Raw genomic sequence first — 71930 nt, 5'->3', positions numbered from 1 at the left:
CAAATATGCTCAAGTCAGTTGAGCCCAATATGAAGAAAGACAAGGCAATACCGGCTCTTGTCATAGAGGGATCAAAGAAGAGGAAGGGGAATTTTCCCAATCCTAAACATCCTAAGAAAGGCAAGAGGGCCATGCCCACTAGAGCTAAGGGAAAGGAAGTGAAGAAGCCCAAAGGAGAATACCACTTCTGTGGAAAAGACGGGCATTGAAGAAGGAACTGCAAGGAGTACCTAGCCTCCCTCAAGAAGGGAAAAACAGTGCTTCAACATCTGGTGTGTTTTATACTGAAATAAATACAATTTCACAGTCTGAATCTTGGGTACTTGATACCGGATGCGGATCTCATATTTGTACAAATATGCAGGAACTAAATCGGACTAAGGAATTGAAGAAAGAAAGCATAAACTTGGGAGTAGGAAATGGAGCAAGAGTTGCCGCCCTCGCTGTTGGAGATTATGCTTTAAGTTTGCCCTCTGGGCTTGTAATAGAATTAGGGAACTGTTTGTATGTTCCAGAAATGTCCAGAAACATTATTTCTATTAACCGTCTTGTTGACGACGGTTTTCATATTTCAATAAAAGACAAATGTTGCGAGTTTTATAGAGATGGGATTTTCTATTTTTCAGGAATATCACAAAATGGGATTTATGTGCTAGATGACAAAATTTCTGTATTCGCAATTGATACCAAAAGACATAAGCTAGATAATTCGACTTACTTGTGGCATTGTCGTTTAGGCCATATAAACAAAAGACGCATGCTTAAGCTACATCAAGATGGGCTTATAGATTCAATTGATCCTGAATCACTGGAGACATGCGAAGCATGTTTAAAAGGTAAAATGACAAAGACACCCTTTAGTAATAAAGGTGAGCGTGTATCAGACACTCTAGGATTAATACATTCAGATGTATGCGATCCTATGTCAGTCCAAGCAAGAGGATGATTCAGATACTTCATAAGCTTCATAGACGACCATACCAGGTATGGTTATGTTTACTTAATGAAGCACAAGTCCGAAGCTTTTGAGAAATTCAAATGCTTCAAGAATGAAGTAGAAAATCAATTAGGAAAGAAAACAAAGATACTTCGATCTGATCGAGGTGGCGAATATCTTTCAGATGATTTTCTGAATTATCTAACTAAATGTGGGATATGCTCACAATGGACACCTCCCTATACACCACAACACAATGGTGTATCCAAAAGGAGGAACCGTACCTTACTAGATATGGTACGATCTATGATGAGCATAGCATTACTTCCAAAGATATTTTGGGGCTATGCCTTAGAAACTGCCCTCTTCACCCTAAATCGAGTACCAACTAAATCCGCTAGTTCCACACCATATGAATTGTTCGTTGGTAGGAAACCCACATTCTCATTCATGAGAGTATGGGGTTGTTCAGCATTTGTCAAACGCATAAGACAAACTAGATTCTAAATCTGATAAGTGTTTCTTCATTGGATACCCTAAGAAAACTATGGGATATTACTTCTATCATCCAGATGATCAGAAAGTAATAGTATCCAAGCACGCAACCTTCTTGGAGAAAGAGTTTCTCGAAGAAACAGAAAAGGGAAGCATGATTGAACTTGATGAAGTTCAAGAAAAAGAAACACCGACTGAAAGAACAGAGGAGGTTGAGGAACCCGAAGCAGTCCCATTAGATGAGACTCAAGTGCCACCCATTCGTAGATCACAAAGAGTTCGTGAACTCCCAATTAGATATGGTTTTCTAGTGGGAGATGATGATGAGGTTCCCGTGTTAGATGACGAACCCGAAAACTACGAAGAGGCTCTTACCAGTCCAGATTCTAAAGCATGGCTCGAGGCCATGGATTCTGAAATGGATTCCATGTACACCAACCAAGTGTGGACTTTGGTTGATCCACCCGAAGGGATAAAACCCATAGGGTGCAGGTGGATCTTCAAAAAGAAGACTGACATGGATGGAAAGGTTAACACCTACAAAGCTAGGTTAGTAGCGAAAGGATATCGTCAGAAACAAGGAATTGATTATGACGAAACTTTCTCTCCTGTGGCTATGTCCAAATCAATCAGAATAATGCTCGCTATTGCCGCTCACTACGATTACGAGATTTGCCAAATGGATGTGAAAACAGCTTTCCTAAATGGAAACCTGCTTGAGGATGTATATATGATGCAGCCTGAAGGTTTCATATCAAAGGATGCAAACAAGGTTTGCAAACTACAGAGATCCATTTATGGACTCAAGCAAGCATCTAGAAGTTGGAACAAGCGTTTTGACGAAACCATAAAACAATTTGGTTTCGAACAAAATTACGAAGAAGCTTGCATTTACAAGAAAGCAAGTGGGAGCTCAGTTGCATTTCTAATATTATATGTGGACGATATATTATTAATGGGAAATGATATAGCTCTGCTACATTCGGTGAAAGTATGGTTATCAGGTAACTTCTCCATGAAAGACCTTGGTGAAGCAGCTTATATACTTGGTATAAAGATCTACAGAGATAGATCAAGAAGACTGTTTGGTCTTTCACAGGCTACATACATTGAAAAGGTGCTAAAGCGGTTTAGCATGCTTGAATCGAAACGAGGTAACTTACCCATGGTACATGGAGTAAAGTTAAGCAATCATCAATGTCCTAAAACCGAAGATGATAAGAAACGTATCGCTGTAATCCCATACGCCAGCGCAATCGGTTCGATCATGTATGTTATGCTATGCATTAGACCTGACGTAGCGTTCGCGTTAAGTATAACGAGTTGTTATCAAGGTAATCCAGGAGACGAGCATTGGAATGCCGTCAAGAACATTCTTAAGTACTTGAGAAGGACTAAAGCCATGTTCCTAGTGTACGGAGAAGGGGATCTGAAAATAGAAGGATTTTCAGACGCCAGTCATCTCACAGATGAGAACGATTTTAGATCCCAATCAGGATACCTGTTTATCTTGAATGGGGGCGCGGTCAGTTGGAAGAGTTCCAAGCAGGGAAGCATAGCTTTCTCTACGACCGAGTCAGAGTACATCGCTGTTGCGGAAGCAGTAAAGGAAGCGGTTTGGATTAAGAAGTTCATTACTGAACTTGGTGTGGTGCCTGACATTGTAAATCCCATTACACTATACTGTGATAACAATGGAGCCATTGCATAAGCAAAGGAACCACGGTCTCATAATGCATCCAAGCATTACCTAAAGCGATGCCACATTGTAAGAGAGATTGTGGCAAGAGGAGATGTGAGAATAGAAAGAGTACCTACTGAGGACAACGTTGCAGATCCGTTGACAAAGCCCTTAGCCCAGAAAGTACATGATCGTTATCTAACTTCTACTGGGATAAGTTGTAGAAACAATTGGCTTTAGTCCAAGTGGGAGTATGTAACTTGACTTGGGGTGGTTTTAAGTTTATTAGTTTATTATAAAGTTTCATCTCACTTCATGCTTGTATGAACACTTTATAATCACTTTAAACAAACTTATGGATTTCCTTTTATTAGACTTATTTAGTTCTTTAAAAGAGGTTGCCTTTATATAGTTATGAAACCATATCTTATTAAAACAAATGACATGAAGAACACTTCATTTATATTTAGTTCATATCCTAGAACAATTGGCTTTAGTCCAAGTGGGAGTATGTTGGGGTTTAGTGTCCTATAGACAATTGTTCTAGGATATGAACTAAATATAAATGAAGTGTTCTTTATGTCATTTGTTTTAATAAGATATGGTTTCATAACTATATAAAGGCAACCTCTTTTAAAGAACTAAATAAGTCTAATAAAAGGAAATCCATAAGTTTGTTTAAAGTGATTATAAAGTGTTCATACAAGCATGAAGTGAGATGAAACTTTATAATAAACTAATAAACTTAAAACCACCCCAAGTCAAGTAATATGTTTAGGATTGACATATCACTGTTGAGACTTGCATGTAACAATGTCTTTTGTCAAGACAGAGAGCTGATCTCACAAGCTTCAGATATACAGATAATCTAGACAGTTGCATGGATTCAATGAAAGGGAGTTCATTAGGATTGGGGACCCGACTTGAGATAACAGGATGGGTAGATTCATCCTTGTCACCTGTTCATCTCATTGGTATTAATAGGTATAAGTAATCCTAAGACTCAAAGGAATTTTAATTAGTGATTTTGGATTACGGAATGTGATGCTTTGATCCTGTTGTAACACGATCCATAACAGAGATGACTCTGGGGTGTGAACGGCAGACGTTGGGTATCACAGGAAGTAATTGCAGGATAGTTATACATTGGATTGAGCATTTGTCACTCCCGATAAATGGGAGATACGTCCAAGGATCGCTTGTGGAAGACTTGACTCTAAATCCTTGCAAAGTGATAGCTTAAGACTTGAAATACAGATTTCACTTAACCTATCTAATTGGAGTTGACTCGGCCTGTACAAGTAAAACGAACGTCTCGCTATATGTGACTTGACATTATCCATAGTTATAAGATTCAGTTCAAGGATGTAGTTGATAAAGGATCGAATTATACTGTAACTAATACGGAAAGGTCAACGACAGAATCAACCTGTCTTCTTATAGCTCTGGGGGAATGTTTCGGATTTGCTAATCACATTTTGCGCACTCATTCCGTTATGAAAAGATTAAATATAATTCTGAGAAAATTAATTTAATAGTTGCATACGGCTAGAAGCAATAAGAACCTAATGGGTCACACATAAGACTTGGAGCCCAAAAGAGAAACAAATATTAATTAATTGATGGAAGCCCAACTGAGTCCAATAAGGCCCAGTAAATGAGGAGGGCGATTTTTTTGTAGTAAAATACATAAATAATTAATTTGATTTTTAAACAATTCGAATTAGATTATAATTGTGAATTAAATTAATTAAAGGATAAATAAGTTAGGAAGTTTAATGAGATTAAATTGCTCCTATTATTATCCTATAAGGTTATTATTATCTTTATATTTAAGATATAATTGTAAATAATAAATAAGAATTATATTCCGAATTAAATTCTTATTCAGTAACCTAATTCTATCTAACTAGGGTTTAGATACAAGAGAGTATTTATAACCCCCCTATTGGTAAATTTCGACCAATACAGACAATCCCGGGAGAGAGAATTTCGACACCCCTTATTGAGGACGAAATAATCCACCGCTTCCTATCGATTCAATTGATTTCATCTTTTTCTCTTTTTCCTTGATCTTGTGTTGATTAATTAGAGACAATCTACTTTGGTTGTTTTACACGGTTGAGTTCTAACTTGATTTTGAATTGTGTTTTGTTTTGTGCTCGGGAACTCGGAGTAAGAGTTGTGGGCACTACGATTGCAACGGTAGATAGAACTCCAAAATGTATTGCCTTCTATCCCTCTTTATATGAAATAACGATTAACGGATCTTGGGTTAATGGAAATAGGTTAAAATTTTTATATTTTCGCTGCCAAACGTTAGCCTATTTTCCTCCAGTCTGCTGTGAAGAGAATACCCAGGTATATTAAAGGAACGATAGACTATTCTCTATGTTACCAAGGAAAGAATCTTCTACTTAGAGGATACACAGATGTAGACTGGACATGAGATCTAGATGAAAGAAAATCCATGTCTAGCTACGTCTTTTTACTCGGAAATGGGGCAATTTCCTAAAGTAGCAAGAAACAGACATGTATAGTCTTATACACCATAGAAGCTGAGTATGTGTATTACTCATCCGCAGCTCGAGAGGCCGTTTGGTTGAATAGATTCATGGATCACCTAAACGTTGTTACTACAAGCTTTCCAGTAATAATTAGCAGTGGTAGTCAATCTTATATTGCTTTTTCTAAGGATCAAAGATTTCATAGTAAAGCAAAGCATATTGAGATTAAGTATCACTTTGTTAGAGATTTAGTTGCACGCAAAGAAGTTTGTATGAAATATGTTTCGACTCATGACATGGTTGTTGACCCTCTGACGAATCTTGTCAAGAGAGATGTTTTTGTGAAACATATTAGGTCCTATGGATTACTTAGGATCTAAACATATTTCTATTACATGTAATTTTTGTAACATGTACTTTGAATTCAATAAAGTATCTTTTTGAATCACTTATAATACATGTGTATGTAAATGTTGTATGTTAATATTTGCGATTGAGCATGTCAAATAGAGAAGTAGCTCACTCACACGAGCGCTTACCCTCATTTTGTTAATTGTGGTGACAAAGATAAGGATGGGGTGAATTTTTTAGTAAACAAGAACTTGCTCAATAATTGACGCCGTCTTGCAGTAATAATGGATCCAGGTTCATTAGTTTGCAGGATAGAAATATACATACAAGTGGATAAGTATGTATACAAAAGATCATTTACAATCTGAAATTTCAATCAGAGTTTTTTGAATGAATTCTTCTGTCTAATATACCTGAAGGTAGTCCTATAATGAGAGAGACTAAGGTTAGATGGTATGACACATCGAAACTGAAACCTTCGTATGGTGTTGTTTTGAGCATAGACATGCGCTTCCTTCAGATGGAAGGATTTGAACACCATAGCACATGTTTTTCATACCATGTATGCTTTGTGACCAAGAGATGGAAAATGACAATCTCACTTTTTTTTCTAGTGTGAGACCCTCTATGTGAAAAACATGTTTTTTCTCGAAACGTTATCCTCGATACCCTTAACTAGTTCAAGAAGTGTAATTCATTTTGGCTACTTCGGAAGGATGCTCTCAAAAGCTAGGTACTAATTTAGCTCGGATAGGGGCCAACTGGGCAAATAAAATGAATTATTATGGAAAGAATGTAGTAAGAGGGAAAGTGTTTATCAAGTTCACATCTTGTAGTTCTATATTTCACGAATCCGGATAGTTGTGCATATGTGCACGCTTGTGAATATAGATGAACTTTTGAGATAATAATGATTACAGTGGATGTGATATTAACTCGTGGATGTGATATTAACTCTAGGATAAAGCATACTATTTCTTAATTACACACGTAATTCAAGAGGTTGTATATCTCTAACGAGTATACATTGTTTGCGTTCTCGATTGTATGTCGATCGCACAAACTATTTGCGAGTATGAATAAGACGGAGTGCTAGAATATGTTTCCATTACGTGCAAGTGGAAGATGTAGGAATAAATTGAGTAAACGGGCTCGAGCCCATTTACTGATCCATTTATGGCCCGCCCGTAACCTGATCTGTTATGATTAGGGTTAGGGTTTAGGTTTATCCTAGCTATAAATAGATAACTATGGAGGATAAACCTAACACACACCAGAGACAGAATATACTGCCTACACTAGTTTATCCTAAACTAAAATGTCAGAGACTGCACAGAAGCAAACTCTATGTTCCTTCTCTCTTAGCCCCCCTGTTCTCGGGTAGTGCTCTTAGTTCGTGAAACAACAGAGATTGCTCATTCGATGTAGTGACCTCCTAGATCGGTGATACATAGCCAAGATTGATTGTTTTCATTGTTGTTCAACGGATCTGCGCTACAAGAAGTAAGCCTAAATCCGTTGATTTATTTATTGACAGATCCAGGTTCATTATCTGTTCCTTGAAGGTTAGAGAAATCCATTATGACTATTAGAGCCTTCAATTATTGAAAATAAAAATATCATGAAATATTAATTATACGAAAAAAAAATATTTAAAAAACAAACTAAAATTTTATTTTGATTAGAAAAATGATTCAATTAATGATTTCAATATATTTTAAAGAGTTAGAGCCGGTTGTTTCACCTATTTAAGGTGACTACCAATCAGCGAACGAAGATTAATCTGAATGTGTATATGACTTAAAGGTACTGGCGTGGTGGTGAAGACTCTCCAAAATTATCTCGTGATTTGATTGGAAAAAAAACATATTTTAAAGAGCTAATGGAGGGTTTTAGAATATTAAAGATGTAATCAACGTTGAATGTATATGTTCTAATAGATGATTTTAAAATCAATTAAAATTAATTTAAATGGTTAAACACATCAAATTAGATTTAATTCTAATCCTAGCATAGTTAGAAAAAAATTAATTGAATCGAACCAGATCTAGGCATGGGCCGGCGAGCCCGTCCGGCCCGTCTAGGCCCAGGCCCAACCCTATTTAGGTAAGTTTGGACATATGAAAATAGTGTCAGGTCCAGCCCGGTCCAAGCCTGTATAAGCCCGCCAGAAATTGGACGGACTTAGGCTATATGAATTTTCCATTGGATCGGTCCGATCCGATATATATATATATATATATTATAATTTATGAGATGATTTTGAAAGTGATATTGGTGCTTTCGATATATAGATAGTTATTTTTTATCGTTATGTTGTAATTTATTTTGGATTTGATGTTTCAGTAGACAATTAGTTTATTAGAATTTTTACAAACTTATTAAATATTGTGTTGTGTGTACTATTTTTTTATTAAAAAAAAGTTGGTGTGACATTTTAATTGTATTTTTGTTTTAATATACAGATAAACTTGGACGGACGGGCTTGGGATTCATATTTTAGGCCCGAGCCCGACGTAATTTATTACGGGCTGGATTGAGCTTGGGCTCGTCAGATTTTATTAAAAAGCCGACAGACCCGGCCTGAGCTCGGCCCATGCCCAGATCTAAATCGAACCGATTAAAAACCTTCATTTTTCACAAATCAGAGAGACGACCTGACCTCTCTTCGGTTTCCTTCCAACTTAAAAAAAAAAAAGGAAGAAAGTAGAAAATTAAAAAAAAAGAAAAAAAAGAAAGAAAGTAGAAAAATAATAGAAAATCTAGGCTCTCCGGAGCCCCAAACAAATACCTGATCTAGGGTTTGGGCCTGCGTCTGTAGTCTCCCCCTCTGATGGACTTCTTCGTTTGGAATGTTAAAGGTGCGGCGAGCAAGGCTACCCGCATTCATGTCAATGATCTTATTAAACAGTTTAACCCTTCCTGCTTTGTCCTTCTTGAGACCAAGGTTAGTGGAGCCAAAGCAGATGAGGTGGTTAGAAAGTTTAAGAATTGGAATTGCGTCAGGTCGGAGGCTACTGGCCGGGCAGGGGGGATTTGGCTCTTTTGGAAGCCAGGTCAAGTCAATATTGATATTGTTACTATGGACAGTCAATTCATCCATAGTAAGGTGTGTTACCTGGGTAATAAACCCTTCTTTATTACCTTCGTCTATGCTGATCCTGTTTCGACTAACCGAAGAAGGCTGTGGGAGATCCTTCATTCTTTTAGCTCTAACATGGTGGAGGCGTGGTTGGTTGCCGGGGATTTTAATGACATTGCCCTCTTGAGTGATCAGAGAGGAGGGGGTAATCATTATGTGAACCGGTGTCTTAATCATAAGCAAAGTATGGATATGTGCGGGCTTTCGGACCTGGGTGCTGCTGGCCACAAATTTACCTGGAAAAGGAATAGTGTGTTTGTTAGGTTGGATAAGGTGTACGCTAATGTTGCAGCGATTTATAGGTTTTCTGAGGTCAAGGTACTTAATCTCCCTTTCCGTCACTCAGACCATTGCCCTATCCTCATTAATTTGGTCAAAGGAAATCGGCTGAAAGGTAATAGACCTTTTAGGTATCTGGTGGCTTGGGAGTCTCACCCCGAGTTTAAGGATTTCGTTAAAAGCAATTGGCATCCCCACTCTGATGTTCTCCTCGCTACTGAGGAATTCAGGAGGAATGTGGCTGTTTGGAATAAAAATACTTTTGGTCATATTATCAGGAGGAAGAACAAACTCTTGAGGAGAATGGAAGGTGTTCAGCGTTGCTTGGAGGTTCGTTGTGATCATAGCCTGAATGGTCACCTAAGAGCTCTTCAGAACGAGTTGGAAGCTGTGCTTAGACATGAAGAGCTTTTGTGGTTCCAGAAATCTAGGAAGGCTTGGATTCAAGACGGGGACCGGAATACCAGGTTTTTCCACCTCTCAACGATCATTAGGAGACAGCGAAATAGGATCGAGGCTATTAAAGACGCCCGTGGTGAGTGGATTTTTAAGGAGGAGGACATTCGGCGCCTTGCCCTTGATTTCTACAAGGACCTGTTCAGAGAGGAAGCTGTGGACCTAGAGAGTGCCCACTCTGGCATTTCCTTTCCTCGTTTGGGGGAGGATGCTATTAATAATGCTTTCCATCCCATTGAGCTTAAAGAGATTGATCTGGCCTTCTCCAGCATCGGTTCCACTAAGGCTCCTGGTATTGATGGTATCCCCGCTAGTTTCTATCATAAACACTGGGACACTGTTAAAGAGGGTATATACAGCTTTGTGTTAGGTGTCTTTGGTGGTTCGAACGATATCAGTTTGGTTAATAAAACCCTCATTGTCTTGATTCCTAAGGTTGCCAAGCCTTCTTCCTTTCTCCAGATGAGACCCATCAGTCTTTGTAATGTCTTGTATAAAGCTATTACTAAGATTGTGGCTAATAGAATCCGGAAGATCCTTCCGGATATTATCAGCCAAAATCAAGGGAGCTTTGTTCCTGGAAGACAATTGATGGATAACGTTGTTATTGCCCAGGAGGTTGTCCATTCTATGAAGATTAAGAAAGGCAAGAAAGGGATCGTGGCTCTCAAGCTGGATCTGGAGAAAGCCTATGATAGGTTGAACTGGAGCTTTCTTCTGGATAGTTTAGCCAAAGCTGGTATCCCGGAGAACTGGAGGAATTTGATTGGAAAGTGTATCTCCTCTCCTGTTTTCCAGGTTATGATCAATGGGGATATGTCGGATGAGTTCTCTCCATCCAGGGGTATTCGTCAAAGGGATCCTATGAGCCCCTTCCTTTTTGTTATTGCCATGGAAAGATTGTCTCACCTGATCCAAGAGGCGGTGAGCAAAGGGACTCTCCACCCTGTTTCCATCAACAGACATTGCCCCCCTGTTACCCATTTACTCTTTGCTGATGATGTCATGCTTTTTGTGGAGGGTAATGAGGAACAAATTAAGGCTGTGATGGATATCCTCGATTGCTTTTGTGAGGCTTCTGGCCAGAAGATTAACATCCATAAATTCCGTATGCTTTGTTCCAAGAATATGGATAATATCTTGTGTAGAAGACTGAGTGAGATGTCTGGCATTCCCCTGACTCAATCGTTTGGGAAATACCTTGGGGTCCCTCTTCATAGTGACAGGGTGTCCAAAGCCTCTTTTAAAGATATTTTGGACAAATCTAACGGTTTGTGTGCTAGCTGGAAAGCTAATTCTCTTTCCCTTGCAGGTCGCCTTACTTTAATCCAGTCTATCAACTGCGCTGCTCCAAATCACATCATGCAAGCCTGTAAGCTCCCTGAGCCGGTCCTCAACGACCTTGATAAAATTAATCGGCGTTTTCTGTGGGGAGAGTCTGGGGATGGGAGGAAGATTCACCTGGTCCCTTGGAAGGAAGCCTGCCAGCCTAAGAGCAGGGGGGGTCTTGGTATAAGGCAAGCTAAGGACAATAATAAAGTCCTGTTAATGAAGCTTCTTTGGAGAATGTGGCAATCCCCCTCCTCCCTTTGGGTTCGTCTTCTGTGCGGCAAGTATAGGAAAGATAGAATCTTTGGTGGCCCGAAGGAGAGGGTTGTCAGCTGTTCCTTCCTCTGGAAAGGGCTTAGTGCTGTTTTTGCTGAGTTCTGTACGGGGATTGGCTTGGAGGTGGGTAATGGGAGATCCATTAGTTTCTGGTATGACACCTGGATTGGTGACAAACCGTTGATTGAGGTGTGCATCGCCCCTCCGCCGAATGATCTCCTCTCTTGGAGAATTGCTGATGTGGTGGACTCGGAGGGAGACTGGATCTGGTCTAAGTTCGACTCCTTTCTTAGCCTGGAGACCCTCCTTAATATTAGAGGTGTGAAGATTAGTAATCAGGAGGAGGATAAGGACAGACACTGCTGGGCCTTGACTAATAATGGTTCTTATTCTTGCAAATCGGCCTATGAAGCTTTTACCCCTAATAGGGCTGATCCTCCTTTGGAAATTTGGAAGTCCATTTGGGCCCTCAAAGTCCCCTACCGCATTAGGAGTTTCCTATGGCTGGGAGTCAAAGACAGGCTCCTCACGAATGCAGATAGACACAGAAGGCACTTGGCTGTATCTGGTGCCTGTAGCAGATGCAACGGCCATGTGGAAACTTTGTGCCATGCTTTGAGGGATTGCCCGAATAGTAGAAAGGTTTGGGAAGGGGTCCTTCCTCACCACATCCTTCCTTCCTTTATGGGGTTCTCTGATATTGACTGGTTCTCTGAAGGCGTTAATGGGAATTTGTTGGCCAGTATGGAGCACGGGGCTATTCTCTTCGCTATTATTTGTCACCAAATGTGGAAATGGAGGAATGAAGAGTTATTTGCTGAGAAGACTGTCTTTATTCCTGACCTCCAGTTTTACTTCTCGAAAAAACTCTCTGTTATTACAAAGAGTTTTGAAGGAGAGCCCCTGGTTCACCCCTCCCCGGTTAAAGAGGTCCAGTTAGTTGGTTGGAGGAAGCCCAGGGAAGGGGTTGTCAAGTTGAATACGGATGGCTCCTGCCTTAGTAATGGCAGAATTGCTGCTGGTGGAGTTCTTCGGGATGCTGGTGGCGCCTGGCTGGCTGGGTTTACCCATAACTTAGGTACGGGCTCCTCCTTTACTGCAGAGCTCTGGGGGATCTTGTCTGGCATTAAACTCGCCATTCGCATGGGTGTTAAAAGACTTTCGGTGGAGTCTGACAATTTGGAGGCTATCAACAGGATTTCGGATAGACAGGCTGTTTGTCTTAAGAGTCAGAATCTCATTAAAGCCATCTTGAGGCTTCGTCCTGCCTTCGATTCTCTTACCTTCTCCCATATTTATAGGGAGCAAAACTGCGTGGCGGATCGCTTGGCAGTTGCTGGGCATGGGGGGATGTTAGGTGTTTCTACCCTTTCCGTTCCTCCTTCTTTTCTGTTACCTTCTCTTCTTGAGGATAGGATTGGGGTCAGTCTTCCTAGACTGATCCCGGGTTAGGTTTTTGTTTGTTTGTTTTTTTTCTTCCCTTCTTACCAAAAAAAAAAAAAAAAAAAAAAAGAAAAATAATAGAAAAAACCAGAGTCGGACAAAAGTCATGCACTTGACCTTATAATTGTAAATTTAGAAATGGTTTCTTTATTTCATTCCGTGCAAGTAATCAAAACCCAACCTCCTTCGGTTATCTTTTGTTACTTAAAAACGCATAATCTCTGTCCAAATTCAGCCTTCCATTTTGCCCCGAGATCTCCTGTTGGTACTGCTCTTCACACTTTTTTTTTTTCATTTCCTGTTCTATGCCTTTACTTGCCTCAAACAGTTCAGTTCAGTTATATTTTTCTTTTTGGGTTATTGTTTCTGTTAACCTTTCCTTGTCTATTTTGTTAGATTGTCTCGTTTTGTAGTCACAATTCCATTTTTTGTTGTGTTTCTGGCATGTTGATGATGAACGAGTTTCTTGGGGAGTCGTGCTTGACCTTTCTAGATTCACCTTTACTGTTCTTCCTCTTAGTCTTAGTAGTGCCGAATTTGCCAGCTATCGAGGAATAATTGAGAGGAAAATTAGGATGGGTAAGCTACTGGATGTTGTTAGATGACTGAGCAAATGGGTAGTTCTAACGGAATTGACTACTTAGATTATTAGAAGATTACAACAAGTATTATTGCGTTTGTGAATTCTTGGTTTTTGAATTTGAAAGAGATGCGAAATTGAATTAGAACTGAATGAAGAACGTTACAGGTAATTGAGGAATGATTATTCTTTCAATTTTTACAAAAGGAACAAAAAAAAAGTTATATGGCAACATTATATGTTTCATTAGGTGAATATTCTGATCCTATTTTGTTTGTGGTTCCTATTCAACACTGTGATTTAACACCTACCCCACTTTTCCATAGATTTTGACAGTATTCAACTTGCCACTGCCAGGGATGAGATGCCATTGACTACTGAATATATAGAAAACGTAGTTAATACAAGAGTAATTAGTGAAAAATGACCATGTCTTGCGTGGTATTAATTCTAGCACCATGATGCTGAGTAGATTGATTTTTTTTCTTAGATTGCTTGTATTAGTTGATTTTCTCTTCCATAATTTTTATTAACTTTCATTTAAACTTGTACTCAAGACTAATGGTAAAGATCTTATTGAAGAGAGTAATCATCTTATTGAAAGCGACTTTGTGGAATTAATCAGATTAGACAATAGATGAACAGTTCCTATTGCTCAAGAATTCATATATTTGCTGTTTTCCAATTAAATTATTCAATAGGAACTTTCAACATTGTAAACTAGTGTTCTCATGTGTTTTCATTTAGTATATAGCGCCTTAACGGACAGAGAATGTTTAAAGAGCCAATAGCTTATGAATTCTGGATTCTTTTATATCTGGCATTTCTTCTGTGATTATTCAAATTGAAAGTATGGAATCATTCAACAATTTGTGCTCAACCCACATCTAATATTTCTTCATTTTTTTTTGCTGTTATAACTCTTGCTCAATGATATTACCACTATTCCTTAATTCAGGTGCAAGTACCTATTCAATTTCTGTGTATGGGCTTAATAGGTACAATTAGGTGGCATATACCCTAACCCTAAATTAAGTTTGATAGGTTTTGCATTACATGCTTAATGAGTTCATCTACCCATTTAAACAATCTTATGATATCGTTCTGTTTTTTTTTTCCTCCGTAGCAGTTTTCACCTTACTTCCTATCACTTCTTTTATTGTTATTCCCCCCCTCTTTTTTTAGTTCTCTTTTTGTAGAAATCCTTCAGTTTTTATTTGGCATGCAGTGGTTTTCTTTTGGAATTGCAATCATGGCTGACAAAATTACAGCGGAGAAACTTTTAAATAATCTGGCAGCCCTTGCTGACAGTATTCCAAGGCAGAAATCTGTTTCTTTTTTTGAGGAAGAGACGAGCTCAGTAACTTATCGTTTGAATAGGTTGTTCGGACGCCAGGAGCCACTTCACCTTCTTCTGGGTGGCGGAAAATGTATGATTACTCTCTTTGTCAAAAAATCCCCATACTTATAATACACTTTAAACTCTCTTATCAGTTTATCCACCAAAATCTTGTAGCTGCTGATGTGCTCTTATGGAGGAATAAGAAGATCTCAGCTAGTGTGGTAACTGGTGCAACAGCCATCTGGGTACTATTTGAATGGCTTAATTATCATTTTCTGACACTTGTATGCTTTGGACTAGTTCTTGGTATGCTTGCTCAATTTGTTTGGAGAACGGCTTTGGGATTATTAAACAGGTAAGTAAAGTCAGGTCGCCTTCTGTTTTTGCTGTTTCTAGTGGTAATGGTTTACAGTTTCGATGAATTTCAGTTTCTCGATCAGAAATTATTTATGATATCAGGTCCTCCCCCAAGGTGCCCCGCTTTGTGCTGTCTGATGATATATTTGTCAATATTGGAAGAACGATTGGAGTGGAGGTTAACCATGCTTTAAAGTTGCTTCAGGATGTATCAACTGGAGGAAATCTGAAACAATTTCTTGTGGTAAGTTCGACATATGAAACTTCCTAATATAATATTGTGTTTTGAATCTGAGTTCCGACAATGTTTGTGAAACACTGACACAATGAATGGATTGACAACTATTATGAAATGGATTTTGCTTTTGAAGAATTAACTGTTTTTTGGAGTAGCACAAATGATGAGGACATAGTTCCATAAGATGAATTACTGCAATGAAAGGAATATTGGTGAAAAAAAAGAATAGCAGAAAGTAAATAAAAATATTGCTCAAGATGCAGAAGTTTATCCACGTTTCCTTTTTTTTCCTCCAAAAATTTAAGAGATGTAGAAAAGGTAAAGGTAAACAATAATTCTTCCAAATTAAATATGGACATCTGAAAAAAGATTATATAAGAGGCTCCAGATTATGAGTAATTGATACCTAGTAAGGAACTTTGTCAGGTTATAGCAAGCTTGTGGGCTGCTGCTGTCATTGGGAGCTGGTGCAATTTCCTAACAGTTTTCTATATTGGTGAGTTTGCAAATATTTATTACAGTAAAGTTTTCAGATTTCGCGTACAACATTTTGCTTATTAGTAATGGTAATGCTTCTCACAAACATGTGATAATGCACATATGGATTCATCCATAAACCTTTGCGTAGTTCCCAAAAAAGCAATAGAGAAAATGAAAGATGCTATGAAAATCAATATTTATTGAAGTAATTCTGAAACATTGTTTTTGTTAAAGGTTTTGTGGCTGCTCACACATTGCCAGTATTATATGAGAGGTATGAAGATGAAGTAGATGACTTTGTGTACAAAGTATTTGAACAGTTGAAGGGCCATCACAGTAAACTGGGTCATTACAGTAAACTGGTTGCTGGTCTTCTTAGTAAGATCCCAAAGGGGAATCTCAGAGGGAAGAAACATCAATAAATTCATTCAGTGAGTCCTGAACTGAGTGAGTGTTCCATTTTTTAAATTAATATTAAAAATGAAATGCAATGTAATGTAGTTGATTGTGTAATATCTTAAATTAAAGTCAACCAGTATCCCTAGAAACATACATTGATTTCCAATTTAGTTATTGGATATAACATTGTCATAATTCTGAAAATGGGCAGATGGTGAGGACTGTATGCAATAACTGAATTGAGGATCATGCCTGGTTGTAAAGTTTATGGATTCATTGCAAAGGTGACTGTTCAGAGTTGTTTAAGGGTTGGGGAAATCACCATCTCTGCCTTCTTTTCAAGTTCCATTCCTGTTACCGTGGTTTTAGAATATGCCCATTTCATCCTTGATTTTGTCGATTTTTGCGAGTGTGCCAAGCTGATTCCTAAATTAATTTTTAGGTTTTTTTTTTTTAATTTTCTGATTTCTAAAAAGTAAATAATTGATAAAAGATTCAATGACTAAAAGATCTTTCTTAGGTTCTTAGCTCCACTAAAAAGTTTAACTAACTTAAATAATGTTCACCAAATTAAACTCAAACATAAGGATTTGTTGGGATATCTCCCAAAATCCCACATTGGTTAAAAGTGTTGTAAAGGGATGTGTGAATCCCACATTGCTTAGAAATAAGGAAGTCAAGAGGGAGTTCTCTTATAAATAGGCTTTAGGCCTTTAGTTGATGTATTCCACATTCTCAAGGCTAGTTAACTAGGAGGTGTAATTTAGGGTTTGAGTTTGTGTGAGAGAGCAAGGGTTTTTATCTCTTGTTAAAGAGGTTTCCATGCTAAAATTTTTGTGTGCCTTTATTGCTTTTCTCTATTATTTCTTTGTGTGGGTGTGTGTTTATTTGTTTGGCCCCAACAAAGTGGTATCAGAGCCGAGGTTTGGCCTAGGGAGGGTATATAATAGAGGAAGAGCATAAGTCGAGCTGTACAGAAGATGTCGTCTACAACGTTCAAGTATGAGATTCCGCTCTTTGATGGAAAGAGTAATTTCACGTTGTGGCAAAGTACGATTCAAGACTATTTGGTGCAGCAGGGTCTTGACATCGCGTTAGAGAAGAAGCCCGACGGTATGAAAGATACTGAATGGAGTACGATTCAGAGGAAGGCTGTCAGCACTATCAGGTTAGCCCTTGCTCCCCAAATTAAGATGACTGTGTTGACGGAGACATCTCCGAAAGAGTTATGGAATAAGTTGGAGAGCACTTATTTGTCGAAGTCATTGGTTAGCCGATTGTGTCTGAAGATGGATCTGTACACACTCAGAATGGAACATGGAGGTAATATTCTTGACCACATTAATAATTTTAATCAATTGGTGTGTCAGTTATTGAGTATTGGAGAGAAGATTGAGGATGAAGAGCAGTCGTTGCTCCTGTTAGCTTCTTTGCCTAGATCTTTCAAATCGTTAGTGCAAACGATGTTAGTCGGGAAGAACACGTTGCAGCTAAATCATGTGATGGCGGCTTTGAAAGAGAATGAGAAGATGATGCGAGAAGATGACAGTTGTCCCAAGATACTCACAGTTGGAGAGAGTGGATAAAGGGGGAGGAACCATAGGAAGAGTGACCGTGGCGGGAGATCAAGATCTCGGCAAAAGGATATGAGTACTGTTGAGTGCTTTTATTGTGGTGAATCAGGTCACATGCAATCCCGTTGCCCACAGTTTAGGGAGGACTTGAAGAGTCTACGGAAGGGTAATGGTAAAAATGGTAATGTGGTTGAAGATCATGATTTTTTATTGACTACTGCGGATGATCTTGTTGAAGATCATTCTTATTGGGTGTTAGATTATGCTGCTGATATTCATATTTGTAGAGATCGAGCTTGTTTTGACACTTTACAGGTTGATGGAGATTTTTGCTACAATCGGAGTGGGAGCAATTCGAAGATGAAGATTGAAGGCGTCGGAAGAGTCCGCCTGAACCTCTACAATGGTGTTGTCAAAACACTTGCTGATGTGAAGTTTGTGCCTAGTGCTAGAGCCAATATAATTTCGTTGGGAGAGTTGGCTTCACGTGGGTACAAATATGTTGGAGCCGGCAAGTTTTGTAAAGTGTTCAAAGGTGGAAGCTTGATATTGCAAGGAATGAAAAGAGGGAAACAGAGTTATTATCTGGATGGATGTTCCCTTAGCAGAATGAAGAAAAAGAAGATTGCAAAGAGGGTTCAGTTTTCTGAAGATGTTGAGATATATGGGGATTTGGGTCGAGGGAGGATTTGTTGGGATATCTCCCCAAATCCCACATTGATTAAAAGTGTTGTAAAGGGATGTGTGAATCCCACATTGCTTAGAAATAAGGAAGTCAATGGAGAGTTCCCTTATAAATAGGCTTTAGGCCTTTAGTTGATGTATTCCACATTCTCAATGCTAGTTAACTAGGAGGTGTAACTTAGGCTTTGAGTTTGTGTAAGAGAGCGAGGGTTTTTTTGTTACAGTTTTATCCGTTCAAAAATTATAATCCTTTGATAGTGGAGATTTAAGAGGCTTATGGGTCCCGTGGTTTTTATCTCTTGTTGAAGATGTTTTCACGCTAAATTTGTTGTGTGTCTTTATTGCTTTTCTCTATTATTTCTTTGTGTGGGTGTGTGTTTGTTTGTTTGACCTCAACAGGATTTGATAAATTTTTTTTTTTATTAATTGTGAAAAGTTTGAATACAAAGATAGGAAATGAGCAAATGAATGGAGAACAATGATTGTGAACAACTGCTAATGAGAAGTATTAAAAAGAATTGAAGAATTAGAGAAATAACTCAAAGATTGTGAACAACTGCTAGGACTGAAGCTTCTGACAAGCTTTTAACAGTGTAATCAGATCACAGATTCGAAATATTTTAAAATTAGCGAGGAAAACGAAGCAATTGTATATGGGAAGAAGAAAAGAAAAAGCTGGAAAATGGTTGAAATAAGAATAGTTGAAAGAGAAGATTCGGAAGAGTCTTGAGTTTGTGATTTGTGAAGTTTGGTATTTATAGGTAAAATGCTTATAGAATTAGGCTCTCTTTTACTCCATTAACCCCATTCCTATGTTATGTGTCCTAGACTTTAGGAACAACAATGAAGCAAAAAAAAAAAAAAAACATCAAAATGGATAGTTGGATGGTTAGAAAAATTTGACTTAGGTTAAGACTACACTAAACTTGAAATTATCTTATAGTCCGCATATAAACACATGTAACTTGTGCGATAATTTTAAATTGGACCTGCAAAAATCTGAACAAAAATATACCCAAAAAAGTTTGTTTTTTCAGCCCTATAAAAATTGCTAAAAAATAGTACACTAAACCATGACTTCCTATTTTCCTCCTTTAATCTTTTCCATTATTTTTAATCACTTTTAATTTTATTCAATAAGAGACTCTAGCTTATATTCTAATAATTTTTAAGAAAATTATTTCACAGTCCAACTGTTGACCCCTTTTACATGTGTGAAAGGTTTGAAATTGAATTTTACACATGTATTTTTTTTATTTGATTTTTGCTTTTTTTTTTATTTTGTTTTTGCTTCTCTTTTTTTTCCAATGGATATAAAACACAACCTAAAACCCACTAAAACAACCTATTTATAAAAGCTAACAACTAAAAAGATGCGAAAACGGAAAGTAGAAAATATGAACAATAATTGAAATAGTTATTTTTTATTGATATATACACATGTCGATCTCGGCGAGATAACTGTCGTTCTAGGCGAGACCGATGTTGGAACCTCTTTTTTTTGTGCTAGCAAAATTGCCGACTTATTTTAACCACGAATGACCTTATGGAGCATGTTGTAAGTAACAAACTCATGTTATTGCCTCATACAACAAGATGCTTATCAACATTACTTCAAGAATAATATGAGTTTCCATGTCGGCAACTCTATTTCCATCGATGATGAGCAGTAACATGAGTTGAAATAGATTGATGATGAGCAGAATCATGGATTGCAAACTCCATAGCAAGCATATGTTCTAAAAAAATATGAGTTGTTGGAAGCATTATTGGAAGTGTTTGCGGTTGTGGATTCTTGTTGAATCTCTTTCTCTTAACTACCCACCTGAGTCATAATCACAGAAACATCGTCATTATGACTAAATTCCAAGTTATAATCACAGAAAATAGGCCTAATGTTCCTCTAGCCCCCTTAACTTGTCTGGTCATTTTACCCCTCCAACTAATCGAATGTCCTATTTACCCCCTTAACTCCGTAAAAATGGTATTTCTCACCCCCCTTAACTTGTCCAAATTGGTCATTTTACCTCTCCCCAACTCATCGATGTCATATTTACCCCCCTTAACTCCATAAAAATGGTATTTCTCACCTCTTATGATCATATTTACCCATTTAACTCCATAAAAGTAGTATTTCTAACCCCTTTACAGTGCAAAATTAATAAGACGTATTCAAATGAGTTTGAAAATATATTTTTTAATATCAACTTTTTTATTTTGTTTTAATTTAATTATATTGATCCTTCATGTGTTTATTACAATAATATTGTATTACAATGATTAGATGATCAAAATTTAACTAGCCAAAAAATTGAAAAGAGAATGAATGAATAAAAGATAAACAACAAGAACATTAATATATACAAATTAAAGACATTATATGTAAGGATAAGGTACCAAAATAGCTCTATGGTTTTTGGAAAAGTATCAATTTATGTTCCACATATAAAATAGCACGAATATAAGTTTAACGTTTAAAAAATGATATCAATTTAGGCCTCGATAACGGATTGCAAGTGGTGAGAAATACCACTTTTGTGGAGTTAAAGGGGTAAATAGGACATTCAATGAGTTGGGGGAGGGGTGTAAATGGACAAGTTGAGGGGGTGAGAAATACCACTTTTATAAAGTTAAGGAGGTAAATAGGACATTCGATGAGTTGGAGGGGTAAAATGATCAATTTGGACAAGTTAAGGGGGTTGGGGGAGCATTAATCCTAGAAAATATTGTTAGATGTGATTAAACAAAAAAACAAAATGAACACATAAAATATATGAACAATAAAAACAAGAAATTAAAGAACAGAGTTAGACAAATTTGTGGCATGTATTAGCAGTCTTGTTAAGATAGATTTAGTCTCTATTGATGATCGTCTCCCACAACAGATTACGCAAGAAAACTCTTACTATGTGTAAATTCATTATCACAGAAGCAGGAAAACAAGAACAATATAAACAGATAGAGAGCAGAAAATTTTAGAGAATATTTTTATTTTACTAGTACTTGAATTTAATAGTTCCATTCTGTATAAAAAGAACTAAAAAAGACATGTATGTTCACAAACAAACATGACTGTTCACGGATAGATACGACTGTTCACAAACGAATACGACAAACATGACTATTCATGAAGGAAGATGTTTGTTGGTATTTAAATTATTTCATAATTTTATTCATTTTTTCCAACAAATAGCATTGTCTTCTTGAATTCTGAAGCTGCTTCGTTATGTCTATCCCCCGAGTCATAATCATAGCAACTATATTTTTCCTAATTGAATTCTGAGTTACAATCATAGAAAATATCTTCATCTTCTTGGATTTGTAATGCTTCGTGGATGCCCCGTAAGTTAGAATTATTTGAAAGGTAACCATTCTCATGACTGAAATCAGGACTAAAGTCATAGGAGATATCTTCATCCTTTTCCTGTGATTGTATAATTGCTTTCTCGTCCATGTCAGGACTCATTATAAATTCCATTGACTTCAGGGGATTCACACCTATAGGAAACATTTCTAGAATGGATTCTTACCGAATCACTTCCTTGTCACTGCCCCCGAGTCAAAATCATTAGAAAAGACATCATCCTCGTGACTGAAATCAGAATTAAGGTCAGAGGAATAATCTTCCTCCTATTGACTTTCTGTTGCTGCCACTTCATCCAAGTCGAGAATCTCCCATGCTTTCATGGATTTTAGAGGAGCTAGAGGTGTGGGAGAAATCTCTAATTCTGTATCAGGCTGATTCTTTTCCTTGTGACTGCCCTTTGAGCAAAATTTAGCAACAGAGGCTATGAACATATCATCCATCTGCTTTAAGGATTGGTTCACTTTAGCAAAAGCTTCAAACAAATCCTTCATTCATCGTTTCTCTTCTATAAGGATTCAGTCTCCCATCCTTTTCAACAACTTGTACCGCTGCTCAACAAGATTGGAACCCTCGAATGAATTCATGTTATAGTCGATTTCAGAGTAAACGTAATTCTCATAGGTCTCATGATACGTTGGAATTGTGACCATGCTTCCTCTAAAACAAGATTGCTGATAAGGACGATAAAAGTTTTGGTGTTCCTTTATTTTACAATGGAAATCATTGCTCGAACAATAAAGATTTTTCTTCTGCAGATGCTCCCATATTTCAACATAGTTAAGACCATGTTGGCCTTCAAAAGAATCGTAGACTCGCTCCACATAGCAACTATATTGATTGTTATAACGTGATGTATCAAGAACATAAAGCACAACACTCACAGTTGATATCACATTCTTCATTATAAATATACTCAACATAGCCATCATTGTAACATCTAAAGACAATGTACCGATGCACCCATGCTACTGTTGTATTTACTATAAAATAACGATCTCGATTCAAACCACCAAAATACACTGATATTGTAGCATTCTTTGCATCTTGGTATGTTGTCCTAATCATGGTTGTATGACCTTGAATCCACCATTAGAATTGGAGTAGTCCCACCGAGCGCAACATTGTCAGAGATATTTTCATAATATGCCAATTTCAACCTTGATTTTGTCGATTTTTGTGAGCATGCCAAGGAAGCTGATTAAATTAATTTTTTACATTTTTTTTTTATTTTCTGCCTTCTAAAAAACAAATGATTGACGAAAGATTCAAGGCCTGAAAGATCTTTCTTAGGTCCTTAGCTCCATTACACAAAGTTTAACTAACTTGAGTGAGTGTCACCAAATTAAAAACAAACACAAGGATTTGATGATTTTTTATTTTTTTTATTAATTGTGAAGAAGTTTGAATACAAGAAAGGAAATGAGCAAATAATTGAGAAATTACAACAATGAATGAGGAATAATGCTTAACACGTAGTTAGTTAATGAAAGTATTTAAAAAAAAACTGAAAAACTTGAGGAATAGCTCAACAATTGTGAACATTTGCTATGGTTGAAGCTTCTGACAGTGTAATCAGGTCACAGATTCGAAGTATTTTTTAAATTAGTAAGAAAAAGGAAAGCAATTGTATACTAGAAGAAAAAAAATAAAAAAAAAATGGTTGAAAAAAAAAGGAAAGTTGAAAGAAAATGTTCAAAAGAGTCTTGTGATTTTTGTGTTGATATGTTGTCGTTTGTGATTTTTGTGTTGAAAGAAAATGTTCAAAAGAGTCTTGTGATTTTTGTGTTGATATGTTGTCGTTTGTGATTTGTGAAGTATGTATTTATAGGAAAAATACCAATAGAATTAGGCTTTTTTCTAATCCACCAATCTCATTCATATGACATGTATTTCTAGATTTTAAGAACAAGATTGAAGCAAAAAAAATATGGGTAGTGGGTAGTTAGATGGTTGGAAAATTTTGACTTGAGTTAATACTACACTAAACCCGAAATTATTGCATAGTCCGCACATAAACACCCGTAACTTCTTCAATACAGCTTCGTTTTACCTTCATGTGTAGTCCACAAACTCGTAAGATCCATAGGGACAATGGACCTGCAAAAATCTGAGTAAATCCGTGCCCAAAAGATAGTTTTTCTAGACCTACGAAAAATGCTAAAAAAAAACAACTAACTAAACCATGACTCCGTATTTTTCCTCCTCTAATCTTTCCAACTATTTCTAACCACTTCTAATTTTGTTCAATAAATAAGTTTAGACTATATTCTAATAATTTAAAAATATATATTTCATAGTCCAACAATTTCATATAATATTAATGCCTTTTCTTAAATATCACATTTTTTTTTAAATACTATATATGTTTTTTATAATTTTTCTAAGTCGTTATTTTCTTCCTTCTTTCTTCAACTTTTCTTGTTTGTTTTTTCCATTTAATGGTTCTATATCGCTTTTATTATTGTTTTCTCTTGTTTTATTATTTTTTATGGCCAATGTTTTTTTAGCTTTTCTTGAAATAATTTAAATAGAAAATTTATAGATGTTTTATTATTTTTAAAATATTCTATTTATATAAGTACTTTTGTATGAATTATCAATATGTTTCTTGATATGTTTCTTAAAAAAAATACATAATGAGAGAACATTAAAATAAAATAAATAAATATTTTGAATTTTGAACTAAAAAAAATGAAGATTAGGACAAAATTGTCTTTTGCTACATCATCACTTTTAATGATGTTTGGTCAATTATTTATTTATTTATTTATTTATTTTGGAGAAAAGGAAATTCATTAACTCATAAGCATGGAATCCTTACAAAGCATCTCAAGCAACCAATTTGGAGCCGAGAAGGAAGATACCTGATTAGTATTGAATCGGGATTTCGTGCCATAATATGTGCAGCCTCATTCGCTAACCTAGGAGAAAAAATCGTGTCTATTACTTAACAGGAACTTACAGTCCTGAATCACGGTGACAAAATCTGACCAATCAGTCGTAGCCGAATTGACACTTATTACTACCTCTTTTTTATCACATTCAAAAATAACATTTACATAATGAAGATCAAGAATCCAAAGAATTTCCTCCCGAAGTGCAAGGGCCTCCACAATGGTTCGGTGTAAACTGATAGTACCTTACTGTGAAAAGCCATGAACGAGCCATCTGAGCTCCTTAGAACCGCACTCATGCCACTTATCGCCCCCTCTTGGAATAACGTCATATCCACATTGCACTTGACAAAGCCGCTTAGCGGCTGCTGCCACCGTGTCTATATGCTATTTTACGGGGACCAATGCTAGGCAGCATCCGATTTTGGAGTTGTCACCATCTTGCAGCAAAGTTAGTTGCGGATCGGACCGATTGTGTCGTCTGCAGCATGTGTCCCTCCCAAACTAGTTTATTACGATGGCTCCATATGGCCCAAAGAGTCACCGCAATAGCCTCTACGACATCCTAATGTATGGACGAACAAATCTACAAAAAAAAAAAAACTTAGATATTCATGGCTAAACAGGGCCACACCAATCCCCATAATATTCCAACACTCTTGAGCGTACACACAGTCTACAAATAAATGAAAACCATGCTCAATATCCAACTGCCAGAACGAGCACTAAATGGGAATCGACACTCTCCTCGCTGCGAGTCTATATCTCGTTGGAAGACATTTGGTACAGAGTTTCCATATAAATGTTTTTAAATTTTCAGTGGAACCCTCAACGCCCAAAACTGGCTCGACCCGTAGCCACATCACCGACCCGTCGACTCTCCATTTGCGACTGATACCCAAACCGACAAGAGTAAACACATGTTCTCGTGTGATGCCAGAGAAAGCCATCCCGCATCTATCTAACTGGAACAACCATATTGCATATCGCTGTAGCGTCTGCCGACGTCATCCACGCCTCCATCTTACCCCATCCCAGATTCTCGTACTGGGTACCCACAACTCATCGACCGTAGCCTGTTTGTGGCCGTCTACTGCTGTCGGTTACACCTTAAATGAAGCAATTGAACTGATCCACGGGTCATGCCAAACCAATACGGAATTCCCATCACCTATCCTCTTCCTCACACCAAGCTCGATAACGGACATCGCTCGACACACACTCTTCCAAACAAAACTAAGATTATTGCCTAATTTAGAGGAAAGGAAAGTCCCAAAAGGATAATATTTAGCTTTTGATAACATGTGGTTATCATCTTGAAGGATAGTTCGGCAAAATCTAGGTAAAATGTCCCAAAGAACCTTACAAAAGATTCAAATACACGTAGACAAGCAGTCACCGAGGGATTCTAAATCTGGGTCTCAGAGATGCAACTAAAAGTCATTACAAGACCATTCCAATCTCCTTTGGGGCCAAGAATCTGAGTTTTGGATATGGGTCAGTGTTGATAGCTAGGAGATAAAGGCTCACCCATGTGAACGCAATAAATAAAGTGGGCTGCTATATACCGCAATATTTTTTCCACCTACCGCACTTTTTTGACAATTTTGCCCTCCTCATAATTTAAACTCAAAAATTCAAAAATCTCAAATCCTCTCTAGCTTTTTGGTTTTTCAAAAAACCCGACCTAAAACAACATGCCGCCAAAGCCAGGAGCGGGTAAAGGCTTCATGAAATCTCCGTTAAGTTTTTTTTTTTAAATTACTCAGAAATCACGGGTTCCGCCTCCGAATCGGAAGCGGAACCCATATGAATATAAGGTAAACGGAATCGCCGTGCCGTTTCCACCACGGGTGGAACGGACGAACTGCCCCTTCCACCCGTGGTGGAAACGGCACGGCCGTTCGTTCCACCGTACGGTGGAACGAAAGGCGCAATCGTTCCACCATACGGTGGAACGAGAGCCATGCTCGTTCCGCCGTAAGGCGGAACGAGCGGCGCATCCGTTCCACCGTATGGTGGAACGGTGCGCGCTGCCCGTTTAGGCCAAAAAAAAAATTCGAAATTCAAAAAACGAAATTTTAATTTAAATTTATATCGTAGGAGAAATCATGGTCTTCGGGAATGCTCGGGTCCATTTTCGTCCAATTCGGGTTTTTAGGTTTGGGAGAGAAAGAGAGGAAAAAAAAGTTTTGGTTTTTGAGTTTAAATTATGAGAGGGCATAATTGTCAAAATAGTGCGGTGGTTGGAAAAACATATTACGGTATATAGCAATACCCTAAATAAAATATGAGATACGTGGATGTTTCATACTCGGAGAACACGATGCCTCAATATAAATTTCACATCTAAAACCCTTATAGAAACCACAACAAATAATTTAAAGGAATATTTTAGATATGACAAAAAAAAAAAAAAAAAAAAACAACTTCCATTATTTTTTAGATATTTTATAGGAATGGGTTTGGTGGTTTGTGACAATTCTGTTAAAAGTTCACATGATAGGAAGGAAGCATAGCTCAACCAAGCAGTTGGTGAAAAGGAAGGCTCACTAAACAGAATCAAACGTGGGATAGTTTATGACCATACAATGGGTTGGCTTCCTTTTTCTCGTACTGATTAATAGTACCCACTTCAGATGCCCAAATGGAATTTGATTTGCAGGGAGGGACGGAGTATGGCTGTTAGCTGTAGTGCAAGTTTCTCCGTCTTTAATCAGTGTAGACTCCATAGAGTTAGAGCCGTTGCCTCAGAGAATAATGCTACTCTCAATTTTCAACAAGATAAGCTCAAATTAGGAGGCTCTGATTTATTCGTTACAAAGCTTGGAATTGGAGCTTGGTCATGGGGCGACACCTCCTACTGGAACAACTTGGGTTGGAATGGTAAACCACCGTTTTCTCACTTTTAATTTAATTCATTGATTCCACAACTTCATATTTATCTTCAATTTCTGATACATGCTTTCTTCATTGTGTATATGCATCTTATTAGGTCTTTTCTTAGTTAACTAAGTTCTCTAAATTTCTCAAAAAGCATGATTACATTTCCTTCTGCTCTATGATAATGGCAGACCGCAGCATGAAGGATGCCAGGTCAGCTTTCAATACTAGTATAGATCGTGGCATAACCTTCTTTGACACTGCTGAAGTTTATGGCTCTCCGGTGAATGACCAGATGCTGTTTAGTTTCCTTTTCACTAATAGACTGTTATGAGGAAAATAAGTATATTCTCATCTATTTCAACAGCTTGCATTGGGGGCCGTGCATTCGGAAACACTTCTAGGAAGGTAAATTGTAAATTTACTTAAGCTGCTGCATCTAGCTTCTTCTGTTTACAATCTAACTTATTCCATTCTTAAAGTTTTATCAAGGAGAGGAAAGAAAAAGATCCTGAATTAGAGGTTGCAGTTGCAACGAAGTTTGCTGCTTTGCCTTGGAGGTTAGGACGTACGAGTGTTATAACTGCAATTAAAGATTCCCTTTCTCGCCTTGGTCTTTCATCCGTAGAACTTTATCAGCTCCATTGGTATGTGCTGGATGTTGTCATCTGTGATTTCCATCTCAAGTTTTTGCTGACAAGGGTTAAGATTCAAATTTGCCTCTAATGTGTTTGGGCGTGCACAATGAAACACTTAGCGTTTTTGAGAATGCAATGTTACACTCGTTGTTTCCCTAGATCAGTTTTGCTCTTTTCCAAAGAATTCCATTGGAAAAATCTGTCAGGGAATCACGACAGCTTTCAATTCACCGGTATTTACTTTGGAAAGGCAAAAATTCAGCTAGGCGGAAAACGATAAGGGCAACCATGCACCCCAAATACGTTTAGGGTTTAATTGTGTTAACTGCAACTCAAAGGGATATTTTTGACCCTTAACCCTTCCTGAAAACTTAGTTACTCATCAAGCTTTTGCTGGTTTTTAGGCCAGGAGTATGGGGCAATGAAGGTGATTAATTTGTTGCAGCATTACTTTGTTGAGTCGAATTTTGAAATGGAACACATCGATTTCAGATTTAGAATGAGCTCACTGCATTCAAAGTCCATTTCAGGGTATCTTGATGGCCTTGCAGATGCTGTGGAACAGGGCCTTGTAAAGGCTGTTGGTGTTTCAAACTACAACGGTACTTTTCTAAAACACCTAGTTTTAATGTGAATGGACATGATTTTGATTTTACATATATGCAAATCATCCATGTAGTTTCTTAATTCAGAGAGTCGGCTCCGCGATGCGTATGACAAGCTTAAGAAAAGAGGTATTCCACTTGCTTCAAACCAAGTGAATTACAGCCTTATATATAGAGTGCCTGAAGAGAATGGTGTGAAGAGAGCCTGCGATGAACTTGGGATTACTTTGATTGCATATTCTCCCATTGCTCAAGGTATGCTTGCAGCTTTTTATCCATGTTCTGCAACTTACGATGAGCTCGATTATAATCTGGGATTTGACATAAATGCATATATTCTGCTGTAGTGTTTTATTTGATTCTGATATTAAAGTCATGACCATTTAAAGGAGCAACAGAATCTGGCTCAGGAAATGTAAATGGATTGGTAAGATCAGATTGATGGATTCTCATCAAAGGAGAAACCTTATTAGCTATCAAATGATTTTGATCTTAAGAGTGTCAAAATTTGATGTCATTGTTGAAAAATATTGGTTATGGATTATAACTATCGAACATATGCAGGTGTTCTTACAGGAAAGTATACACCAGAAAGTCCACCAAGCGGGCCTCGAGGGCGAATTTATACGGCTGAGTATCTACGAAAGGTATGGTATGAATAGAAAGGAAGCAGCTTTGTATATGAAATACATAACCGAGGGATTCTCATCCTGTTTTGTTGCAGCTCCGGCCTCTCCTGAGCAAGATAAAGGAAATAGGGGACAAGTACAGCAAAACACCAACACAGGTGAAAACATATGTTTTGAACAATTTGTAGATATTTGCAAGCATCACTGTTTAAAAGGGAATAGAAAAATACAGGTGGTGTTGAACTGGCTAATAGCTCAGGAGAATGTAGTTCCAATCCCGGGAGCGAAAACAGCAGAACAGGCTCAAGAGTTTGGAGGTGCATTGGGGTGGATACTGGCTAGCCAAGAGGTAGCGGAGTTGCGGTCCATGGCATCAGAGATACAACCTGTAATAGGCTTCCCTGTTGAAAAGTTTTAACTTTCCAGTTCCTCAACTTGGAATATGTTGCACTGATACTTTCCTGTGTTCATTTCCATTTCATTTTCTTTTCTATTACTGTTACTGACCTATATTTTTTTAAATAATGTTTTTGATGTCCGTTTTGGGTTTCTGTTTCCATACGACATAGCTTAGAATGTATAACTAAACTCACAGCTAGGGGTGTTAATGAGTATCGGTAGTTCGCAAACTATTTGAGCTCGACTCGAGTTCGGGATCGGCTCAAGCACTAACAAAGCTGAGCACTAACAAAGCTGAGCACTAACAAAGCTGAGCCTAAGCAGGCTCAGCTCGAAAGCTCGTGAACAGATTCAATTATTTTTTAATTACTGTATATATTTCACTGTTTTATTTTTTTATTCATTAATTATTAGTTTTTCATCATATGACATAAAATTTAATGTTATGTGCCCGTGATTAGGATCTCCTCACAGGTCCATCCACTGAAAAATTCCCTTGATTTCTGTTATTGCTCCTGTTCTTTGTGGATCAATTAACTCACTGTATTTGTTTTTGGTTTATTCAACAAACGTACTATTTGAAGAGGTAATGATTCTTGATCACTTATGTATCATTTCTCAAACAGAATTCTATTAGAATAGAATTCTATTAGAATAGAATTCTAAATGATAAATACGAGTTGGAATTTATTTAAATTAGCTACATTTTGTATTTGGTGTAGAAATAGGATTCATTTTGTTTTAATATTTCTAGAATAACATTCATGTTTTTGTACATCTTACAAGAATGTGCCAAGATATGTCTGTAAATTCCAAACGGTTGAAAAATGAAAGGAGATAAATATGCTAAAAACTTCTAATCAGGATGATTGTGTTAAACTGAAAGGATGAAAACGACTAAAGTTCGCAATTAATTTAGTGAAGTTCGCAATTAATTTAGTGAATTGTTCAATACCACCCCAAATTACTAGTTACCGCTCTCATTTGGACTTTTTTGCCCTTCTCATAATTTTGATAAAAAAAAACTCTAAAATCACAAACTCGAACAATAATAATTGATAGCGACAATCCGAATCCCGAAAATGGATGATTATGAGTCGAAAACAATAAAATTTACATTTTTTTTCTCAAAAAAATCATGAACATGCATATTTTTTGTGACGATTAGCATTTTTCGTCACAAAAAATTGGAGAATTTTGTATTTTCCGTTCCTAAAAAGTCTACGATTGTGCCTAGGCCCAATTTTGGTCTAGGTGGGTGCCAGATCCGCCCAGCCAATGGGCTGGACGGATCCAGCACCCGCCCAGCCAATGGCTTGGGCGGATATACCACCCGCCCAAGCCATTGGCTGGGCGGATGCTGGATCCGCCCAGCCCACCTAGACCAAAGCTAGCTTTTTTTTTTAATTAATTTTTTTTCAAAATGACAAAATTGTCCAAATGGGGGTGGTAAGTAGCAACATCCTTAATTTATTAATTTATGAAGATTAAGAATTAATTGAAATAAATTTATCAAAGCAAGAAATGAAATGAAAATTGACTTGAAAAGTTATAAATGGATATAGAAACTGAAAACAAATATTGCTTAGAGCATCTCCAACCCTCACCAAATGAGAGTTGAAAATGCCACTTTGGTGGTGGTGGTTGGTTTCTCCAACCACCACCAAATTTCTATGCCATTTTGGCATAGAAATCCAAAATCAACCAAAATTGGTTGATTTTGGTTTCCACCAAAATTTATTTTGGTGGAAATATATTAATATATATATATATATTTATTATTTTAAAATATTATTTTGTTGATTAAGATTATATTTCATAAACTAAAATATTATTTAAAAGTTTTTTTTTATATTTTGTAGTTAAATGTATTATTAATTAAATAATACTGTTTTCTTATTTTTTAATTAATTTTCAAATTAATATTTTTATTATGGATTATTGATGATAATAATAATATATATATAAAAACAATAAAATATTAATAAAAGTGTTATGTGAAATGGAATAAAGTGGAGAATATTATTTTTAGTGTAATAAATGGTGTAGTGGGTTGGAGAAAAAATAAGATTTGATGTTTAGAAATAGTGTAATGGGTTGGAGATGGCCTTACAGAGATGAGCTAAATTGATATATCCACTAATTTACATATCTAATTAACTTGAAGACGTCAGCCATGAACTAGACTTGCAAACTAATGCCACTTAATTATAACAATTAGGTGAATATTCAATAGAATTCTATATTCTAATAGAATTCTAAAATATAACGATTTAATAATGACTCAGTGTAAGAACCAAATGGTATTTTTTGTAATTTGAAAAATAGATTGCATCTTGATGGAATAACAAATAACTAGAGCAGCAGCAACAAAGCTTGAGCATCCTTGAAAGAAATAGAAAAATTATGCTATGATATGTCATCTGCCACTAGTGGAGGGACAAATGTGCAACCTTTTAGAGTCTGCTCAAAGATATGACCAACTTTGAGTAGCTTTTCCTGAAAATAAATATCCACTCAACACTCAAAATCCAATACAACAATACAAAGAATATGATGTGACAAGTTTACCTCATCAAATGCAGCACCAATCATTTGAAGACCTACAGGTAGCCCTTCAACAAATCCACATGGCAATACCAATGCAGGTAATCCTGCTAAGTTCACATTCACCTGTACCAAATCCCAACGTACAACCCAAACCCTCTCAGGACACTTAATTACCACAACTCAATTTGAAAACCCCAACTAGTTAAAAGATTAAGGGTAGTTGCTGTTCTATACATGTTTTGGACAGCCAAAAGTTATTTAATTTAGCAGAGTCAATAATTTAGTTTAGGAAAATCCTGGCTCTACTTTTTACTTCCTTGACAGCCAAAGGAATACTTTTTGTTAAGGAAGTAAAATGTCCAGATGAGCAAACAGCACACAAAGAACAGAAAGAATGCTTACAGTCATAATGTCACCAGCATACATTGCCAATGGATCATTTGTCTTTTCGCCTGTAAATGTTAATAACAATTGAATACTTTGGTTAAGCAAAATTTACACACTTCAAAACAATCAATTCTAAAAAAGTGAACTGCAGAAAGCATACCAATTTTATAAGCAGCAGATGGCGCAGCAGGAGAAATTAGGAGGTCGTTTGAATCTAAAGCAGTTTTGAAGCTTTTCTGGATTAAAGTCCTCACCTAAAACACTATTTTGATCATAAATCTCTCCTTGAAATGAATACCTTAAAATTTAAATGATCTTAAGCAATTATGACTCTTGTAAAAACAGGAATCCTATAACAAATAACTAAAGTTGACACTTTGAGTTATGCAGTAAATCTATATCCATAACACTTTGAGTTATGCAGTAAATCTATATCCATAACTAAAGTTGACACTTTTATTAAGGAGCAACCTGAGTATAATGATGAGAAGACAAAAATGTGGGATATTGGTGGAGATGAATTTGGAAGTATGGATGAATTTGGAAGTATGGATGAATTTGGAAGTATGGATGAAGTATGTGAAGACGGAAATGAAAATGTTGAGGAAGAGGTTCTAATGTGGGAACTATCATAGAATAAAATTTAGGGTAAAGTTCAAATAAAACCCATGTGGTTTCACTAATTTTCAGATAAAGGACTGTGGTTTACTTTTTGTCAAAACGAGGATTGAGGTTTTTAACTTTAACAAAATAAGGACTTTTTCAATTGATACTATTAAAATCACCTTTGACGACTTCAAAAATGACATTTTAAGAACTACTAATATTCTAAGCAACTTTAATTCTTCAACTTTTTTATTTTGAGATTGTTTAGATGGTTTTTGGTAAAGAGGGAGAAAGTTAATGTTTAGAGAGAGAAAGTTCCAAAAAAGATGATTTTCCAAAATCGAAAATGTAGTTCCATGGAAAATATGACATTGAACAACTTTAATTCTTGAAATTTTTCATTTTAACGTCGTTAAAGATGGTTTTAATAGCATTAATCCAATTTGAAACCTCAATCCTTGTTTTGATAAAAAGTAAACCACAGTCCTTTATCTGAAAATTAGTGAAACCACATGGGTTTTATTTGAACTTTACCCTAAAATTTATCTACTTATTTAGTTATCGTTATTTTTTACTATTTTTAATTATAATTATGGAACTTATGAATTCTTCATTTTCATTGTTTTATAAATCATTACTTTATGTATTTTATTATTACTATTATTATTTTTATGTTTATTATATTTTTAATATTTATAAATATGCCCCTATATTTTTAGTATTTACATGTTTCCCCACGCTTCTGTTTCCTATGTTTTTTAGGAATTCCATTTCCCCGTTTTCGTGCAACATAGACAGTAATATATATATATATATATATAAGAATAGATAAATGTATTCTACGCCACTGATCCAAATTTATCAAGCTAGGTGTTGAACTCAATGAAAGCACAAGATTCTCAGAAAAAAAATTCATCAGCTGTGAGGTGGGTGCACATCATTGAACCTTAATTGTGCAAAAACTAGCATATATAGATTACCACTTATTGTACCTGCTGCGCACGCTTGTAGTATGCATCATAATAACCAGATGAGAGAGCATATGTTCCCATCAGAATTCTCATTTTGACCTGCAAATATTGAAAAAATAAATTACTTAAAGGCTTCCAAACAAAACAATTCAAGTTTAGATTTTGACAATTCAGGGAGGGGCCGGAGGGGCGGAACCACCCATACTATGGATGGTTTCGGCCCCCGGCCGCCGAAAACACCCTACCATGAATGGTTTTGGCCGCCTGTTTCCAAAAAATTAAGGCCGGAGTGGTTAATTAGCTCATTGAGTTTGTTTTTAGTTACAAAATCCAACTTGATTAATATATGATAGAGGATAAATTTCCCTAAGTTTGTTCAAAAAGACCCAATTTTATAACTTAGTTTTGAGAAGTTTTATGGTGGTTCGGAAAAAATTGTTCTGCACCACTTAGATGTTAACATGTATAAAAAAAAAAAAAGGGCGGCCCGGTCGCATTACGCGTCCCCGCTGAGCGAGGGTCCGGGGAGGGGTCCCACCACAAGGGTGTATTGGGGGCAAGCCTTCCCTTGCCAATTTAATTGGCAAGAGGCCGCTCCTAAGACTCGAACCCGTGACCTCTGGTCACACGACAACAACGTTTTACCGTTGCGCCAAGGCTCGCCCTCCTTAGATGTTAACATGTATATATATGCAAAAAAAAAAAAATCACGCACACATGTGTAAATTATAGTGTTAAGAAAAAAATTCGCCATATGATGAGAACATTTCAGATTTTGGATAATTCATCCATTTCAAATCTACAGAGGTGAAGTAAAAGTACAGCAAGGTGATTTCCACATCACAACTCTAGATGAAATGTACCTCGGGACCAAATCCTTTTGCTCGAGAATCCCCATAGAGCCCATTTAATTGATCAGCAGCCGCCTGATTACCGTACCTGAATGTTAAGTGGAAGATAAAACTTGTGTAGTGCATATAACCAACATTATCAACAGAAAAGCAAGAATGGCGGATGGGATGGGGAATGAGGTGTCAAAGCCTAATTTAGATATCCTACTTTCACTATTATTTTCATCTAAACCCAGATGCAAAAGGCACTCTGCATCTCTACCTCTCTCATCCATATTAAGGCAACGCAACAATACCTATGCCTGGTTCCAAGCCATCTAAATCCTTTCCTCCTCACATCCCCTATTTCTTCTCTTTTTACCCACTCAAATGTGCAAAAACAAAAATTGTTGAAAGATAATCAACAAAAATTAAGAAATGATAACTAAACCACATGAACTTCTGTAGGCGTTGCAGTAAATTTTACATTTTATGACTGCTAGATAATCACCTCACACCATCATAACGTGATAAGTTGGAAGATGATTCTGATGAAGCAAGAATGTAGTAAGCTGGCAAACCAAGGGAAAAAGATGGTAAAGATACCTGCAAAACATTATTTTGAAATGATTGGAGAGGAATAACTGCAATTTATATGTATATGCACAAGTTAAACAAAAGCAATATTGACTGAGGAAAGGTAAGAATTAAACCTCTGTCACAATGCACCCTAATTCTGCTAGATGTGAAGCAGCACTACTGATTGCAGATTTTACTCCCTTATCTACGCCATCATCAAGAGTTTCTCGGATAAGACCAACCCTCAATCCTTTTAGTGGTCTAGATTCAACAAGATTTGAGGAAGCTAATTGAGATGTGAAATCAGGAACCTCCTGAAGAAAGAATTGCGCATAATTGTTTAATAAAACCCAGACAATCATGTGATTCTTCAACAAATATGAGCTGCAGATTGCATTCAAGCACTAAGATTCACAAGTAGTACTTAAAACCAGTACAACTACAGTGTAAATACAGATCACTTATTTTACAATAGAGACACCAATACTTCAAGACTGTGGGATCATTAATTTTTGTAGTACCAAATGCTGAACAAACTGTCGTAAGAATGAAGGGGATGCCAATTCTGCCCCTAATTCATTTAAAAATTAGCGAATTCCCTTTTCATATGCATCAGAGTCCAAAGTGTCACAACTGGAAGGTAATGAGATCGGCTGTTGATTGCGCAAGAAAGCGTAAAGAAATAGAACTTACTAACCTATAAATGAAAACATGTCCAAGAATAGATGCAGGTAAGTGAATGCTTACTCTCATACTGCTGGTGGCATCATATTTATCGTGACCAGATATTGCATGAAGAAGGATCCCAGTATCAACAACTGATGTACCAAAGCATCCGATGACATCGAGAGAAGATGCATAAGCCATGAGTCCAAATCTTGAGATGCGGCCATAGGTTGGCTTCAAACCAACAACACCACAAAATGACGCTGGCTGTCTTACACTTCCACCAGTATCACTTCCAAGTGAAACCACACATTGCCTAGCAGAAACAGCTGCAGCAGATCCTCCTGATGATCCTCCTGGCACTCGAGACACATCCCAAGGGTTTGAAGTCACCTAACGAATGAACATACGCATCACCTGAGTAAACCAACTAAGTTACCAGTGTGAATTGGCACAACATTATCTACAAACCAACTCCAAGAACAGTGGTGCTCAAATTTAAAAAAATTAACATTTGACAAATATGAATCCATCTAGAAGTTCGGAGACTAAAGATGTGAGCGGCATACAAGAGCAATTCAACTAATCCATCCCGTGAGATAAAATAGGAGACAGTTTAACTTCTAAAGCGTTTTTCCCATATCCAGCTCACAATAAAGAGTAACGTGAAAGACTACTCAATTACACTAGGAAAATACACAAAAGCTTTAAATTGAGTTTGTTTTCCATATCAATATTAGTGAAGGGAGAAAATCAAGGAATTAAGCCAAATTCAGTTTACCCAAGAAAAGAACTTTGGTTTGAAAACGTATGTCCATAAGATTCCTACAAATTCTTCTACTCAAATTTTTCCGTTTCCACCAGCCACTCCATGACACTAGCAGCACAGAAAAACCAATTCTCTTTGGAAGAGAACTTTAACTTATTCAAAGGACTTTAACACGTGGTGCATGATGATAACGTGAACAATCAACAGAAGTACAAAAATTAGTCCCAAAAACCTGAAATGCAGAACCTTCGGTGGTACTTCCCATACCAAACTCATCCATATTAGTCTTCCCCATCACAATAGCACCTTTCTCCTTCATTCTCTTGACCGCCGTAGCATCGTACGGCGCCCGATAATTCTCCAAAATGCGGGAACCACCGGTAGAGGGCATATCCGACGTGCATATGTTATCCTTGACCGCAACAAGAACCCCAGCAAGAGGACCGACATCCTCGCCCTTTTCAATCTTGTCGTCGATAGCTTGGGCCTGTTTCAGAACAGAGTCGGAGACATGGAGAAAGGAATTAATTTGGGGCTCAGTTCGAATAAGGCGAGATAGATAGGAGTCAGCAAGTTGGGTTGCAGTTAGGTGACGGGAGAGAAGGGAGTGTCGGATGCTGAGGATTTGGGATGATTGAGGAGGTGTGTCTGCGAGGGCGGAAGTAATGTGAGGCAGTGAATTTAAGGAGAAGGACCGGAAGCGAGGGTTAATGGAGGGGAAGTGGAAAGGGAAGCGAGAGAGGGAGCGAGGAGGTTGCAGAGTGCATAGCATTTCTCTGGTTCTGATTATCCTCTGAAGAAGATAGAAGCAGGGTTTTTGTTGGGGATATGAGGATTTTCAATTTCAATACATGCACGATTTTACCACTCCTCCATAGTACCACCGAGAAAATTACATAAAAAGTACTCCCTCCATTCCATTATATAAATCACTCTAAGGTATTTCACACAAATTAAGAAATATACTGGTTAACTAAAAAAAATTCTCTCTCATAACACTATTGGGGAATAAATATTGGAATATAAAAAAACACATGTACCAATACAAAAAATTTAATATTTTAATCAAAAAACTAAACTAAAAGTTCTTGAAATTCTAGAATGACTTATATTTAGGGAAAAAAATAATTTGCTAGAATGACCTATATAATGGAATGGAGGGAGTAGTAAATAATTTACTAGTATTCGTACATTCATTTCACAGTTTAAAATGATTAAAATATAAATAAAATGGTGAAATGATTAATATTGATAAAAAATAGAAATTTTATAATTTATTTTTTAAAATAAAATAATATATTACGTAAAAAAAATGAGAATTAATATATTATTTATTTTAAAATATATCATTTTCAACTATAAAAACAAAAAAAATATACCTATTTATTCATTCATTTTATATATATATATATAAATGCTTATATATCTTATAAATTATTACATAAGTTTAAAATAAATAAATCTGTTCTGATGATTAAATCAGTTTTTAAGGACAATTTGGAATGAATACAACAGTAAATCAAAGTTAGAGTATTAGCTTAGTGAACATGAGTCATGTGTTCCTTAGAGAATGTCTTAGGCCCTGTTTTTTGTTACTTAATTTAAGTTCGATTCAGTAGCATTCAGTTCGGTTCAGTTCAGTAATTTATCATTATTTATTATAATTATAATTATTTATATATAATTTATAATTTAGCATTATTTATATATAATTCATCATTATTACTATGTAAATTTGTATGTGTATTTATTTATTTATTTATTTTGGTAGAAAAGGAAAAGAAAAACGACAACAACAAACTATCCAGGAATTAGCCTAGGGAAGCTAACCCCAATCCTATCTTCTAAGAGAATAGGAGAGATGAAACTAGGGGAAACATGAAGGGTAGTAACGCCTAACGTCCCTTCATGGCCCGCCGCCGCCAAGCGATCAGCAACACGATTCTGCTCTCTAAAAATGTGTCTGAACTCTACGAACTCAAAGGAGGAGCAAAGCCTTTTAATAGCTTTAATGAGGTTGCGACTGTTGAGACCCATAGAATGATTCTCAGAAATCATTTTGATTGCTTCCAAATTATCAGACTCCACTGAGAGCCTCTTAACACCCAACCTTTTAGCAAGATTGATTCCAGTAAGAATAGCCCAGAGCTCCGCAGAAAAGGAAGAACCCAACCCTAAATTCTGGGAGAACCCAGAAAGCCAGGCACCCCCTGCATCTCTAAGCACACCTCCAGCCGCAATCTTACCGTTACTGAGGCAGGAACCATCAGTATTCAGCTTCACAACCCCCTCTCTTGGCCTGCTCCATCCCACGAGATGGACATCACAACACTGAGAGGCTCTGGCAAGGGACTCTCCTTTGAAACTATCGATAATAGAGAAAAGTTTTTCCGAGAAGAAATCATCTAAGTTTGTCATAAAAACAGTTTTATCTCCAAAAATCTCCTCGTTTCTCCATTTCCAAACTTGGTGACAGATAATAGCAAAGAAAATGTCACCATGCTCCATGTATGGAAGCAACTTTCCTCTAACACCATCAGAGAACCAGTCGACCTCAGAATGTGCCATGAAGGAAGAGAAAATATGGTGTGGGAGAATTTTCCTCCAAACCTCTTTACTATTAGAGCAATCTCTAAGAGCATGGCACAAAGTCTCAACATGGCCTCTGCATCTACTGCAAGCTCCAGAATCAGCCAAGTGCCTTCTGTGCCTATCCGAATTAGTAAGAAGCCTGTCCTTAACGCCCAGCCACAGGAAACTCCTAATACGGAAAGGAACTTTAAGGGTCCAAATCGACTTCTACACATCCGAGGGAGGATCAGATCTAAAGAGAGAGAAAGCTTCAAAGGCCGATTTGCAAGAATAAACTCCATTGTTAGTCAGCGCCCAGCAGTGCCTATCCAAGTCTTCCTCTTGATTACTCACCTTCACTCCTCGCATTCTAAGGAGAGTCTCAAGGCTAAAGAAAGTATCAAACTTTGACCAGATCCAGTCCCCTTCCGAGTCAACCACATCGGCAATCCTCCAGTTGCGTATATCACTAGGCGGGGGGGAAGAACACACCTCAATTAACGGTTTATCCCCAATCCAGTTATCAAACCAGAAACTAATGGACTTACCATTCCCCACCTCCAGGCCAACTCCCGAGCATAACTCATCAAACACAGCACTAAGTCCTTTCCAGAGGAAGGAACAATTAGCAACTCTCTCTTTCGGGCCCCCGAAGATTTTGTCTTTCCGATACTTACCACAAAGGAGGCGAACCCAAAGAGAGGAGGGGTTTTGCCACATACGCCAAAGGAGTTTCATTAATAAAACTTTATTATTGTCCTTTGCTTTCCTAATACCCAGACCCCCAGAATTTTTAGGCTGGCAAACCTCACTCCAAGGCACAAGATGGATCTTCCTGCCCTCCGCAGCTTCCCCCCATAGGAACCTACGGTTAATCTTGTCAAGATCATTAAGCACAGGATCCGGAAGCTTACAAGCCTGCATGATGTGATTGGGAGCAGCACAATTAACAGATTGAATTAACGTGAGGCGGCCAGCGAGAGACAGAGTCTTGGCTTTCCAAGTGGCACACTTCGAATTAGCTTTATCCAAAGTCTCTTTGAAGGAGCCTTTAGACACACGCTCACTGTGGAGGGGAACGCCCAGATACTTCCCAAGAGAATCAGTAAGAGGAATACCTGAGAGATCACTTAATCTCTTACAGACTCTCTGATTCATATTCTTAGAGCACATCATCCTAGATTTTTGGATATTAAGCTTCTGCCCAGAGGCCGAACAAAAACAATCCAGAATATCCATAATGACTCTCAACTGCTCCTCATTACCCTCAATAAAGATAAGGACATCATCTGCAAATAATAAGTGAGTCACCTGGGGACAGAAGCTGTTGATCGCCACAGGGTGGAAACTCCCATTATCAATCGCATCTTGAATCAGGTGAGAGAGCCTCTCCATAGCAATAACAAAAAGGAAAGGGCTCATAGGATCCCCCTGACGGATTCCTCTACCCGGGGGAAAATTCCTCTGACATATCCCCATTAACCATAACTTGAAACACAGGAGAAGAAATACATACCTTAATTAAACTTCTCCAGCTGTCCGGGATTCTAGCTCTCTCAAGGCTCTCCATCAAGAAATCCCAATTAATTCGATCATAGGCCTTCTCTAAATCCAGCTTCAGAGCCACAATGCCTTTCCTCCCCTTCCTAATCTTCATCGTGTGGACCATCTCTTGGGTGATCACCACATTATCCATCATTTGTCTACCAGGCACAAAGCTACCCTGATTCTGACAAATGATCGTAGGAAGAATGTCACGGATTCTATTAGCCACAATCTTTGTAACAGTTTTGTAAAGAACATTACAAAGACTGATAGGTCTCATATGCAAAAAGGAAGAAGGCTTATCAATCTTAGGAATCAGAACCAGGAGGGTTCTATTAACCAGCTCAATATCCTTCGAACCACTGAACACCCCCAAGACAAAATTATAGATGCCTTCCTTCACGACATCCCAATGCTTATGGTAAAAGTCCGCCGGAAGACCATCAATCCCAGGAGCTTTAGAAGCCCCAATGCTGAAGATAGCTTGGTCAATCTCTTTTCGGGAAATAGGTTGAAAGGCCTCCTGACTACAATCCTCACTGATTAAAGGAAATGTAGCAATAGAGTGAGCCCTCTCCAAAAGAACAGGTTCCTCTTTGAACAGCTCTCTATAGAAATCCAGGGCTAAGTTCCGAATAACCTCATCTTCATAAACCCAATCACCATTAGAATCCTTAATGGCCTCAATTCTATTTCTCTGCCTTTTGATCAGGGTAGAGAGATGGAAGTATTTGGTATTACGATCCCCATCTCTAATCCAGGACTTCCGAGACTTCTGGAACCAAAGGAACTCCTCCTGCCTAAGCACAGCCTCTAGCTCCTTCTGAAGGGTTCTGAGGAGGCCCTCAAGGCTATGATCAAACCTCCCCTCCAACCTGCGTTGAATGCCCTCCATCCTCTTTAATAACTTGTTCTTCCTTTTGATAATATGCCCAAACACATTCCTATTCCACCCCTGCACCTTATTCCTAAACCATTCAGCAGCTTGCAGTACATACGAATGAGGTCTCCAACTCTCATGAACGAACTCTTTAAACTTAGGATGGGACTCCCAAGCCAACTGATACCGGAATGGTCTCTTACTCCTAGGATGCTTACCTCTCAAAAGTCTAAACAAAATAGGACAATGATCCGAATGACGGAACGGGAGGTTCAACACAGAGCACTCGGGGAAGGAAGTTAGAGCTAAAACATTAGCGTAGACTTTGTCCAATTGAACAAAAGTATTATTACGCTTCCAAGTGAATTTATGACCAGAAGCCCCCAGATCGGAAAGCCCACATAAATCCATACTATTCTTGTGATGCAGACAGCGATTAACATAATGATTGGATCCCCCTCTCTGATCACTCATAAAGGCGATATCATTAAAGTCACCCGCCACAAACTAGGGCTCCGAAATGCTGACACTCATAGAATAGAGAACCTCCCAAAGCCGTTTTCGATTAGACAAGATAGGGTCAGCATACACAAGGGTAATCAAAAAGGGAGTATTGCCGGAAATACTCACTTTACAATGAATGAACTGCTTATCCATGCTAAGAATATCAAAATGAATCCGATCTGGCCTCCAAAAAAGCCAAATCCCCCTAGCCCGGCCAGTTGCCTCCGATCTAACACAGTACCAGTTCTTAAACTTCTTAACCACCTCATCTGCTTTCTCACCACTAATCTTAGTTTCCAAAAGAGCAAAACAAGATGGATTAAACTGCTTAATAAGATCATTAATATGGATACGGGTAGCCTTGCTAGCCGCACCCCTAACATTCCAAAATAACAAATCCATAGAAAGGAGGACAACTGACCACACCCCTACCCTAAGCCAGGTATTTACTAGGGGCTCCTGAGAGCCTTACCGAGGTACCCCCAGGCCCCCTCTTATCTGGACACACCAAAGTGTTAAGGCCACTTTTTTGTTTTCCTTTAAGCTTTTTCATATTAGTTTTATTAACTCCCATAGATTTCCCAATCCCAGGATCAATACCAAGAACAGGAATACTAACCTCATTTGATTTCTTCATCCTTCTAGCTGCAAGGGTCATGGTCCCCCCCTAGGCTTCATCCTTAGAGACAAAAAGTGGGTTTACAGATTCAACCACCTTCTCGACTGGATCTACAGACTCCAATCCTGGAATACTCTGATCCATATGATTCTCATCTTGGTCCGACTCTTGAACTTCCTTAATTTGATATGCTTTAAATTATATGTAAATTTGTATTTATATGTAATTTGTATTTTTAGTTTAAATTAGATTCATTTTTATTTGATATTGGAGATATTAAATTAGAGGCTTTTCATTATTATTATTATTAGAACCATTATTATTATAAGTTTATTTATTTTATTTATTGCTATTTTTAAAGTCTAATAGTATCATTATTCTTAAGTTCAGTTCGGTTCACTTAATTTCAGTAAAAAAGAGCAGGGCCTTACTTTATCTATACAGTAAAACCTCTATAAATTAATACTGTTGGGACCATGAAATTTTATTAATTTATAGAGATATTAATTTATCGAGTATAAATTTAGTGAACTGGCCCAAGTCGGGACCAGAAAAAAATATTATTTTAAAGAGGTTATCAATTTATCGAGTATTAATTTATGAAGGTTTTAATGTACTGTGATCGAATCGGGAAAGGCGATTATAAGCATTTGAGCGTGTTATGCTATATCTCACATGTTAATAGGTGAACGTGTGCCTGCATATCGTTCTATGAAGAATTTTGAGGTGAAAGAAAAGTCTGAAGATAAGAAGCAGAAGTCCATCATACTTAAAGTTTATTCAACAGGTGAGAGCTTAACAAACGATGAATAAATGGCTATGTTCACTCAAAAGATGAAAATGATGTTAAAAAAGAGTGACATATATAACAAAGAGGCATTCAGAAGGTCTGATAGACCCAATAAGGAGTATAGTGATAATAAACTTAAGAAGGAACCTAGTAAGCTTATCACTTGATTTGAATGTCATCAGCCTAGGCATATAAAGTCAAATTGCTCAAACTTGAAGAAGGAGAAGATACATGGCAAGAAAGCCATAGTGGCCACATGGAGTGATAGTGAGGAATCCTCATCCTCCGAGAATGAAGCATCTGACGTTGGAACATATGCTTCATGGCCATGGAGAGTGACGAGCCCAGAGCCTCTGAGAAAGTTGGGTCATCCAATATTGCTGAAGACACTGAGTCTTATTAGAGTGTTGAGGTAAGTCCTTTTTCTGAAGTTAGAGAATAAATAATAAATACCATATGTGATCTTTATTCTTTGATGAAGAAATATAATAAAAAGACCAATGTGCTAAATAGAAGATGTGATAAAATAAAGGATGATAAACTTGTTGACATTAAATATCTTCTGGAAGACAGTTCTCGTGTAGATGAGAATGTCAAAGTTTTAATGAAGTAAGCCAATCATCTTACTGAGGAGAATAAATCTCTCAGAAAAGACATCACATCACTTCAGAGTCACCAAGTGACTCAGAAGGCTAATGGCCACCATCAGTACTCTGGAAGGAAAATTTTCAGTAGGAAATGATGGAAATATAAACTAGAGGTTGCGTGCAACTTTTGTAAAAAGAAAGGACACACTACTAAAATATGTTGGCACACGAATGACTATTATGATTAGTATGATCAATAACCTATTAAGCCTCTCCTGTTATCCAATGAGTTATCATAAGTTTCTTTCCTTAATGGCCGCAAAAACTACTTTTTTGGACTTCTTGACAATGGTTGGTAGGCCAAGATAATGGGGTTATCCCATTGTCTCCTTTACCCAAAGCAGTGATATAATATGCTCCTTCCTCTCCCCAGGCACCCCATTGCTAAAAAATATTTCCGACTTACCAAAGTTTACAACCTGACCCGATGTCTTCTCATAGTCACCCAAAATTGTAGCGACTATACTTACCTCCTCCATGTTAGCTTTGCCAAAGATAAGAGAGTCATTAACATAGAACATGTGGGATATACTGGGACAGCTACGACTGATCTTAATACTATGAAGTTTTCCCTGAAATTCAGCCTATTGGATACAAGCTGATAAACCTTCGGCATATATCAAAAATAAATATAGGGAAATAAGGTCCCCCTGTCTGAGCCCCTGAGTCGGTTGTAAAAATACTTCCAACGATCCATGAATTCGTAAGAACATTGTAACAGAGGTGACATATAACATGATTGAATCAAAATTGTGAGGAAAGCACATTCACTCCAGCAGTTGTCTAAGGAAACACCACTCAACCTTATCATAAGCTTCACCCATATCTAGTTTCAGAGCAAAATTTCATTTTCGGCCTTTTAATGGAATTCATATTATGGAACACTTCAAAAGCAATGATGGCATTATCCGTGATAAGTCTCCCAAGGACAAAAGCTGATGGAGTCCCGTGAATAATACTCAGGAGTACCTACTTCAGCCGATTTGCTAATGTTTTAGAGATTACTTTATAAAGCACATTACATATGGAAATATGACATGGATCTTTCATAACTTCTAGGTTCTTAACTTTAGGAATAAGAGAAATAGTCTTATGGTTCAAGTTATCAGGCATAATTCCAGAATAAGACAATTAAGTACAACATGTGTAACATCATCACCAACAATATCCCAAAAAGTTTGATAAAAACAGGAAGACATACCATCAAGTCTAAAGGTTTTTGATGGATTAATTTGCTATAAGGCCATGAACACCTCATCCTAAGTAAACGGTTCGTAACGATCTATGTTGATCTATTGAAAGTACTGAATCGACCACCTGAATGAATTATGCTCCCTTCGTCGGACTGTAAGATGTGAAAATTTCCTCAAAATAAGCATTAATTACTGCATCAATGTTTGCCTGACCTCTCACCCACGAACCTGTAGATTTTTTAGCCGTTTAATAATGTTACTTTGATGCTTAATGGAAGCTTTAGCGTGAAAATAGGTTGTGTTTCGGTCACCAGATTTTAGCCAATTTGTTCATGCACGTTGCCTCCTTAGTACCTCATCTTGCTTGAGTAGAATACTCAATTATTTGCTTAGATCAGCTTCCAGTGCTTTTGATAGAAAGCCGCATGTATACCATCGGTTCCCGGAGATTTACAAGGACTCATATCAAACAATGCATTTTTAGCATCTTCCTTAGTATTTTGCCTAAACATCTCAGCTATCTCACTTTCGTCTAATATCAGATAAGAGTTGATAGTAGTAAGCGAAACAACTGATTGATCCTTTTCCTTTATGAAGAGAAGTTCATCAAAATACTTATTATGGTTATAGATCTCATCCATATCATAAATCCAGTTATCATTCTCAGTTTGAATAGCCTCAATTTTATTATTCTTCCGACGGATAATGGTTGACAAATGGTAATGCTTCGTATTCCTATCTCCTTGAGTGATCCATTTCCTTCTCGACTTTTGGAACCACAAGATTCCTCTTGTCTCAAAACTGCAAGGAGCTCATTTTGGAGCGACCGTTCCAATTGAACTAAGTTAGTGTGATAGGCTTTACTAATGGCATTTTGAACACTAACCAGGCATTTTAGAAGTTTCCTTTTCCTTGTAAAGATATTCTCGAAGACGGTTTTACTCCACAATATAGCCTGCCGTTTAAACTTTTCCCCCGCCAAAACCGAATGTTCATTGCTGCCCCAAGAGCTTCTGACCACTGCTTTGAAATCCTGATGCTCCTCTCAGGCCATTAGGTAAGCGAAAAGGGAGAAGCTCATCCTTACCAACAATCTCGCGAAGCTTAAACAAAATCGGCACATGATCCTAGTGTCTAAAAGGAAGGTTAATAACAGAAGCTTCAACGAAAGATGTTATGCTCTCTTCATTGCCATAAACTTTATCTAACTTGACTGAGAGAAACTGACGACGCCAAGTGAAACGAGCTCCAAAGAATCCTAGGTCCATCACATCACAGTCATCCATGAGTAATTTTATGGTTTATAGCTCTTCTGTTGTATCGTTGGCTCCCTCTTTGTTGATCTTCCAAGGATCCAATGTCATTAAAATCACCTATAAGGAACCAAGGAGTGTCCAAGTTCCTGATTAGCTGCTGTAGATAATTCCAAAGCACATTCCTTTTAGAACGATAAGGAGATGAATTGATAAATGAGGTGAAGCAAAGAAACTTTCCATCTTGACTAATTTCACAATGTATGAACTGATGATGTAACTAAACAATTTGATGTTGAATCCTCGAGTCTTGCTAGAATACCCAAATGCCCCCGAAACGACCTTGAGCCTCTGATCGGACACCCGCTCACTTTAGTTTCTAGTAAAACAAACATCGATGGTTTGTGCAACCTTAACACGTCTTTAAGGTGAAGACAGGTTGCCATATTCACCGCACCTCTTACGTTTCAAGATAAGCAACCATAAACAAAACATAGAGAATGAGAAACCTTAATGATGAGTCATTGGCCTGGTCCCTGGTTTGGATTGCAACAAAGTATTTGAAATAACCCTAAATGTTCAATCATTTAGCTAGTTTTATTTTTGTTGTAGGGTTAATTTTAAAAAAATTAACGGTTTTACGTTTTTGCAAATCAACTTAATCTTTTAGTTTAATTTAGTGTTAAAATCTTTAAGCCTTTGTTTGAGAGGAAGTTAATGGAAGTAAATGAGAGTAATGAAAGATTAAATATCACATTAACCTTGTTTCAGAGTTGTTTGTGGAGAGTAAATGAAGGTTAAATGTTTACTTTGTTTAACCTCTAAATTGGGGGTTAATGGAAGTAACATAAAATTCATTATAAATTTTTATCCTTGCATAGTAAATTTAACATTTATTCCCTTTATATTTGTACTCCCAAAAGAATTTAAACTTTTAACTCTCGTTTTACACTCTATAAACTTTCAAACAAGGTTAATTTTTAACTTTCATTTCCACAACTTCCATTTCCTTTCCATTACCTCTTTTAACTCTCATCAAATTAACCTCTAAAATCCCAAACAAACGGGTTTTTATATTAAGCACCGAGGTTTCCATGTCATTTGGAGGACTCCTAATTCATATTTGGACACGTGTATTGTGATCCCGTTTAATAATTAAAATAGTAGAGTCACTTATAATATGTGTAGGACCATGTTACACGTGACAAAATATGCAGTGAAAGTACTCCATTTGACACCAACAACCATATGCTTCTATGCTTCTAGTAATTTCCCCAACAAAGCTTAGATGAGTGGTTGAGGATTAAAAATAATAAGGCATAATACATCATTTGCCCCCTGAACTTGTCCAAAAAGCTTAATTGGCCCCCAGTGTCCCGATAGCCCCTTGAACTTGTATAAAATGTTCAGTTAGCCCCATGAACTTGCATAAAATGTAATCAATTGATCACTCGGTTGCAAAAAAGTAAGTTAAATACGGATGATATATTGCACGAGTCTTAAAAAAAGTAAAACGACCGAAATCGGAGTATACGGTGCTTAGAATAGAGAAGACAAGTTGTATAGTTGAGCAAGTAATAACTTCATTTTTGATCTAAACATTCTAAGATGCATGGAATACATCTTCCGCATTTAACTTACTTTTTTACGACCAAGTGATCAATTGATTATATTTTACGCAAGTTCAGGGGGCTAATTGAACATTTTATGCAAGTTCAAGGAGCTGTCAAGACACTTTAAAAGTTCAGGGGCCAATCAAGTTTTTTGGACAAGTTCAGGGGCAAATAGTGTATTAAGCCAAATAATAATAATAACTATTTTTAGTCCTTAAACATCAATTCAAGTTTTTTTTGGTTGAAATGGTAATACCATCGCTGCAGCAGAATTGCAGAAAAGTCCTCAAGGTCATTTGCTTGAACTAAACGACAACACAAGAAATCTCTCTCCTGTTCCTGGCGTGCATCTGGATCTGATTCATTGAACTCTGGTTCAGATCTCTCCTCAATTTCACTCTATTTCCGAGAAATTGTGCTCGGACTTTATCGGTAGCAGGAAACCAAGACCTTTAGACTTCTCTGCAACTTATCGATCGAAAACTAAAAAGAATGGCGGCCACCTCAGTTCATCAGTTCGCCCAGTGCATAACTTGTCATTCTTGGAGTCCTGATCATTCTAGTAACTATTTCCTTTCCTTAATGTAGTAATTCAGTGCTTGGAAACCAGATTTTCGAATTTGTCTCACCATGTTTGAATGAAGATTTAGCAATTTGTATCCATTTATCAATTACTATATCTGATATAGCTACTTTATTCGAGTAGCTTGAGCATTTGCTTCTTTCTGAATGTGGTGTCGAACGTGTACAATTTTGTTTGATTTGCAGTGGTTGCTCTTTGTCCCAACAATAACGAAGTCCACATCTATAAATCATCGCAAGAAAAGTGGGAAAGGGTGTATGTCCTCCAGAAGGTACCTCTTCTTTTTAAATATATTAATCTTCTGTGTATATACAATCTCATTATCAGTTTAGGGCAATACATAAAATTTATTTCTATTTTGACGCATAGTTTGAATTTCAAAAAAACAAAAACGAAGTTCATTACCTGATTGGTAATTATTTCCGGCATCATACTGGAGAAAACGATTTTCAATTGATGTCTGCCATAGTTCGACTGGAAGGTCATGGTTTTAACTTGTGGAATAGTCTCATGTACACATGAGAAGGCTGCATCCGTTTACCCGTTTACTTTGTACACTGAGTTAAGCTTATTTTGTTCCTTACTTGATTTCCTGTTTCAATTTGTTCTCCTCTGTAATATGCTTGGATGATCCAGATATCACATGCACTGTGTTATATCCTTTCTTGTAACTGATTGGCAGGTTATATTTTCCCATTCCTTATCTATTTATAGTTCATTTGTATCAACATTTTGTGTCAATATGGAGTTAACTTCTCCTATAATCCATATACTCTCATTTCTCACTACAATTTCCAACATTGTAATTCAGATTTAGTGGACCATTTCCTTTTCCGTCCATATGCAATTTTGCGTTATCTAAACTGGCTGCAAAATAATGCTGTAACTATTTGACGTCAATTTTTTCTCAGCATGATCAAATTGTCTGTGGGATAGACTGGAGTGCAAGATCAAATAGGATTGTTACCGCATCCCATGATCGCAATTCGTGAGTGCCAAGTTGTTGCATTTGAATAAAATAAAGTTTTATCTATGCTTTCAGAGATCTATCTACTTATCTCTCCTTCTCACGAGAAGTGTACATGCACATTGCGTTCATTTCCAAGCATGCATTGTTTGTTCTACTTAATTTTCATCTTGTTAATTGAAAATTGGTTGTTTCCTTTCAAGATATGTTTGGAACCATGAAGGCACAGAATGGGTACCAACACTTGTTATCCTCAGGCTAAACCGTGCTGCACTTTGTGTGCAATGGAGTCCAAAAGGTACTGTTATGTAATTAAGATTTTTCTTTTGCCTTCTAAAACTGCACAACATTATATTATGATTAATATTTCCATCTGTAACTGGTCAACAATGTCTCTTGAATCATAGTGATCTAATCACATCAATATTTGATGTCGCTCAGTTAGACACAAAACTCATTTTTTTTTTTTGGTTTTTAAGAGCTAGTTGTATAATTGCATATTTATTAGGAGATAATATTGAGATGTCATCTATATTTCCGTTGAGTATGTTCAATTAATTAAGTGACTGATATTGTTGATTCTCTTTTTAATTGTTTTCTTTAAGAACGCCTTGGTGATATTTTGTGTTCATTATAAATGTTAATACTAGCTTATGCATTATTGCTTAAAATATATTTTATTGGAATTTATGGATTTCTTCTTGACATCTTAACAAAGTAATCTACTTACAAGCTTAATACTTATTTATTTTTTCAAAATATTCCCAGAGAATAAGTTTGCTGTTGGAAGTGGGGCTAAAACTGTTTGTATATGCTACTATGAACAAGACAACAACTGGTAAGTACAATATAGCTTGCTACTTCCTTAGCTTATGGGTTTTATGTTTTGACCATTTGATCATATTTTGCTTCAATTCTTCTGGGAAAGAGATTCTGCGCAATAGCCTGTATTTCTATTCTGTCTAATTTCAAGGTTGAGTTATTAACTGAATCTAGTTTGTCTAGATTGGCATGTGAATCGGCTATTATGATTTGGATAGGAGTTGTAGGTTAAACAATTCTTTTGTGGTTTTATCTATAAGCATTATGTCTAAACCTTCTTTATGAACACACAGTTTCAGTGCTTCTTCTGGTCTCCTCGGTAATCTTTAGGGAGAAATCTCATTCATAGAATCATAGTGGAACATTTAGGTATGAGAAGGGGGTAACTGTTTTAAGAGGGAAAAAGATGATCTGCTGATGAAACCCATGTTCCTCAGCATTTTTTAAGATGTCAATGGCAACAAAGTTTGATGTAGTAATTTGCAGAAACTGGCTATTGATTCCTCACCATGTGATTATCTTGTGTTAGAAGAGCTTTCCCTTTTATGTAGAACCTTAAAGGCTAAGGATAAAGGCGTGTGAGTGGCATGTAGTGTGAAACTTTATTTTCATACTTCCTTGGATTATTAGGACTTAACCTCAAAGACAACCTGTCATAGTTGTGATCTATGAGTCTTTGAATCCTTACTCTTCTTTGAAGTGAATGATAGTTGTTAATAAGTTTAACGGTTGCTGTATAATGTTGGATTCCAAGTTTCAATAATGCATCATGTTAGAAGGGAGGTAAGTTTTGAGTGGAAAGTCAATTCCATTTGATTAGATCAGCTGACAGCCATTGCTTGAAACACTGCGACACCATATAATACAATATGAGAACAAGTTGTCTTCTAAGTTTATTTTATAACTGAAGTGTTCTTCTCTGTAGTCAGCGAAAGAAACTCTGAGGATTTGGCATTTTCAGAATAGAATCCCCATAGCAGGTACTATACCAAGGCAAGATGGCTTCTTTAGCTACCTACTTCAGAATGTTCATGGAAAATTCATATGATAACCCTTCATAACCCAGTTTTGCATGGCTCTCAACTCTCATGTCTCATCCTACATTTGAATGTAGTCACTGCTATGCTGGTGTATAATTTGTCAGGAACTTAATTCCGAAGATGTCTGTCAGGACTAAGTTCTGACAGAAGAATTCTAGAATTAGAATGGGTAGAAAAGAATAGAGGTGAGGTCAGGAAGAAGAAGAAAGAGATTTAGGAGGAGAATGTTTCATAATTCATTGCATAAAAAGCTAGTACAGAGATACTTTCTTTAATAGATAAGAAGACAAAAACAGTTACAAAAGCAGGACCACTAAGGACAGGTGGCCAGCAACTTCCTTGCCCCACACGCTACACGTACAACTCCTACAACTCCTAAGAGAGCTTTTTTTAGGGGAAGCAATAATAACAATAAAAGAGTAATGCCCACATAACAGAATTAATTAACAAAAGTAAAATTACTAATTAGGTCCTACTTAATTCGGTGTCTATATGTGACAATGTCCCTTCCAAACAATCTTGAGCCTTTAAGTAATGTCTTCTTGCGGGGTTTTCTCCTTGCATAGGTCTTTTGGGATCATGTATAAGCTAATTTCCGTGGTGGTGATCAGATAGAAGCATATCCCAGAGTATTGTCGAATAGTTTTGATGAGGGAATACAAATATCTTTTGCTGCTATAATTAACAATTTCTAAGAGATTGAGGAATTGTTTGTAATGCCAACTGGTTCGTGGCGAACAGTTGTGTTATTGTTTTGTCTTGATGTCTAGCAATGTTCTTTTAAATCTTAGCATGGAATGGATGTCTGTTGTGCAAGATGACATGTGAAGTGCATAACGGAGAAGTGGATTTCCACTCCCATGTTTCTATTTCTCATGTTCTCTGTCTGATTACAGTCAATCTATGCAGGGGTGTGGAATGGATTGATTTTCTTATTAACATGATCCAAATTTACTGAGAATTGAAATAAATGAAAATTTAAAATTGAACCGAATAAACAATGAAGAGTAATTGAACCTAACTGAACTAACATATTTGGTTTGGTTGGTTTTGGGCCTTATATTTGGGCTTCTTTTTATACATTCAGTTACCAAATAGTCAATCTCCTTAGGCAATGAAATTGCAAGATTACTATATGGACATTCAAAATTAAAATGATAAAATGAAAGAGATGAAAAATTAATTGTTAGATTGCTAACATGATTAAACATTAATCAATCAAATTTAGGAGTCTTTGTGTGGTTTTATAACAGTGCAGATAGGCCCAATAACACGGGTAATACATTATTTACTTAAGAATCAATTTCGGCAGTACTGGTTGTTCAATATTGTAAATCAATGCTAAATTCTGAAGACTGCAGATCACAAACTATACAAAATAATTTAAAATAACAATTCAAGTCATGCATTTGTTTGCTTTATATAAAGTTAACAAACCATTTAAAAGCATTATGGGGATTAGAGACCTGTCCGAACCCACTTACTATTTGACTCTTCCATCCTTGAAAGGCAAAACAGATAAAAACAATTTGACTGAATTAGATATGAAAGCCACTACTGAGAAACAAAAACTAGGATCACAGACTGCCTGTGTGTTCAGATGATCCCCAAGTTTTAGAAAATGGAAGGAATAAATAATAAATTAGTGATTTGAAGCAAGAAGTTGAAAACAAATATGTCAAATTTGAAAGTTGCAAATTTCATGGTTGAAAGAAGTTGAGATAGTAAGAAGCTAAAATCCCAACTTTTCTTAGTTTAATGATCTCACAATTGTTTTGATCATTCCACAAATTTGTCTTGAAACAAGTTGTGGGACAGAGAAAGATGAGTTTTTAGATTTTTCTTTTGATCCTAGCATTTAGATTGTGTAACTGTTTACATATGTTTCAAATCATCTGCTGTGACACGATTGTGGTGGAGGCTGGGATTGAGGGTGTTTCTGGTGAAATGATGGTAGTGAAGTGATGAAGGTTTAGATAATAAATTTTTAGCGGGACTGAGTGGGACCAAGGGTGAGGAAGGCAGCAGATAAGACTAAAAGTGAGTACAGCTTAGGGTTTATAAATTATAAGGATGTGTTTATGCAGAAATAAATCGACATGGTTTTGCACAGAGGTACATATATTTGGTTTGGTTTAGTAATTTCATACTAAAGCTGAATTGAATTGATATAACTAAAAATTTCAATATTTTCATAGCAAATCAAAATGAATTAAACATAGGAACTGAACCAAAAAATTGAATAACCTTGTTTTTTTTATGCTAGAACTGAATTATGTACACCCCAATTCATGCATCATTCATTACTTGATGCCACTAGTTAGTACTCCCTCCATTCTTTTTAAATGCCGTTTTAGCTTTTTCAATTTGTTCATTTTTATGTGATGTTTTATATTATCTATGCATTTTTAACGTCCCCCCTCAAGTTTTCCCTTATGTATACTAGGAGAGAGGTTTACTAATATTAATGGAGACTATTCTATATAATTAAGCCATAGTAATTAAGAAGAAAGAGATTTTGACCATGGAAAGTAGAGTTTTATGAGAGAAGTATTAAGGGCAAATCAGTCATTTTAATAGCCTAACTAATACTTCATTGGTCTTGGTGAACAACGTTAAAGACCTGTAAAAAAAACAGAGGGAGTATTGGTTATTGTTGTAAGGCCTAATGCCAAATAGGAGCACTCATTCTTGTCATGTTGATGAATGACCATCCCTCCAAGGCTTTAATTTAAATGTAGTGTCCTGTTTATCATATACACCATGCTATGCAAAACAAACACATGTATCCAATGGTAGTTGTTATGCTTTTCTGTGGCTTTTACTTTCATTATTCAAAGTGATAAGATGTCTTTTACATACACTATCTTAAAGTCGCAGGGCAAAATCTTCTCTACTGGTTCCATTTTTATAAAGTGGCACATCTTACATTGACAACAAATGAAATCCTGATGTTTGTTGATACAAACTTCTTATCATTTCATTTTACTTGCATGCTTTGTTGAGAAAAGCTTTGTTCATTGTAGCTCTTATTGAATGTTCTGATTATACTTATGTCCTCCAGGTGATTTGCTGAAGGAAAAGTAAGCTCTAATCTAATGAACCTTGGTTGATCTGTATTTGCTTTCTTGCATACTTCTACAGGTGGGTCAGTAAACTTATAAGGAAAAGACATGATTCTTCTGTGACAAGTGTTGCTTGGCACCCTAATAATGTTAGTATTTTCTTCAGTTATTTCATTGAGCAAGTCTGTAAAGTTGCTGCATTGGTTAGATATTTATAGCTATAACCTTCAATGATGAAGATGAGGTCAATGAGCAATTATAACCTTTAATTAAAATTTAAAGTTAATAATACTCATACCTTTATTAACATTTTTCCATTTGAAGCAGTATGAGGATTTGAGTTAACATACTTAATATGAAGTGCATTTTGGTACCTATTTTTCTCCCATTCTGTGTATAAAAAAAAAAAGGGCGGCCCGGTCGCATTACGCGTCCCCGCTGAGCGAGGGTCCGGGGAGGGGTCCCACCACAAGGGTGTATTGGGGGCAAGCCTTCCCTTGCCAATTTAATTGACAAGAGGCTGCCCATTCTGTGTATATGAAAAATAAAAACCGCAAAGACATTTTGGCAGTATAATAAATGTTCGGGATCTTATTATTTCTATTGATGTGATTCATAAGTTTAGTGTATTTTTGAATAATTAAATTATTTAAATAACAAGTCTGAGTTAAATAGATAAGATTTGAAACACCTCATTTACACTATTCCATAAGAAAATTGATTATAAATTATACTCCCTCCGTTTCATATTACATGTCGTTTTAGAGAGTTGCATAGAAATTAAGGATATAAGAAAAAAGATTGTTGCCCCTTATTTATTGATTTCCACTATTTATTTATTCTATAATAAGTCCATTATTCTAATTAATTTTCATAAACCCACATTTTATAGCAGGAAAAAAGATGATTTAATGTGTACTGATCATATAAAATGACATGTATAATGAAACAAAAAAGAGTCTCTAGAAAGACATGTAATATGAAACGGAGGTAGTAATATTTATTTTTTACATTGAGAAATTTTATGTTGAGTTATTAAATTAAATATCATAAAAACAAGAACCAAGCCTTAGTCAACTAGTTGAAATTCACTATATGAATTCTTCCTTCCCATTCATTTCTATCCTTATTAAAATTCTTTGAAATACTAACTAAAGGTCATTTTCCACTCCAAGTTAATTTGAGTCCTTCTACCCTTTGCCATATGTTGTTCTACGCTCTCATCATTTATGCATAGGGGGTGTCTATAGGCTGGCATTGAACATGCCCAAACCACCTCAAATGTCATTGTCTTTTTTGATGGGCGTCATACCTAATCTTTATCTTATACACTCATTTCTAATCTTGTCCTTGTTGACCCACTTATCTATCTCTGTTATGCTTAATCTATCAATATTTTAATTTCTTACTGCTCAAAATGGACTTCCCTTGATTCCAAGTCGAGTTTTCACAACCATCGCTTAATCCAAAAATCACCAAAGGACCTCTCTTAGTACTGTATCATAAGATTTCTCAAGGTCAATGAAAATCATATGTAGGTCCTTCCTTAACTGTCTATATTTTTCATGGTACTTCTTTCAAGGAATAAGAAGAAAGATATTAACAGCTTCTATGCGACAGTTAATAGTTCCCATCGTTAACCTTCTGGGAATAAGTGAAACTGATTTTCTTTTGCCTTATATTTTTTTAGCCTTTGTTCGATTACCCTCTTCAACAGCCACATTTTGACCCATTAGTTTGATACCTCTATAATTATTATAATCTTGTAGATCGCCTTTATTTTTTAATATGGGGAGAAACATACTTTTTATCCACTTGTCAAGGATTCCTTCATGTGCTGTAGATCTTATTGGAAAGCATAGTTAACGATAGTCTCCTATATTTCCTGCACCTTTTCCAGTCTTTATTTTTCTTTGCATTTTTCCCCTCACCGTCTAGGATTCCCCTGGTATAATTGACATTTGTTTGCTCAGTGGAACTCTTAGATCTCCAAGATACTTGAATGGTTTCCATTGAAGAGCTTATAAAAATAGCTTCCCCATCTCTCCTGCATACCTTATCTTTCATTAAGACATTACCATTACCATCCTTTATGCATCTCACTTGACTTAGTTTTGAAGGCTAGGATGCATTGGTGATATGCAATAAAATTGTATGCTTTGAATCAATATTGTCATAAATATTGATAAATTATGAAGGGCATCTTGTACTCATTAAAATAATTTCCCTATTTATAATTTTTTTTGTATAGTAAATTCAGATGCTTTGTATACTATATAACACTCCCTATCATCCTAACTTCCCCTTTCTACCCTGCTGAAGTCTTCTCATTCTCTCTTTCCCTCTACTTTTGTTACATGAACTTGTTAATAATTGCAGATTCTTCTCGCAACAACATCTACTGATGGAAAGTGCAGAGTTTTTTCCACCTTTATAAAAGGTGTTGATACGAGGTATGTTTAGCGTACTTGTAGAATAATATTTGATGTTTTCTACCACGGTACATCTAAGATTTTTCATTATTTCTATTTCCTATTTGCACATGAACAGGGACCCGAAAACAAGCTCTTCCTCGGACTCTAAATTTGGAGAGGTTTGATTTTTATTTTATTTTATTTTAAATTTCATTAAAGTGAATCTATTTTGAAATATCTATTTTAAATAAAGAAGACACTTATTATAGGAGCTCACTGAGTTTGATTTGCAGTCACTGAAGTTTAGACAATTCAGGTGTGACAGTATACATTCATGACTACCATATGCTTTAGTGTGTCTAGATTGTTTGGGTGAAGTGTTTTCTCTTTTGTAATTGGGGTGCGGGACAATCCTCCAAGTAGACGAGTAGATAACTCATGTATTCTTGTTCTTTTTTATTTTGTTGCTTTAGGGATTTGGCAAACAATTTTTTTTTTTAACTGTTACTATTTCTTGATGGGATATTCGATCCCAAAATAAGTACATTATGCGCAATTGCTGAATAGAAAAAAGTTTTTTTATCTGTTTTATTACACTAAATTTTCTACTGCAAAGGCTTTTGCAAAAGGTGTTTTTTTTTAAATACTGCAAAGGCTTTTGCAAAAGGTGTTTTTTTTTATAAATGTTGTTCTACTACAAAGTTAATTTAAGGGTGAATTTTCCAAAGCGGAGTACTTTTTTATTGAAAAATTGATCAACTATCTTTCATAAGGACATTATAAAAACTGTGCTTTTGGTAAGAAAAACATATATAAAGAATTTTAGTTGAACCTACCGTATATTGTTATTGCATGGAGATGTAATAACGCATAAATATTGCAATCTGTGGTTTCTATTTTATTTCCTTTATCCTTGTATATTTTGTTGATTGATGAGCTAGTGTCCTCTTTCGTAAGTTTTTGGTATGTCCTTGGGTTCTTGCTCATTTTGCTGGTGCTGCTTATTTTCTTTCATTCTCTGTTGAAACAGCAAATCATTCAGCTAGATCTCTCATTTTCTTGGGCATTTGGTGTGAAGTGGTCCCCCAGTGGCAATACATTAGCTTATGTAGGTCAGAAATATCTCTCTGCTATATGTCGCTTACGTATAGATGATTCCTGTTTCCTGTTCTTTCTCTGGCAATCATAAGTTCTTTTATATTTGGATTCATTATACTATCACTTGAAAGTTTGATTTACATAAATGCCACCTTATGTGTGTGTGTGTATATATATATATATATATGTTTCTTTGTTCTTGAGTGTTAACTCTCCAAGCACAAACTCTTGGGGTTGTCATTTAATTTGTTGGAATTAATTAAAGTTAAGCTCTTTATGTATTTACTATTTTTACTCATTTTCAGGGCATAATTCGATGATTTACTTTGTTGATGAAGTTGGTCCTTCTCCATTGGCCCAAAGTGTTGCCTTTCGTGATTTACCACTCCGTGATGTGGGTCAGCATCCACTCTTGCTAACCTTTTTTATATATTAATTATTTCCCCTAGCTAGTTGTTGCTAACCTCTTGTTGTGATATAAACTGTGGATGCTTACTTGTTTCCAGGTCTTATTTGTTTCTGAAAAAATGGTCATTGGTGTGGGATTTGACTGCAACCCGATGGTTTTTGCAGCAGATGAAAGAGGAATATGGTATGTTTAACTATTAATTTTGAAGTGCTTTGAAGGAGTGGGGTTGCTCTAAGGGGGACAGCTTTGTGATACCTCGAACAACAGCATTTTTGGTGCTTTATAGCATAATAATGTTGAAGTGTTTTTCTTGTTTTTATTTTTCCTATTGTATTTGTGTAATATTTATCTTTGATTTCTTTGTCCTCTTAAATTCTCCCAGGAGTTTTATCAGGTTTCTTGGTGAAAGAAAATCATCATTATCAGGTTCAAAATATGGGTCACAGGTATGCTTGCTTGAAATTTACATTGAATTTGCTGCTACTGTGGGACACCTTAGTTTGAACAAATATTGATTTAAATTTCTAATTATGTAAAATGAGTTGTGAAATATGTTTCTATCATTAAGATATAATAATTCCTATTTGTGCAATGATGTTTTGTATCGTAGTTGTATGGTGGACAAATATGTTCATATTTTCCATTTATAGATCAGTGGTTTGTCAAAATGGGATGCCATATACCTTAAATTTGTTTTGGCAAAGTCAGTTTCATTGGTCAACGAATCTATATATTTGATGTTCTATTTCTTTTGTCTTTTTGGAGCTTGGAGCTTCAAGTAGAATTAATAAATGGTAAACCAATAAACCATCAAGCTATTCTGTAATTAAGTCAACTATCTTAAAATTACTTATTGCTTATAAAGCCAGTTGTTGTGTGTTTTATTTAACTGTTAGAATGAATCAATGTGAGATTCATTCTGTTTTATCTTAAAATACCTGTCTAGTAAGGATATTAGGATAAGTTGTGGCAATTGGTCACTTAATTTTCAGGGGGAAGTGGTTAAAACTTTCAATTTTTCGGAAAGTTTAGCTACAGACATGAAACTGTAAGAATATGTGTCCTGAGTTCAGGTAACTGATGGTATAGGAATAATGGCATCAAGAGTGTGCTTGAACTTGAAATTAATTCTGTTGAGTGATCCTCCTTTAAGAAAAAAATCAAATACTAGGGCAATGACATGGGAATTAGGATCCCATTTTCTTTGTGTCCATATGCAGCGTGAAAAGAACTCTAGGTAATAGGAATTAATGCATGAGAAAACTAAATTCTATCAAGCAATATAATATATCTATTTCTAGAGTTCTAATGGTATGGTACGATCTCCTGAGGAAGATCAGGTTCTGGTGGTACAACTAAAGTTAAATTGGCAACAATCAGTAGTTTGGTAGAAGCATTAAGTTTTTAAAGTGCAACTTGCCTCTATAGATACAGAAACAATGAAATCCATTTTGCTCATTTTCGTTTTAAGGCTTTATATGAGGCCAATATTACTAATATTAGATTGTTTTTCCACTCTACCAGTTTTCTGAGGCATTCGGAAAATTTTACGGCCAGTCAAAGATTGGAGGGAGCAATGATGCCGTTGATCCTTCAAGATCACGTGGAGGCGTCCATGAGAACTGCATAAAGTACTTTGTTGTTTAACTGCGCCGAATGCTTTTTTTATTTGGCTATTATTGTTTTAGTTGATTTGCTGATAAGTTACTTCTGTTTTGTGGGAATAATGCTGTCTTCTGACATTATGTGGGAGTGCAGAAACAGTTTTACCTGGAGCAGGGTTTAATTTAACTCTAAAAGTTCACTTTTAAATTTAGGTGTAGTTCTTAATTTGAATTTCAAAAAATTTGTTAGTTTGGCGCAACGGTAAAACGTTGTTGCCGTGTGACCAGAGGTCACGGGTTCGAGTCTTAGGAGCGGCCTCTTGCCAATTAAATTAGCAAGGGAAGGCTTGCCCCCAATACACCCTTGTGGTGGGACCCCTCCCCGGACCCTCGCTCAGCGGGGACGCGTAATGCGACCGGGCCGCCAAAAAAAAAAAAAAAAAAACAGTTTAACAAGTTTTTAAAAAAAAAATAAAAATTAATAAGAAAATCCCTTAGTGCGCTAGCATGTCCAAAATTCTTCGAAAATCCCTGATATCAACCTTGTCAAAATGAGAATTGATAAGTTAGACATTAGTTACTCTTTTTTTTATTAATAAAATTCAATGATCATGGTTGAAATTAACCAGAGCAGAGCAGGGAATAACTTTGATTACTCAAATGCTTTAGTCTATATAGGCATATGCCCCATGAAGTGGAAAGCAATGTGGTTGATCGTTAAATACAGAAACATTGTATGAATATTATTGTCTAATACTGTGTGTTTCTTGAATTGTAGCTCAATAGTGCCTCTTAGAGAAGCAGAGAGTTCGAAAATACTGCGGTTCAGCACTTCAGGTCAGTGAAAAGAAAAGAAAAGACTTAATACATCAGGAGCTATTTGAACTTGGTTCAAAAAACCGATTGATACTCTGAACTTACGGAGTATCTCATTAACTCCTTGGATTTGCTTAAAGTGACATGATTAACCTTTCTAAGTCCACGTGGCATAGTAAGAGAGGATTTAGATAAATTGAAATGTATATTACTTTAAACAAATTCAGGTGGAAAATAGGTCACTTTAAGTAAGTTGAGGAAGCTAACGAGACATTCTGTAAGTTGAGAGGGCCAATTGGTTTCTTGGGCTAAGTTCAGGGAGCCCCTAATATATATGTATAATTCATTAATGTAGATGTATAAGTTGCAAACATTTTATGATACAGGACTAGATGGGAGAGTGGTTATATGGGATCTATCTCAACGTTTTTGAACATTTCACTTTATTTTCTCTTTTCTGGATATATACATAGTTTTGAACATTTGGTGTGAATAATCGCTACTATATTCATGCTAGGCTAGTAAATTCAGGTTTTTGTTTAGAATGCTTACGAGGAATGGTGCTTGTAAAAAATCTGCTCATTAATATATAACTAATGACCCATTTTCCCTCGTACCTGCCAAAAGAAAAATATGATTGGCCACCAATTCTTTTCCTGGACTGAGATTAGTAACATTATAGAAAATTATTGTTTACTTTTTATTATATATCTGATTGAAACGTCAAACAATTAACATTATGTATTGTCTTTGTGAATTTTAAATATTAACGACATACACAAGTTAATATGCAATGCAAGTATTTATACTGAAGCGGAAACATAGTGATTTAATGAAAATGTTGAAGTAAAGCAGCATAGAGAAGTAGATTCCAAGTATCAGGAACACCAGGAAGACACCAATGGCTGCAGTCCATATCGTTGTGGCCACCATGACCATAAACAGAAGGATGACCATCTTTCCTCAAGTGTGAGAGATATGTGACATCTAGCAAATACACTGGTTTTGACATTCCACTTATTACTTTCTCAACTACTACTTCTGCTGGATGAGAATATGGATTATTTCTCCCAATTATAAAAGGTTGCTTTTCCCCCTCACAGTTCTTTGCCTTTGCTTCTCCCCACTCACTTCCACTGCAACATTAATTAATTAATTAATTACTTCAATTGAGAGTAAAATTCATTAGCACCCAGACAGAACAGAATGAGAAAAGTAACTTACTTCATGTGATCAGGAGAAACACCTTGAAAGAAGACCATTGTTTTTGTTGGATCTACGTTTGTTTCCACCCATTTAGCCCATGTCTTCAATGCTTTCTCATATGCCATCACTCGATCCATGTCTTTGTATATATTGTTCCCATCTTCAATCAAATTCCATCTAACCAAATATTTTATTTTTTTAAAATCCAAAGAGTTAACTTCATTTGCATAGTACAAGAGATATATATACACCATAATATTAGGGTTATATGGAAACCTTAATCACATATTCCAATACAAGGACTTACTATATAAACATATTTTCTATACCTTCCCTTAAGTTGAGACGGTGCTCAACTTGTTAGATATGGCTACTTGATCCAAAGTAGGCATATATTGAACTTGTAGAAATATTTTGGAAACACGTTCCGTACAAAAAAGAAATTAATTGCAATATGTTTACTATGGTGATAAAAAAATGGAATTCATAGTGAGATAAGTTATTGACAAGTTGTCATATAGAAGTCGAGACATTGATAGACCAATTCACACAGAAGAAGCTATAACAAATCAATTTTAAGGCCCTAGTTGCTAAAGTACGGTACTCGACTTCAGTAGAGGATTGAGCAACATAACGTTGCTTTTTGGAATTCAAAGGAATCAAATTTTGATCAAAATATATAACGGAACCATGGTTGACTTCCTATCATCAACCATCCCTATCAATAAACCCATAAAGGATGTGAGGCGAATGATAGAAGAAAAAATAGACCATTATATTTGGTCTATTGTAAATATCGAAGAAAACGTTTAACACCTTGCCAATGGATAACAGTTGGAGTATGTATAAATTGAGTAAGTTTGTTAACGCACAAAAAAAAAATCAAGCTGTGTCCAAGAGAGATATTGTAAACTTCCCAAAACACCACGATATTGTGAAGGTCCCAATGTGGTTCCCCCAAAACCTAGCATGAATTTATCCTTGACATACATAAGACTCGAAATACCCTTGGACATTTGAGTTCGCACTAATAACTCATAAATGAATTTAGACTATGTAAAACATCCCATTCCAAGTCCATAGAGCTTCAACCTCTAAAGAATAATTTAACCTCCCAAGATTCCGAGTAGCAAATGTTTGCTGTAATTTCAAAACATGGGATTTTGTGAAGATTTATAAAAGAATAAGTGTCAAAATTTGAACACGAGAAACCAAGAGCACGAAGAATATATGTAAGCCGTTTGTGCCACATGCAAAGAGCATGTTTAAGCCATATAAGAATTTCTGTAGTTTGCAAACAAAATAAGAGCGAAGACAATTAACAGATGAATGCTGGGTTTAAGAGCCGGATTACATATCTCAAAATAAGGCTTAACCGTGTTCCACAATATGTCAATGCTTTCGTTCAACACTTACATTTTGTTCGGATGTATATGGACAAAGCATTATGTGTGAAATGCCCTTAAAATGAAGATGGAAATTTAATTTGGTGAACTCTCCCAACAATTAGATTGAAAAGCCTTTATAGAATTAGCAAAATATTTTTCCATAAGGGTGTACATAATTGTATAAAAATGTCATGAACATTATACTTGTCTTTTAAAAACTAGATCTAAGTATATTTTGTGTATTGATCGGGAAACATGATATAATAACGATAATCATCAGTAGAAGTGACCCAAGAAGGATCCCGAGCATTAACACATATAAGTTCCAGAGGAACAGTAGAGACATTATCATAATTTGCAAATGATAATTTATAGCTTTTGCTCAAATAGCACGCAAAACATAAAGAATGCTTTGAATTGGAAACCAACGTTTTATTAGAATTAAGTAATTGCTTAGCAATAGGAAATATCGGAAATGAGATATGTTCCAACCGATCATGCCAAATAGATAAGCTAGTTAAATTTGTAGAACATTTATTTGAAGTAGACAGACACATCAAATATAACTTATTGTTTCTCTAACCTTGATATCAAATCTTCCCCATTACCAAATACTTTATTTAAAAACAATTTGAAAAGAATTTAAGAAAAACAGGGTTAGAGTTAGTAAGAGAATAAGCCGATAATAAATTAGAAGAGATTTAGGAACAAACAGTATGGTCCTGTTTGGCAATTAGCTGTTAGCTGATTACCTTTTGGTTAGTGGATTTGACTAGCGGATTGTGTGAACTTGTTTGGTAAAACTTAACTGATTGTTAATAGCTGTTTGTGTAAAATGACAAATAAGGACATGATAAATCATTTATTTGGAATTAAAGAGTATTAATTAAGGATAACAATGTCCATAAAAGAGATGGAGCAATAACTAATTAAAAAAGCTCTGAGCTTTTTCAAAATTAGCCTTTTGCACCCAATAAGCTATTTTCAAAATTAGCCTTTTGCACCCAATAAGCTATTTCAACCCTCTTTTCACCAAACACATTATTAGAGGTTTGACTAGTCACTACCTCTAAAGTGGCTCAAACCTCTAATTTTACTCCAAAAAGCTCTTTACCAAACCGGACATATATCACGATATTTGAATGGCAGATGTAAGAGAAAATTCAAAATTACCGACTTTAGCAAAAAGGAGTTCAGAGCCATTACCAATTTGTACTTCATTGAGACTGATATATTCGGTACGAAGATTTAGATTTCCTACGTCCGAAGTAAGATACGGAGTTGCAGCCGAATTAACGATCCATGGGTAGTGAGGATGTAACACCCTGTCCAATACCATGTAGATATTGTCCGCTCTGGTCCAATTCCAACACATTGGGCCTCACGGCTTTAAAACGCATCAGCATTATTGGCCCAATTCCAATACCATGTAAACGCATCTGCATTTTAAATCCGTGAGGCCCAATGCGTTGGAATTGGGCGAGAGAGGACAATATCTACATGGTATTGGACAGGGTGTTACAATTCTGTAACGACCTGGTCCGGAGTGGGTGGCGCTGAGGTAGAAGGCCTGAGCAAGGAGCGGCCTTAAGGGATGACGATAGGGGCAGGAATGAACTGAATCCCACATCGGAAGTGGAGAGGAAGTGATTGAAGCTTATTAGTAAGATGTGAATCCAATACATGCAGACGCGTTTTAAAGGCGTGAGGCCCAATGTGTTGGAATTGGGCCAGAGCGGACAATATCTACATGGTATTGGACATGGTGTTACAATTGGTATCAGAGCTGACTCTCCACGTACGATGTGTGGTTCGGGGACGAACCAGGCGGAAGCTGGTGGGCCTGTAACGACCCGGTCTGGAGTGGGTGGCGCCGGGGTAGAAGGCCTAAGCAAGGAGCGGCCTTAAGGGATGACGATGGGGCAAGAATGAACTGAATCCCACATCGGAGGTGGAGAGGAAGTGATTGAGGCTTATTAGTGAGATGTAAATCCAATACATGCAGATACGTTTTAAAGCCGTGAGGTCCAATGTGTTGGAATTAAGTCAGAGCGGACAATATCTACATGGTATTGGAAAGGGTGTTACAGAGGACATGCAGATACGTTTTAAAGCCGTGAGGTCCAATGTGTTGGAATTGAGTCAGAGCGGACAATATCTACATGGTATTGGAAAGGGTGTTACAGAGGACGTAAGAGGTTGGCAGAATGTGACAGTTAGAAGAAGAGTTTGATGGTATATGGGCAAGGCCTTTACAATTGTGACAATTAAGCAAGGTATTTTTATTTTGCGGCGGAATTAGAAGGCTGTGAGCTGAGTTGTGGTTTTGGAGCTAGGCGACATGAGAGGTTCAATAGAAATTAGAATGCCTAGAATTGAAAATTGTAAAGATGGCTGTTGGAGGGATCAGTAGCTGGAGTTGTTCACTAAAAAAGAGGGCATACATAAAGATCATCGAAATGTAAATTTATTTTATAAATTTCATATGTTGAATTGTAAAAAAAAAAAAAAAAAGTCAATTTTTAATATCAAACTGACCATTTCCAAAGCAAATTAACAAGTAAAATGTTATATTTTGTTCCAAAAATTCTTAGTGAATTTTCTAAAAATAACATAAATAATTCATTTTTAGTAATTTAAGAGTGACATTTTATCTCCAACAATAATCTTTATATTCAATCTTTATTTATTATTTTATCATTAAAATTATTAATTATTGTTATATTTACTAATAGTGTAAGATAGAAACTCCTCAATATCAGCAGGTACTCCAACTTGTCCAAAATAGCATATTGGCTCCCTGAACTTTAAGAAGGTCTCATTAGGACCTTCAACTTGCTTAATCCGTAACCTTTAAACACAAAATTCTCTATTCCATCAGATCATTACTGTTTGTATTTCACGCGCAGTGACGTGGAAAAATAGCATGACACATTGTTTTTCTACGGGATAGTCGATCCGTCAATGGTAAAACACCTAATTTCTAAAAATTCATACATCATCTCTCTGTCTATTCTCTCAATTCATGGAGTTGAACCCTAATCGCTGAAATCGATCACTCTTAAACGGTGAGGGAATCAGTAAACGTGAGTAAGTGACCCTGATTTAAGTAAAAAGAGATTAACTTAGATTTTGAACATCTGGTTTTGAACGTCTGATATAAAGAGAAGGAAATAGAAGGTTGCTGTGTTTGTAGAAAATCAACAACAAGACATACAGTTGGTAAGTCTATTTTCTCTATTTTATTCGACTTGCAAGAGTATTTTTGCTATAATGTTCAAAAGTAAGAGAAATTTTATTCTTTAGGAAATTGAAAACATGTGGGTCAGATAGCTTGTCTGCATTTTGTACCTCTCTTTTTGGTAGTGAAAATAGTATTTATCTCTTACATAATGTTAAAATATTATCTTTACCTCATTATAATGTTAAAGTTATTTTCATTGTTTTATTCTGCAAGATTCTCATAGCATATGTGTTTTTATTTGCTTTTTAGTGGAAAGCATGGATGAATCATTATTCAGTATTAGGTGGCATCACGGAGGGAATGTAAAAGAAAATGGAGGGTGTATAAATTACATTGGGGGCAGTTATGAGGTTTTAGATAATTATGATTCCGACAAACTTTCTCGAATAGATCTTCTTTGGATTATTAGAGAAAAGTTTAAGTACCAAGTATGTGGTCCTCTTTACTACCAAAAGGAGGGCAAAACAGATTTCACTGAGATTGTGGATGATGCTTCTTTATGGGATATGATGAAGGGATTGAAAAAGGGGGATATTGTTGATGTATTTGTGGACTCGGTTGCTTTGGATGGAAGGGAAAACATGGCAGATGGGTCCCACAAGGCTGATGACTTGTCAAGTGTTGCAAACATGGTTATTAAGACATCATCTACTACATGCTCTAATGTTGTAAATGTAAATAAAGAAGGCCAACCACTTACTGGGGAATTAAATGTTATTGATGCCTTGAATATAGAAGACATAGTTGTTGAAGAACTGAATGAAGAAGGCACTGATGTTGACTATAACGGTGTAGATGATCACAATGAACCAGTACAATCAGATGATAAAGATGGCTCTAGTTCTGGATCTGAAGCTGAATCTAACACTACAGATGATGAACTATATAATGCAGAAGTTGAAGATGATGAAGCCAACGAACGAGATGAAGAGGGAGAGGAGATTAAAAACACAGTCTCAAGGCATAGAAGGGAAAGATCTAGGAGGAATAGAGGTGTTGGCCAAAAGGAGATAGAATTGAGGGAAGCTGGTCCCGATATTGGATTTGATGACTGGTTAAAGAAAGGTAACAACTACGGTGGTTTATTGGGGGGTGATGAAGATTATATAGGGAGTTCTGATGCTGACAGTTTTGCTTCGGATGATGAAGAAGGAGTTGACGGTGAGATAGAATTACCAAGCAGAAGGAGAAATAAAAGAATCCATTATGATCCTAACTGTGAGGAGACATTATGGGAGTTAGGGATGATATTTGAAAATGTGGAGCAATATAGAGAAGCAATTACGAAATATACTGTGAAGAAAGGTGTTCAACTAACATTAAGGCCAAATGACCAGATAAGGGTTAGGGCTAAATGTTTGAAAACTTGTACATGGCATCTGTTTGCAAGTAAGCAGAAAAGGTCCCAAAATTTCCTAATCAAAACATATTACCCAGTGCACACATGTTATAGGACTAATAGAAATAGACACTGTAATACAAAGTTCTTAACAACATACTTGAAGCAAAAGGTGGTTGATAATCCTGGAGTCAAAATATGGCAGCTACAAGAACATGTGAAGACAGAACTTGAGATATATGTAGGAAAAACTATTTGCAGAAAAGTCAAGACTAATATCATGAAAGAGTTGATGGGTGACTATAGAAAGGAGTTTGAAAGACTTTATGATTACAGAGATGAGATATTGAGGTCTAACCCAGGTTCTACATGTGTTGTGCATGTAGATATGAAAGGTATACCTCCCAAATGTCAATTTAGGGGATTTTATATTTGTTTTGCTGCACTGAAGAAGGGATTTAAAGAAGGCTGTAGAAAATGTGTAGGTTTAGATGGCACATTTTTGAAAGGAATATGTAAAGGGGTAATGTTGGTGGCTGTTGGTAAGGATGGGAATCATCAAATCTACCCAATCGCTTGGGCAGTTGTGGATGCAGAGACCAAGGCGACCTGGAAATGGTTCATCAATTTACTGCAACAAGACTTAGGCTTGGGCAATGGAGATGGTTCATGTGTTGTCACAGACATGCAGAAGGTATTTTTTTAATTTAATCTTGGTCACAGACAACAATGTTAATTTTACTTTCACATATGCTTATCTAATTTTAAACTCCGCAAGAATCAATTTGTAATCACCAGTATAGTTTTACTTCCTGTAATTAGTATATCAACACTCTAATTTTTTAAATTTTGTGCAGTAATCTAAATAGAATTCAATTAAGTTCATTGTTTTACATGTTTTGTTTGCTTAGATTGTAAGGTTGCAACTAGGTTATGAACAACTATATGAAAATTCAAATGATATTTAGATTTTAGAATTGAATAATATCTTTTATTGAATCATCTCCAGCCTTCTTGCGTGCGTATCTCGTTATTCAATTTGGAGTACCTTCTGACATGTAATTGGTTGAGCTAGAAATGGTTGGCATTATCTGTATTCAATTAGAAGTGTCTGCTGACAGCTAATATTAGCCACTAGTTGGCATTATCTGAATTAGTATTATACACAACTAATATTAGCCACTAGTTGGCATTATCTGAATTATTATTACCTTAATATTACTTTCTCCAATGGTTATATGTTTACATTAGTCTTCTTGTTGGGTTTAATTATCTATACAATATGTTTCTATGTAGGGTTTAATTCCAGCAATCCAGGAAGAACTACCCAATGCAGAACATAGGATGTGTGGAAGACATGTATTAGCAAATTGGGCGAAGAAATGGAGGGGTGTAGAGCGTAGACAATGTTTCTAGAGAGTTGCTAAGTCCACGTTTGAAGCAGAGTTGAAGGATAATTTGGATGCCTTAAGCAAGTTAGGTACAAATATTGTACAAGAACTTAGGTGTTACAATATTGAAAGATGGTGTAGGTCATATATGTCAATGGCAACTAGTTGTGACGTGGTTGATAATAATATGTCAGAGTCATTCAATGGGTGGATATTGGCTGCAAGACACAAGAACATAATTAGCATGTTAGAAGAGATTAGGTTGCAAATGATGATTAGGATAACTCAAATGAGAGCATTTATGGATAAATGGATATCTGATATATCGCCAATGGCTATGGAAATTTTGCAGAAAAATACATCATCGGCAATGAAATGTATAATAAATTGGAATGGAGATTCTGGGTTTGAAGTTCAAGAGGCAGCTTACAGGCATGTTGTAGATATGAAGAAAAATATTTGCTCTTGTAGAGCATGGGGTCTTAAGGGAGTTCCATGTCCCCATGCAATTGCTGCATGTCACAAGCTAGGATTAGAGCCTGTGAGCTTGATTGCTCATTGGTATCAAAGGCAACTTATAGCAAGGCTTATGCAAACTTTATCCAGCCTGTACTGAACATGAAAATGTGGCCTGTGTCAACAAATCCACCTATTGAACCACCTGAGGTTAAGCGAATGCCAGGCAGGCCTAAAAAAAATAGGAGGAAATCTAGGGATGAGCCCAAGAATTTTGGAAAATATTCTCGTAGAGGGACACCAATGACTTGTTCTTTTTGTAAAAAAGAGGGGCATAACAAGAAAGGTTGTAGTTTGAGAAAATCCGGAGGAACAGAGGTAATTGACAATTAATTTTTTATTTATTTTTTGCTTATTTAGTTGAAATGTTTATTGACTCTTACAATTTAAACTTTATAGGTTTCTAGTTCAAATGCAGTTCCTGCTACCTCACAATCTGCAGCATCACAAAGCCAAAATCCGGTATGACTAACATATCTGAAATCTCGGTATGTAATATAGCTTAACGTATTTACGATCTTAATTGGAATTTTGTAGGGTGAAAATAGTAATGGAAGAAAAAGAAAAGCTACTGATTCACAGACAAAACAAAATGCAAATCAAAACAAGAATAACATGGGTGGCTATGGTGTTTTAATATCAGAAAGAACAGGTTTTACAGTCCAGAAGGTAATTTGGTTTTCATTTATGTTTTTGACATTTATTGAAGCCTATGGAGTTGAAATGAATATTGGGATCTCTTTTATACGATATGTAGTCTGGTACACTCGGTGGAATTGTTATTTCAACTGGTGCACGAAATGTTAAAAGTTCAGCAGAGGTGATAGGAGATATTGGATACCACCCTCCCAAACTGAAATGGAAAGGAAAAGAAGCTATGACCTCAAACCAAATGCAACAGCTAAGAGGTAATAGGGAGATGCAATTTCGAACTAGTCAGTCTACAACTAGAAGTGCAAGTCATCCTACAATCGGAGGTGTAAGCCTGAGTACAAGTCAACATACAAGTGGAGGTGTAAGTTTGAGTGCAACAAGAGAAAGCCAACCTCAAAACACAACTTCAAGTCAACCAATCAGTTCTCAAACCACC

General features: G+C 36.4%; 4 protein-coding genes across 10 annotated transcripts; 3 read left to right on the top strand and 1 right to left on the bottom strand.

Moving 5' to 3' along the window:
* The first annotated feature begins 13027 nt into the window (after positions 1-13027).
* LOC136203725 (reticulon-like protein B8) lies at positions 13028-16627 on the top strand. Of its 7 annotated transcripts, none has more exons than XR_010674969.1 (7): positions 13028-13161; positions 14748-14906; positions 14993-15173; positions 15278-15419; positions 15569-15731; positions 15840-15909; positions 16128-16195. XR_010674969.1 is itself a non-coding variant. In XM_065994955.1 (7 exons), exons 1-6 carry the CDS (start codon positions 13035-13037, stop codon positions 16313-16315), a joined length of 867 nt encoding a protein of 288 aa, XP_065851027.1. In that variant the 5' UTR covers positions 13028-13034; the 3' UTR covers positions 16316-16324; positions 16504-16627. The 7 variants fall into 7 exon arrangements, 5 of the variants coding, with proteins under 5 accessions (XP_065851027.1, XP_065851021.1, XP_065851014.1 ...); XR_010674970.1 differs by having other exon boundaries at positions 15547-15731; XM_065994955.1 differs by lacking the exon at positions 15569-15731 and adding an exon at positions 16504-16627 and having other exon boundaries at positions 16128-16324.
* A 10711-nt stretch (positions 16628-27338) lies between these two features.
* Positions 27339-30104, top strand: LOC136203715 (uncharacterized oxidoreductase At1g06690, chloroplastic). Its single transcript, XM_065994932.1, has 10 exons — positions 27339-27697; positions 27886-27977; positions 28062-28102; positions 28177-28341; positions 28737-28759; positions 28863-28934; positions 29025-29192; positions 29502-29584; positions 29662-29724; positions 29799-30104. The coding sequence occupies exons 1-10, from the start codon at positions 27451-27453 to the stop codon at positions 29982-29984; spliced, it is 1140 nt and encodes a 379-aa protein (XP_065851004.1). The 5' UTR covers positions 27339-27450; the 3' UTR covers positions 29985-30104.
* A 2083-nt stretch (positions 30105-32187) lies between these two features.
* Positions 32188-38165, bottom strand: LOC136203706 (glutamyl-tRNA(Gln) amidotransferase subunit A, chloroplastic/mitochondrial). The gene is made up of 10 exons (XM_065994919.1): positions 37556-38165; positions 36636-36947; positions 36023-36202; positions 35821-35915; positions 35343-35418; positions 34501-34578; positions 33063-33156; positions 32918-32967; positions 32537-32638; positions 32188-32464 (listed from the first exon to the last, which is right to left on the bottom strand). Exons 1-10 carry the CDS (start codon positions 38093-38095, stop codon positions 32375-32377), a joined length of 1617 nt encoding a protein of 538 aa, XP_065850991.1. The 5' UTR covers positions 38096-38165; the 3' UTR covers positions 32188-32374.
* Positions 38166-49185: 11020 nt separating this feature from the next.
* On the top strand, positions 49186-62372 carry LOC136203675 (actin-related protein 2/3 complex subunit 1A-like). The gene is made up of 15 exons (XM_065994878.1): positions 49186-49500; positions 49707-49792; positions 50433-50509; positions 50692-50786; positions 51257-51326; positions 55495-55564; positions 57795-57868; positions 57966-58008; positions 58860-58941; positions 59233-59321; positions 59434-59519; positions 59719-59782; positions 60861-60967; positions 61719-61777; positions 62143-62372. The coding sequence occupies exons 1-15, from the start codon at positions 49431-49433 to the stop codon at positions 62187-62189; spliced, it is 1119 nt and encodes a 372-aa protein (XP_065850950.1). The 5' UTR covers positions 49186-49430; the 3' UTR covers positions 62190-62372.
* The last annotated feature ends 9558 nt before the right edge of the window (positions 62373-71930 follow it).

The sequence above is a fragment of the Euphorbia lathyris genome, chromosome 1 (genome assembly GCF_963576675.1).
Source record: "Euphorbia lathyris chromosome 1, ddEupLath1.1, whole genome shotgun sequence".
NCBI classification, from domain to species: Eukaryota; Viridiplantae; Streptophyta; class Magnoliopsida; order Malpighiales; family Euphorbiaceae; genus Euphorbia; species Euphorbia lathyris.
Note: the sequence above shows the minus strand (reverse complement) of the source record. Positions and strands in the feature narration are given on the sequence as shown.

Excerpts from the sequence above, each read along its gene's own strand:
- LOC136203725 (XM_065994955.1), top strand. The coding sequence starts at position 13,035 with ATGGTTTCTTTATTTCATTCCGTGCAAGTAATCAAAACCCAACCTCCT. Across the intron at positions 15,174-15,277 it reads GCTTTGGGATTATTAAACAG|GTCCTCCCCCAAGGTGCCCC; the intron begins GTAAGTAAAGTC and ends TTATGATATCAG. Across the intron at positions 15,420-15,839 it reads ATCTGAAACAATTTCTTGTG|GTTATAGCAAGCTTGTGGGC; the intron begins GTAAGTTCGACA and ends GAACTTTGTCAG.
- LOC136203715 (XM_065994932.1), top strand. The coding sequence starts at position 27,451 with ATGCCCAAATGGAATTTGATTTGCAGGGAGGGACGGAGTATGGCTGTT. Across the intron at positions 27,698-27,885 it reads GAACAACTTGGGTTGGAATG|ACCGCAGCATGAAGGATGCC; the intron begins GTAAACCACCGT and ends TGATAATGGCAG. Across the intron at positions 28,935-29,024 it reads TGGTGTTTCAAACTACAACG|AGAGTCGGCTCCGCGATGCG; the intron begins GTACTTTTCTAA and ends TTCTTAATTCAG.
- LOC136203706 (XM_065994919.1), bottom strand. The coding sequence starts at position 38,095 with ATGCTATGCACTCTGCAACCTCCTCGCTCCCTCTCTCGCTTCCCTTTC. Across the intron at positions 34,579-35,342 it reads CAAAAGGATTTGGTCCCGAG|GTCAAAATGAGAATTCTGAT; the intron begins GTACATTTCATC and ends CAATATTTGCAG. Across the intron at positions 32,639-32,917 it reads ATGCTGGTGACATTATGACT|GTGAATGTGAACTTAGCAGG; the intron begins GTAAGCATTCTT and ends GATTTGGTACAG.
- LOC136203675 (XM_065994878.1), top strand. The coding sequence starts at position 49,431 with ATGGCGGCCACCTCAGTTCATCAGTTCGCCCAGTGCATAACTTGTCAT. Across the intron at positions 49,501-49,706 it reads TTGGAGTCCTGATCATTCTA|TGGTTGCTCTTTGTCCCAAC; the intron begins GTAACTATTTCC and ends TTTGATTTGCAG. Across the intron at positions 58,009-58,859 it reads CGGACTCTAAATTTGGAGAG|CAAATCATTCAGCTAGATCT; the intron begins GTTTGATTTTTA and ends CTGTTGAAACAG.